Genomic DNA, 72,089 nt, shown 5'->3' on the forward strand with positions numbered 1-72,089 from the left:
TCGATACTGCAAAACAAAACCCACTCGATGATCCCCATTGTTCAGAACTCGATCCGGTTCAGAACTTGATCTGGTCCAGAACTCGATCCTCGATCCCCATTGTGAAGAACTCGATCCTCGATCCCCATTGTGAAGAACTCGATCCTCGATCCTCAATCCCTATTGTGAAGAACTCGATCCGATCCAGAACTCGATTCGGTCTAGAACTCAATCTGCTCTAGAATTTAATTCGATCCAAAACACGATCCTCGATCCTTGTTCCCCTACTCGATGCTCACCTACTCGATGCTCCCCCTACTCGATGCTCCACCACTCGATGCTCGCCCAAATCTGCCGCAAAAGAGAACCCAAACCCACTCGATGTTTTGCTTCTGACAAGCCTAGTTTTAGTTTGGTTAAGTCAAGACTAGTTTTTTTTTTGTTTGTCTTTGTTAATGGGTTTCAGCTCTGTTCTGTTCCATTTTCGAATCTTGCATTCGTAGATCTCTGTTTTCAGCTTAGAAGTTTGTGGTTTTATTTTAGATCTTTATGAATGTCTCTGTTTCACACCTTGAAGTTCGTAAGTTCCTGTTTCCAACCTAGAAGTTCTCTGTGTTCCAGTTCTTCATGGGTTTTCTGCTTCCTGCCCAGATCTACAGTGTTTTGGTTGAGTTTGAGAGAGAATGTTGAGATATTTAGGCCTTGATTTATGTATTATGCATATATTTAGGCTATAATTAGGAAATTCGGTTATCTTCCTTTCTATAAAATCCCTATGTAATTCTGAAGTTAATATACCATAATTATTCAGCCAAATATTTGTCTCCACAATAATTATAGCACAATTTTACTGTCTAATAGACTACTATTTGTTGTAGTCTATTCCAGTCTATTACAATTTATCGTAGATTGACTGTGATATTTTGTGATTATTTATAAATATTTTCAACAGTTTTATCATTTAAAATAATTTTTCTTTTTATTTATATTAATACTAGTTATCAAACCATGTCATATATTTATACATGTATACCATGCTAATTTTGTTTAGTAGATTAATTTAATCTTATTGTGTACAAATAAAATGTACAGAAAAAGGTTATTGGAACAATATAATGTGAAATAATGTATAATAGTTAATTTTAATGTGTACAAATAATGTATACTAATGTTAAATAATTTAATTTTTTTTTTAGTTTAGGATGGTTTTCGTTATACTACAAGGAAGGCCTCTTTTGTTGGATGTTGTATATATAGTTAGATAAAAAGAATGGCAGAGAATAAAATCAAAGAATATGTACTTGCATATGTTAAATAAAATTTACATACAACATTAATGATAGTTATCCATATTTATACATGTATGAGCCAATTTTGTATAGTAGACTAATTGATTTTGGTGTGTACAAAGATAAAATGAAAGATTATAAAAACAAGAAATTTTAAAAATAAAGTTAAATTAGTAAATGAACATTTTATGATTTTTAGAGGAAAATTATTTCAAATGGTAAAACTGTTAAAATATTTATAAGATGTAACAAAATTTTAGAACTATTAATTATAGACGTTGATCAGTGTCTATCAATATCACTTATAAACACTGATAGAAGTCTATCAATGTTTATCGGTATTTATCATTGATAGTTATAAAATTTTGCTATATTTTGTAAATATTTTGGTTCATTTTTCTATATTTAAAAAAAACCGATTTTTAAATAAGTTAACATGTTTATTATTTATAATATATTTATATGAATGACATTTTATTGATTATTTTTAATGTTTTATGAATTTTTTGATATTGATTCACCCTTCAAGTAAACATCAAAACCATAGAAATATATAAAAAGAAAAAAAAAAACAATAGAAATATTGATATATCCATAAAAATTTAATATTATGATTATTCGTGCCATATACGTGTGAAATAGTATATACTAATTATTTGGTCATTGGCAATTAAAAAAGAAAAACGTGAAAAATCTGGATAGTTTTAGCTCAATTTGGAAGAGAAAAAAATGTAACTCTTCACATTAAATTTTCGTTTGGTAATTATTTGATTTTTTTTTATTTTGAAAATTAAACCTATAAATATTGATTCCATCTTTAAATTTCATGTTTTATTATATACTTTCTATCAATATTTTCAAAAGACCAAACCATGTTTTAAAAACAAAAAAATTAGTTTTTTTTTTAAATTTATTTTTCTTTTGAAATTTAACTAAAAATATGACTCTTTTACTAAAAAAAAAGATGAAAGTCTTTGTAAGAAATTAAGAGGAAATAAATTTAATTTTAAAAATTAAAAATAAAAATTCAAATGGCTACTGGAATAAAAAAATTAAAAAAAACATTTGATTTAAAAAATAGAGGAAAAAGTTTAAGTCTGCTAGGAAATGAAAAAAAAAAAAAAGTAAAGCGTTTGTAATTGTCTTTTGTAAAGAAACAATTCAATAATAATAAGAAATCCATCCTGTTTTTGCAAAAAATTCAAGGTGTATCTCATGATTTTGCCTTTTTATTTTTATCTTAGAGAGCGGCATGTCTGAATGTGCGACTTCATCTAGTTAGATAGATTGAAGCCATATAGATGGGTGTAATACGTTAAAGTGAGCAATAGAGTTCAATTGGTATCTAAGTTACGTTAACGACCATGAGATCCATGATTTGAATCTGTATAATCTCTATTATACTAAAAGAAATTGTGAGTGCGAAAGGAAAAATGTGAAAGAAAAAAAGATGATTTTCGAAAAGTATAGAAATAAGATTCTTCATTCAAACCTAATATGAAACTTCGTTAACCATTCACCTGGGTTCAGTACTAGGAATACTTTCATTTATATTACTGGCTGACGGTATATTATAATTTCACATAGGAGGCTTATGCCCCCACACTTATCAATGCACACATGCAATTTTATTCATTCTTGTTTGCTAGTCATGCATTTTTGCTTGTCTCTACGTGACATAAATGTACATGAATGAAATCGATGTGTGGTGTGATGGAAAATCTTTTAGAGGTGTACAATGTACTCATGTGATTTTACCGTCTATGTTTCGACATAAATACATTTACTAGTCTGTTTGATTACATGTCTATGTGTGCTGTAAATGTAGTTCATCCCATTTTTGTTTGCGAGCCACATGCACACATTTGCCTGTTTGTGCGGTAGAAATATGTATTACTAACCTCGTGAGGACAAGAGCATTTGAGGCGATTGATAGGTCGCTACTAGCTAGTTATGTCATGAGGACATGCAGAGTCATCATGAGCTTTACACTATGTTTTCTCTCGTTTTTTTCGTCAAACTATTTAAGGTTTCAAGGGCCTAGTCTTGGTATGAGTTAAAGGAGTATTTAAAGACTTATTTGTTACATAGTTGATTTTATGGGATATTAGAGTTTAAACGTTTTCTCTGTTTGTTTACATTGCTAAATAAAGTAATTTGAATCGTCAACACTTTAAACGAAAGTATTCCTAGTATGGGATATTAGAGTTTAACGTGTTTACATTGCTAAATAAAGTGATTTTATGGTATATTATTATAATATCCTGTTGAATTCTTATGAAGAATATTTTCTCCACCACAGATTGCATTAGTGTTAAAATTTCTTCCTCACCATTTAATAATCACACCATGGTCATATTATCTGACACCACCACCAAAGGCAATACTGTACTGTCGAGCTCACTGCATATAAATCGACAACAATCTCCTAAATTTCAACAAACAATACATTAAAAAAGCTTTGAACAACTTTCTCACCTATTGCAATGAGCTCACCTATATGATCTCGAAGTACCCAACGGATACTTCCCTTGCATTCCTTTACATCCTAAAAAGCATCACAAGGCAAAGCCAACAACCCATAAGGAGGGAAAACCCACACACCTCGTTCGCTATCAATTGCAACCTCCCCTACCGCTATGTCTCGCTGACCCACATTCACACATGTCCCCATACTTCTTGTGCTCCAGAACTTCGAAAAGAACCCATAAATTGAATCCATTAGGATCGCCAATGCACCATCATCCCCTTAAAAAATGACACGATTGCGAGCCTCCCAAATGCGCTACAACACTGTTAAGAATGTCACCACCTCATCCTGCTAGCCATGCTCCCAAATCCACCCAATACTACAAGAAAAATCACATTTCTTGACGTTTGCAATTTTAAATACCTGACATTTTTATGAAAAAATGTCAAGAAATAGGTATTTTAAAGAAAAACGTCAAGAAATTTTAAAAAAATGCAGAGGTTGGGCCTTTTTTTGGAAATTTTTCACGCTGATACTCTACTTGATGTTTTAAAAATGTCAAGTTTAATCTATGTTTTCTTGTCATGTTTTAAATGTCAAGAATATCAAGAAAATATAAATTATTTCCTTATTATTTTTAATTCTCTAAAATTTTGACCCCTCATACCCAAAGTGAACGTGAATGCCAAATCCACCGCTCGCGATTTCTCCAAAAAAAATGAACCCTCGACGATCAATGAAACCCCTTTGCCAAAACCCCCAAACGAAACCCCTCGCGTTTCGACGCCGCCGAAACCCTCCTGCCACTGAAACCCTCCACGCAAAATCGAACGCGTTCAGGCTATCGCCAGCCTCCTCCATGCCTAAACCCTAGACGATTGAAACAGCTTTTTGGAGGGTACTGTTTATTTTCTTTATTGAACATCTTTTTTGGATTTTTAGTGGTTGGTGTTCTTCGATCAACTGTTATGGTTTTTTTCTGATTTTTTTTTTTTTTTTGTGTCTTTTGAGAATAAATTTGCAAAGGACTTTCGGTAACTAGGTCAGTTCTGGTGGTAATTGCAACTTCTGAAGGAAATTTTAACAAAGAGATCCAGTTAGTGGAAGCGGATCGTTCCAAATTTCATTGTTAAATAACTCAAACAATTACAGTCTAAACGAAAAGGATTATGCATATACCATAAATTACAGCATCCTTCATCAAATGAATAGACAAGGGATAGAGCATGCAAACCTTTGAAGAACCTTTCTTAAAGTTTTTCTCGATTGTTCAATAACTAGTTCAACAGCACGAACTCGAACTCAACAATCAGAACATGATCTCAACGAACGTTTAGATGAACTTCGATCATAATTGAGTTCAGTCGATCCTCGACCCTCGAGCTGAGCAAGAACACCACCATAAGAGTTACCTTGGTATTCGAATGAAGGGGGTAGAGGATCGAGTAAGTGGGAGATAGATGAAGTCTATCGTATAGACTAGATATTCGATCGTTTAGTAAGAAGAAGCCTATCGTATAGACTTGCTACTCGATCGTGTAGTATTGAGTAACTATCTTGATCGTTTAGGTTGTGAGACACTATCGTTATAAACCGCTTTTACTCGATAGTTCATTCTTTTGTCAAACGACACAAAATGAATCATCATCTGCTTTTGGAAAACCATTTTCCTTTTATCTCATGTTATTAGTATAACTTCCCACACTCAAATTGGTTATTAAAGAAAAAGATTAATTAATTATCATATAATTAATATATTATAAATAAATATGATAACCAACTTATTATATTACATTTATAACCTATAGTTTTAATATTTCGTTATATGAAACATATAAACCATAGTTCTTTTTCTATGTTATTGTATTTAATATAAATCATATTTATATTAATTCCTCCAATTAATGTATCTCATACATGAAATCAATTATATCAGAATCAATTTAATTATATCACATATAATTAAATTTACTCTTGTTAATTTGAACACTTCAAACTAATCCAAAATCTGATTCTCAACTTGAACCCATTGAGCTACCAAAGGGACCTTATGAACCTATAGCTTGAAGCTCCAACGGTACGTGAATAACTGACTAAACTCTTTAATAACTTCACTAAAGACTGATAGTTGTACTCTTCGCACTACAAATATATTTTTGTATCCATTGTATAGAATCAGTCAACAGTGCGATGACTCTTAACAAATCGCTCATAAGTACAATTGGGCCAATATACATTTTTCCCCCTGTAGTTACATCTAATTTCTTAAGTACCACAAATTCCTTTAATGAATAATAAGTCGTAGTCCTACTATGATTGAGTCCTCTCTTCCCAAGAGAGGGTGTGGCCACTATGTTCAAGACTTAGAATCAACCCTTAAGAGAACAATTTATCTACTTACCCTCCTTTGGGGAAGGAGTGAATTCGGTCTTGTGTAGCTGAGTTCCCAATTCCCCAATCAGACGAATCCTCAAAATGGAAGGCTTGTTGAGTTAGCAATCTGACCACTCTCACCCATACAAATCAAAGGACTGCCCCCGTTAACAAGAGTTCTTAGCTCATTCAGGATTAAGTTCATGTTACCTATAGTTGTCATAGTGAAATGTAAGTTTCAATTATCAACGGTGTTATATAAAGAGACTAATCATTTCGTGATCCGATCTTATACAAACTCTTTTGTATATGATACCCTACTCGTTTGTCTCCACGTGAATAGTCAGGATCAAACCATTTGTAGCACTTTACAACACTTGTAACATCTACAAAGCGGGTCGTATTCGTAGTGTCACCAGTATAAGGTATCCCTTCATTATCCTTATACTACAGACCATTTAGGTTATTACTTAAGACATAATCTACTTGTATGTCTCCACATACATGCTTAAGTTACATAAAATAACCTCAGATATTCATTTATTGGATTGAGTAAATGCTTATAAAATAACACTTATTTTATTAATAACAATATGTTCACAAAGTGTTTACATACTACGAGACTACTAGGAAAATTAGAACACCAATTCCAACAACTTCTTCTTCTCTCTCAAGCTTTCACTTTTAAGTCTTTAACGACTTTTGCTTTTGTATTCTGCTGTTTTAATGTTTAACTTGTTCAGATTAAGCCCTTCTCTCTTTTTTTTTTCTCTATTGAAATTGGGGTTTGGTTAAATTTTGTGTGTGCGCTATATTAGACTTGGACTTGATGCTGCTAATTCTTGTAGACTATGGTTTTGTTTTGCTTTGCTTTGAATTACTATAAAATGTTATATTTAGATGGTATGGATCGATGATTTTCGATCGTATGGATTTCACCAGAGAAGTTATCATTTCAATATTGAAGATTTCACCAGAGCTGAAAATTTCCTGAAGTATATCCAAGCAAATATTGCCATAAACGTCCACTGGGTGAAAGCAGCCAGTCTCAAACTTCACCTTTGGAGGCTTAAAAGGGTAATAATTAGGGAATGAAAAGGATAGCTCGTACTCTGTTCCTTCAAACACTGTTTCTTTGCTTCCAGTTATTGTCCCTTTCTAGCAGAAAATGTTATCTTCCTCAGGAAAGGCTGAGATCCTAGAGTCTCCACTCATCTACAATATTGTACAATATGGAGTCCTAAATAATCACATTTCCAACCACTTAAAAAATTATCAGTCCAGGATATCAGATGGTAGCAATTCTTACCATTAAAGCCATTAATTTAGACTGCAGCCTGTGTAAGAAGAAAACACAACAAAAATAAGAGGAAGATTGTTAGTTCTTAGTTGATTGAACACAGACAGAGTTCCCAGTAAGATTGGTTCGTCACTATTTTCTCTAAATTGCATAGACCCCATTTGGCGATAGTATGGATCAATCTAGGATCAAAACTGGTATGGATCTTCTTTAACTGTTTTGCATTTTTGTTTATGGAAATGAAGTTGTATGTAATTTCTTCACTAGGTTTTCTTTTCAATCTTCTCAACTATTTCTAGTCGTTCGATGATGAAATTTAAAATTCTTTCTCGAGATCCTGCATACAATTCTTATTTTATATTTAAAAGATTAAAACTTCTTCTAGGTTTGATTCTCTAAAACCAAGCCCGAGAACTAGTTCAGTCGATAATTACTACAAAAAATATCCTCATTTAGTTCTCTTCTGTTTGTCCTGCCTTCAGTTCTTGGTTTATTAAAATTCAGGATATGCAATGCTCTTATTTTGTTCGATTGGGGTTTTTTCCTACTCGAATGTTATTTTGAGATTGTTTGTGCTTGGTGTGAGGTAAGTTCTTCAATGAAAAATAGCTACTGTGAAGTAAAATATAGATGAAGAAGATGGTGGAGACTGTCTGAAGAGCAAGTTTGATGCTCCAAATCTTATGGTATTTACAAAATTTTCTGTTTATATATCCAAAATTTATCTGAGTTAGTGTTTGGTAGGATTAAATGTTGATTACAATTAGTTTTTGTTACATTTGTTAAGTTGAATCAAACCAATGAATCCTCTTTTAAATGTTTAAACAATGCTTTGGGCAATGGTTTGATTTTCTGATATTTTTAAACAGTGCTTTGGTTTTTCCTTTTTCTATTTCCATTACTTTATCATTTGATGATATTAAAAAATGCTCAATCTTCATCAAACTCTCCAAGCAATATTTAAGCTAATTCCTCTTCACACTGCTCCTTTTATTGCTCTACAGACTTTAAATCTCTTATTCAAGTATATATATCTATCCTTTTTGTTATTCAATTTTATTATATTTTTTTTTCAAGTTTATATATAAAGTAAACACCTCTGCCTTTATATAGGCATTAGTTTTTTTCCAAAATTTTAAGGTACTTGCATTGGTATATTATTTTATTGATATAGGTGTTCAAAGCGATGAGTTCAAAGTGGGCTACGTTATTCTTATGGAGGTAGGACCATAATGAGCGAGATTTGGCTAGGATTAATAGGTGTAATCTTTTTAATTGTTCTTAGAAGGGATGGGGGTTGTTGATTGTACACTACTCTATGAGGTTGTAATATTGACAATGTTAAAGAATTGAAGTTTTTATAAAGAGATATTGGTAGAAATTTGGTTGATATATAAGATTCAAAATGTGTGTATTGTTTATTTGATTGATGAATGTATGTCATATATATACCAAATGTGATTGTTGGATCAAAATACAGGAGCAGTTATAGGTAAAAACGTCAATATTACTGATTTTTCTAAAAAAAGCACAAGCAAATTTCTTGACCTTTTTTCCTTGTCAAGATTATAGATATTCCTGACATTTTTAATAGGTCAAGAACTCCCATATTCTTGACATTTCTAACATGTCAAGTAGGTTATATCTTGATGTTTTTTCATCGTCAAGTTAAAAAAATTCTTAACGTTTTTTTCCTTGTCAGAACGTTCATATTCTTAACTCTTCAAACATGTTAAGTGTCAGTGTTTCTTGACATTTTTTAAATGTCAAGTGTCACTTTTCTTAATGTTTTTAAAACGTCAAGAAAATCGAAATTCTTGACCCTGACTTCCTCGACTTTTTTAAAACGTCATGAAAAGTGACACTTGACATTTAAAAAACGCCAAAAGACACTGTTTTTGTAGTAGTGCAAGATTAGATTTAGTGACCACGGCCTGTTTCTACCACACTAAAATGACACAACATTAGCTTGGAAAAATGATGCCAAATTACCTTAGGCATGCAACACTTCCAAAAGATATAATTTGTCTACTTTGGTGCACATCGACAAAAAGGGCATGTGTATCTAACCCATACCCTTAGTTGCCAAATTAAGCCTTCTTGGAATAATGTCACTAATGATCTTCCAACCACAATAATGTCACTTTGGGTTTTATGCTTTAAACTCTTTATTTGTAAATAAAATATTTTATTGATGATTAATAAGATAAATTGTTATTTTATTTAGTTTTGCATAACTTAATCCAATAAAGTAAAAATTCAAGGTTATTTAATGAAAATTTGAATAGTATGTAGTTGAAATACAAGTGAACTATGTTCATGCAATGACGTAAAGGGTCTATAGTATATGGATAAGGTTGGGTGTCTTATCTTGGTTGTTCTATAGACCCAAGTCATTTTGTAATTGTTACAAATGATTTGAACCAAATCGTTCATGTGGAGACATTTGAATGGAGATATTCTATACAAAGTGCTTGTATACGATTGAACCACGAAATTAATAATCTCTCTTGTAAATCCATTTATTGAAGAGATTAGTACTTCATAGGATGATCGAACATCACTCGATTTTAATCCTTAGTGAGTTACGGAATCCTGCTTGTAAGAGCTCATCCTTTGATTTGCATATGTCAGATTTGCCCAAGTCACTGACTCAATATGCCTATCATTATAGGGATTTAATTGGATAGGGAGTTGAGAGTACAATTCACAAGATAAATTCACTCATTCCCGTATAGAGTAAGTAGATGAGTAGTTCTCATAAGTATAGACTTCGAGACTTGCACAACAAGAAAAAATGCCTACGATAGCTTCGAAAAAACCTATAATAGGTTTTTTTATAGCATTTTCTGCAAAGTCATAACAACCTAAACTATTAAGAGTATGAGGCTTTTTTAGCATTTTTAAAGTGCCATAAGAACTCCAACAAGTTATAGCATTTAATAATACACTATGAATTACTTGACTTTTTATAGCATTTTGCAAATCTCTTATATTGGTTAGCACCTCTCTGTCTGATGGAAACGATATTGTTCTACTTGAAAATGTGTTGTGTGTGCTTGAAATTACAAAAAATTTAGTGAGTGTGTCAAAGTTAGCTCAAGATAACGACATTTATTTTGAGTTTCATGATGTTCATTGCTTTGTTAAGGACAAGGGTACGAGTCGAACTCTTCTGAAAGGAAATCTTAAGGATGGGCTATATCATTTGGATCGAGTGGCTGTGAAGATGAATGAAGAGTTGAAGCATCGTTATCCTGAACACATAAGGCTTATGGACAAAAATAAAAACACTTATGCATTGATTATGTCTGGAAAAATAGCAAGCATTAATGTAGCAATATCTAAAGCCCTCTGGCATAGACGTTTAGGACATCCTTTACAAAAAATTTTGAATTTTGTCATTAGTGATTGTAATCTGCCAATTAAACGTAATGAAGAGTCTATGTTTTGTGAATCCTGTCCAATGGGTAAAGCTCATAATCTACCCATTTCTATTTTGAGTTTTTTCTGAGTGGAATGGGTAGATATTTTTCTGAGTAGAATGGGTAGATAACGACATTTATTTTGAGTTTCATGATGTTCATTGCTTTGTTAAGCATTAATGTAGCAATATCTAAAGCCCACGGAACAAAACCATTTAATTTGATACACTTTAACTTATGGGGACCAGCCCCGGTTGTTTCCTTGGATGGTCATAGATATTATATTTTATTCATTGATGATTATAGCAGATATACCTGGATCTATCCATTAAAAAAAAGAGTGGTGCCTTTGAAGCTTTTCAACATTTTCTTGCCTATGTTCAGAATCAGTTTAACAAAACGATAAAAGTGCTTCAGTTTGATACGGAGGAGAATATGTTAAAATACATCATCTATGCAATTCAAAGGGTATTATAACCAGACTGTCGTGTCCCTACACCTTTGCTCAAAACAGTCGAGCAAAAAGAAAACACCGACATGTAGTAGAAACCGGTCTCATATTGCTAGCCCAAGCAAGTTTGCCATTGAGTTTTTGGTGGGATGCTTTCCTCATAGCCACAATGCTCATAAATGGATTACCAAGAGAAGTACTACAAGGTAAATCCCCTGTCTCTATTCTCTTTAATAAGAAACTAAATTTTTCGGAGCTCAAAGTTTTTGGTTGCGCTTGTTTTCTATATCTTTGCCCCTTCCAGCCCAACAAATTCAATTTCCACTCAGAAAAATATGTATATCTGGGTCCTAGTCTACTGCATAAAGGTTTCAAATGTCTAACCAAAGCCAGTCCTGTCATTATCTCTCGACATGTCTCCTTTAATGAAGATGAGTTTCCTTTCACCCAATTATCTCAAGAAAATCTCAAGCACCAGTACATACCCTCACTCAACCTCACCCTACCTATCCTTCGACCTTGGACCACCTTAAACACTCCAACTCCTTGCCCACAGACCGACCTTATACCTGATCATTTACCTCAACCTCATCGCTCACCAAATTCATCCTTAAATGACCGCTCAACCAATGTCGATCGCTTACCTACTACCCATCGCTTATCCTTACCTGATCGCCTACCCGACCGTCTACCACATTCATCCCTAAACGATCGTTCACCCACGACCTATCACTTACCAACTTCACTACCTGATCGTCTACCGAATTCATCACTAAACGATCGCTTATCTAATGCCCATTGCTTACCCTCACCTGATCATCTACCCGATCGTCTACCAAATTGATCTCTAAACGACCGTTTACCTAATACCAATCGCTTACCTACTACCTATCGCCTACTCTCACCTGATCGTCTACCCAATCGTCTACCAAATTCATCTCTAAACAATCGTTCACCTAATGCCTGTCGTTTACCTACACCCGATTGTTTACACGATCGTATACCCATATCAACCCCATCCGATTGTTTACTTATCAATTCCTCAACTGATCGTCTATCAAACTCATCTCCAAACGATCGCTCACCTAATGCCTGTTATTTGCCTACACCCGATCGTTTACACGATCGTGTACCTATATCAACACCATCTGATCGTGTACCTATGGTTTCTTCCACCCGACCTCTTCAACCTGATAGTCAAATCCTTCACCAAACAGACCTCTCACGTTACCCACCCATCCTATGATAACCTGAGGAAAGGCAGGTATCTTTAAACCAAAAATTCTCACTACTTCCTCCCTAATTGACTGGTTTGTAACCGAACCCACACGGATTCAAGATGTTATTGCTTCTCCTCCTTGGAAGCAAGCCATGGACGCCGAATATGCTGCTCTAATGCGGAATCATACTTGTCATCTTGTGCCTCCCATACCTGAGATGAATATTGTGGGACACAAATGGGTATTCAAAATCAAGCGAAACTCGGACGACTCCGTGCAACGCTACAAAGCGAGGCTTGTAGCAAAAGGGTTTCACCAAAGCCCGGGTATCGACTTCTTTGAGATTTCAGTCCGGTTGTAAAGCCATCGACTGTTCGAGTTATTCTCAGTATTGTTGCCTCTCACAGGTGGAGTCTTTGGCAACTCAACTTTGACAATGCCTTCCTGAATGGCACTCTAGAAGAAAATGTATACATGACATAGCCCTCTGGCTACATAAATCAGTCTTGTCCATACTATGTATACAAGCTTGACAAAGCGCTCTATGGACTAAAACAGGCCCTATAGGTCTGGAATGAACAGGCCCCATGGGCCTGGAATGCCACCTTAACAAAGGAACTTCTTCGATGGGGATTCATCAACTTCAAGTCATATCCATCCTTGTTCATTTATAACAAGCAATCCTCTGTTATTTTTCTACTGATGTATGTTGATGATGTAATTATTACAGGCAATGATCCTCCGACGATCAGTCATCTTATTCGGTCGCTTGACAAATCATTTACTCTAAAAGATTTAAGACAACTCACATACTTTCTTGGTCTTCAAATTCGTTACCTTGATTTGGGTTTCATCATCAATCAAGCAAAATATGTGGATGATCTCCTACAACGATTACAACTTACAAATCTCAAACCTACCTCATTCTCTAGTGTGCTTGGCAAACACTTATCCATTGATGATGGTACTCCTCTCGATGATCCTTTTATCTACAGAAGCACAGTTGGTGCACTGCAGTACCTCACCACAACGAGACCTGACATCACATACATCGTTAATCACTTAAGCCAATTTCTTTAAAGACCAACTGATATTCACTGGCAGGCTGTCAAACGTGTCCTTCGGTACATCAGTGCCACTAAACACTTCGACCTGTTGTTCCAACCCAGCTCTGACCTGTCAATCTCTGCATACTCCGATGCAGATTGGGCTTCAAACATCGACGACCGAAAATCAGTTGCAGCATACTGTGTATTTATTGGCAACAATCTCGTTTCTTGGTCATCCAAGAAACAAACGACCAAGAAACAAACGGCTGTAGCTCGATTGAGTACTGAATCTGAATACTGAGCTTTAGCACACACTGCTTTTGAAGTTATCTGGCTTAATCAACCAATATCGGAACTTGGGATGTTATCCTCTATAAAACCTACCATCTGGTGTGATAACTTAAGCGCCAGTGCGATTGCCACCAATCCTGTCTTTCATGCCAGAACTAAACACATCAAGATTGACACTTATTTTGTAAGAGATCATGTTCTTCGGGGGGCCTTGGAGATTCGGTATGTTCCTTTGGCAAATCAGCTTGCCGACTGTCTCACAAAACTACTCACACACTCTCATTTCTAGTCTCTTCATTCCAAACTCGGCATACTTGATGTATCCTCTCATTTGAGGGGGGATGTTAGACAAAGCCATGTCAGTAGCTCAGTCAACATTACATATATACAAAGGGTACCTTTAAGTCAGCTGCACTATTGCCAAGTCACCTCTCTTCTAGAAGAGTAATTGGTTAGAAGGAATATTTCATTTAACCAATCACAAGTGTACATCTGTATTAAAAATATTATATTCATTTTTTACATTCTTCTTCTCCAACGACTATATAAGCCTTGAATCATTTTACCATTCATATAGAGAAAATACAAGAGGCATATTTAATCCCAATGCTTTCGATCTCCTTTTTGTTTTCCTTACTATTATTACACTCACAACCCGACAAAACCAATTATGATAAGATAATGTTCCAATCTTACATGTTGAGTGTCCATTAGAGAAGCAAAGTGGATATACACGTTCCTGCAAGAAACTTAAAAGGGATTGACAATACAATTTAGATCATGTAATTCCTCAATACCTTCACTGAAAGAAGAGAGAAAACCAAAGGGAATGAGAGAGAAGATGAACACATCGATGTATAGTGGTTCGACTATAAAGCTTACATCCACTATAAAGGACAGTCAGAGAGAATTTCTTATTCAAAATTATGAGAATTAAGGAATTCAAGCTAAGTTCTCTACCATCCCGAATTCATCACTTTTACAATTCACACACCTACAACGAAAATGATCATCCACACACTTCTTTCTTTTCCCATCACAACTACAAGTTGTGTTTGTTACAATATGTTTTACAAAAGGTGAACTAACGCAATTGCACATGTTCAACGATTTATTGATTTTCTTTGCAACGATGGAGATGAAGCAATCTAGAATTTGTCTTCAACCAGCTCAACAGAAATCAAAGCAACAATCAAAACATTAAATTATAACATAATTCAAGGTCTCCCACTTATCAATAACAACAAAATCATCACACATATTTTTTCCTTAAATAAATCCCAACAAATTAAGGATTCAAGTCAATTAGTCCTTCACTTTTTCCATTCTTCAATCTCGAAACTCAAAGGGGAAATGGATAATCTTCTAAAAGGGGATCTCACTGTTGGAAGGCCAATGAAACTAATTTTTAACCAAATTTCACATATTTTTATAGGCAAAAGATTCTAACAAAAACAATTTTGTAAAAATAAATTTTCAACTACACCCGATCGAAAATGAAAAGAAACTCCATCTTCAAAACCAATTCCTAATCCCATAAAATTGAAATCAGCAAGAGAATACATGTTAAGCACCAAAGTGCTACATGAAAGAGTAAACGAACAAAAAAATGAAAACTAATAGAATCATTAAACGCTCTAATTATATTAAATTGAGTGATAAACATGTAGAAAAACAAAATTTTAAAGAAAGAGGGTTTTAGTTATACAACCTTCGTAGAAATCCACAGAATCCTTGCAAGTTTCACGAAATTGACTTTCAATTTCTTCAGTAGACTATCAAGAGAATCTTCTCTACTATTCTTAGTCTAGAATTTGAGTGGTGGAACTCTGAACTAAGAGGGAATTAAGGTGGATTGGAGAGGGTTCTTAGAGAAAATTTCATGGAGAAATTTTTCCTCTTCAAATTCAACTTGCATGAACTTAATTCTGATTAAATCAAAAGTATATATTCATTTAAAATATGCAAGCACTAATCTTCAGCAATTTGACACTTCAAATTGTACTTAATTAGTGGGATATATGTTGTTTGTTGGAGAAATCCACTATCACAAGATGAAATTGGATAAATCCACTTTCAAATTCAAAATACAATTAAAATTACATTTAATTCAAAAAATAAATTAAACATAATTTTAATTCGATTTTCTGAAAAAATGAATTTCTTTAAAAATTGAATTTGATTTTAAAATAATTAATTAAATAATATTAATTTAATATCAAATACTAAATTAATAAAATACCTAATTTAAACATGAATCCTATTTATGTAATCAATATTTAAATATTTTGAACTCTCCATATACGTTTAATTTCAATAAATTTAAACGTTAATTATATCGAATATAATTATCAAAACCCGAAAATTGAATTTGAACATTTCAAATCTCAAAAACCCTAATTTTGAATTTGAACATTTCAAATTCTACACAATTATTTTAATCATAAGTTTAATCTTTTACGAGATAATAAAGAGACCTTATGGACCTATAGATCATGAGCACCAACGATTTAAGATTAATTGGTTAAACTCTTTAATCCGAATTAGTCAATATACGTTAACAACCGAGACATATCACTATAGCTGGATAATTGCACTCTCCTCACTGTAAATATATTTATGTTCACTTGATTTTAGTAAGTTGATCCTTCACAGGTTCTTCGTGTTGCATCGTACCAATTCGCAACGAAAGTTACCAGGATCCAAAGCACTCTAATTCATTAATTTTGGCAAAAACAAAAGTAACTTCAACAGAAATAAATGGGTTTCAAGACATACATTTGAAGAACTTCCTCTAAGTTTGAATTCAACTGCAAATCTCCTCAGGATCTTCTCTACTATCCACTTGGTGCTCTAGATTGAGTAGTGGGACTCAAGATGTAATGACCGGATCCTTACATATTATGGTCCGACCGCTACGACATGCATGCTTAGACTTTTCTATTATGAGATGAGTTTTGGTAAAAATATCAAAAGAATATATCTAAGATTTTATTAATTAGGTAGAAAACTATATAAAAAGTTTATTTTACAAAACACCAGGATCTATAAAATATCAGCATAGTGATACAAAAATGCATATGCCTATAATAGTGAGTTTGATGGTTGGCCATTTGAGCGACGTCCAGTTCTGCCACCTACGCTGTGTCCTTATCTACAAAGTCTGTAAAAATAGGATGAGTATATAATATACCCAGTAAGTAATTCTCACATAGGGTAGTGACCAAATGCACAATCACATGCAACATGTCCTAAAAACATATGATTGGGACCGAAAACATATAATAACATGTGGTGGTCGGTTATGCTTCTAACGTAAATTTCTCCGCCCTGATAGGAAGATGAGGATTTAGGCGGAAACTAACCCATCTGATGATTAGCAGGTCATGCAGTCAGTAAGGCCAGAGTTGCATCCAACATCAACCATTAACATAAACGTAAGATTGGACTAGAGTGGTGCAACCATACATATCCTGTTAGTCCCTAGCATAAACTTGACATAGAATTGGGTCTAGAGGGGTGCAACCATACATGTCCTGCTAGCCCTAGAAGCATAACATTTATCTAATTAAAATTTAATCTTATGAACAAACATAATGCATGAGGTTCCTTGTCGATAAACGTATTTTAAACATATAATGCAACATAATAATAACATAATTATGCAACATATTAAAGGTACACTACCATGAAACACTTAAAGAGAGGGTGAGATAAACTACTTACCTTGACTGCGATCCTAGTTATTCCTTATTATTCCTTATGGTTTAATCAGTAGAGTTTTCCCTCTTAAATCAGAAGGAAATTTGGGCAGCACTGCCCTCACGTTTCCTCCTTCAAACTAACAGAATTACTTCACCCTTTTCACACGATTTCTATTACTGAGTTTTGTTTGAGAATGAGTTTAACTTCCAGCCCAAAGCCTCCTATTTATAGCAGTTTCCAGCTCTTCTCTGTGTGACAACTCATGCTACAAATGGCTTCTTTTAAATTACTTAGGTTTAAGAATTTCTCTTAATAAGACACCTAATTTTGGCTAACGTTTTCCCTTATGTCATCAACCTTTATTTGTATTCAATTTTAGGGTTCTCCATGTATAATCTATAAGATCGTGGCCAAATTCAACACATAATCCACGCTTCTATCCAAATCTCGCTCTTTCTGTTCTTAGAATCTCACTCTCTCCAACTTTCTCACCGGTTTGGCTCTCGTGACTCTTGCTCTCGCTCTCACTCCCACTCTCGTTCCTGCTCTCGCTCTCGCTCCCGCTCCCACTCTCGCTCCCTCTAATTTTCTCTCCAATTTCGCTAGTTTTCATGCGTGGGTTGCCTTAATTGCTTGTAGATTCCACTTCCCCTTTTTAACTCTTTCAAATTTTAAGAGTACATAGGCAATTAATTCACCTCCAATTCTTCCAATGAGCAGTGCCCAAACAAAAAGTTATCTATTACCTATTGTCTCCTGAATTAGCTAGCATCGAACTTCTAATTAATCCTCCCTGATTCTGCCTCCTTATTCATTATTTTTGGATAATTAATAAATTTCTTATTTTTTTCCAATTCTAAATTTCACCCGATTATCCTATTAAGTTTATATATTTTTCATTCTTAATTATATATTTTATTTGTTTTCCTGCTTTCTAAATTAGGGTTAGGGTATTACATTTACCACCCCTTTAAATAAAATTTCGTCCTGCTTAACATTTGACATTTAATTTCCTGTAGTGTATGCATACAAATTTGGGTTGTTACATAAGATAAGCCTGAATTAAGAAAATTTGGAGACTAACTCACAGCAGCAACCCAATGTGAAGAACAACTTCTTCTCTCAAATTTTTTAGATAAATTTTTTAGGTTGCATTCACTTAAAAAAAACTCCAATCTCTTCAATATATTGCAAATACTCATGCAAAGAGATTTACTACATGAGATGCAACTCATGCTTGGAGTTTAATGAAGCTTGAAGTAGGTTGTTTAGTGAGCTACTTGGAAGAAGACAATGGAGAAAACCATTTTTCTATTTTTGTGATTTTTCCTTCTTTGTCAATTTTGATAAATTGATTTCATAAATCAATTTCATTTAATAAAATTGAAAATATTATTAATTTTATAAAATTAATTCCAAGTGTAATTGTTGGGATTTATGCCATAAACCTCGTAATTATTTATTTGACATAATAGTTGATTATTTTAAATATGCAATAATAAATTATCTATTAAGGGAAAAATCCAAGATTATATATTTCATGAGACTTGAACAGTATGTCGTGGACATACAGGTGGGTAATGTTCAGGTAATAACCTAAAGAGTCTATAGTATATTAATAAGATTGAGTGTCTTATCCTAGGAACAATATGGAAACAACGCACTTTGTAATTGTCACAAAGGATGTGATTCAAATCGTTCATGTGGAGAAATGTCTATACAAAGCGTTTGTATAAAACTAGACTGCAAAATTTCGTTTTGTAACACCTTCGACTGAAGAGATTAATATTTCATATGATAATCATATGTAACTCGATCTCAATCCTAAGTGAGATACAGACTCTTGTCTATGAGGGTTGTCCTTTGATTTGTATGGGTGAGACTGGCTCGAGTCGCCGACTTAATAAGCCTACGATTTTGGAGACTTGTTCGAGTAGGAAGTTGAGAACATAACTATACAAGATGAAATTTACTTCTTCCCACCTTTAGAGTAAGTAGGATACAATGAGTAGTTCCCTTAAATGCTAATTCCAGATCTTGAACAAATGGTAGAAGCCTTTTCATTGGCCCGAGAGGGACTTGGTTTATGGTAAAACCATAAACAAATAGTTCATTAAAGGGATCGGTGTTACTTAAAAAGTAAGAGATAATTATAGAGGTAAAATGGTAATTTGGGTAACACATGTTCTACCGTGCGAAGGGTGTAAATATAGGTCTTTGGTGGAGTGATCCATAGTTAATGAATGTTGGTTAATTTAATTAAATAGTTTAATTAATTAACTTCGAATCATTGGAGCTTCTAATTTGTAGGTCCTTTAAGTCTCCCTATTAGCTCACAATGGATAAACAATGACCAATAATTTTGAAAGAAACTGAATTTTTCAAATTAATTAAGAGATTAATATTAATGGTATAATTTATATGGATACATTAAAGTATAAAGTTAATTTTAAATGAGATTCAAAATTAAATTAAATAATAAGAAAGAGATTTGATATATTTGAATCATATTCAAATAATAGTTAATGTGAATTAGATTCATATTAAAATAATATGAATGAGATTCATATCAAAACTATAAATTAAAAATTAATTTGAATTAGATCCATATTAAACTATAGATTATGAGAGGGATGTATAATTGAATATGATTCAAATGTTTCTTTAATTAAAAGATATTTAATTAAAAATCAATTAATTAATATGACTAGTTAACTATATATTTTGATTGAATTAATTTCATTTTAATATATTGGGAAGTGGGTAGTTATTGAAATATAATTTTCACGATGGAGTTGAAGGGGAAGAAGATCATTCTGTTAGTTGAAGCATTTATGCGAAATGGTTCTATAAGGGTTTTTCTAACTCTTTATCTCTCTTAATCTGGTCTTTCTCTGTGAATTTTCTCCAAACACAAATTCTCAATTCTCTTTCAAAAAGGAGGTTTCCACCCATCAATCTCTTGTTAGAGAATAGCAGGAAGTTCATTTGGAGATCAGTACGTGAAGATGCGTAGGTGATAATTGTGAAGACCTGGAGAAGATAGGAAAAAAATTCTTCAAAGGCGTTTTCTTCTACTCTGTAACTTCTATTTTGATGCTTAACTTATAAAATTACATACAAGCTTTGGTTTTCTATGTTGAAATTTCTAAAAGAAAAAAGCAATAGACAATCACTCGCTTCCAATAAGAATTCGATCCCTCCACAAAATTCTGTCAGATCCGCTATTTCATTGAAGCCGCCTCCAACCACCCATGGTAAGGATAAGCTTGCTGCCAGGTGTTTGGTCACCTTCCTCCATGTCAATTCTCACCTAACTTGTCTCATTTTTTTCGCGTGTTTGGTCCCAACTGGTCATACCAAATAGTAAATAGGATTTATAAACTTCATGCATATGTTTCAATTACTCATATATGAGTATAAGATAATCCAAAAGATAAAACAGGAAGTTTTTCTAGTATACGTTTTTCATGTGTGAGACAGTAGATATGATATAAAGATACTCTATATTATTCTTATTATCAGTCTCAATATCATAACTATTGCAATATATATTTTTAAAATTTAATAGGTTTCTCTTTGATTAACTAGAGAACAATAAATTGCCTATTGTAAATTTTGTTTCTTAGGTAAAACAATATTTGTTTTTTCAAAACCTTCAATTAATTTTGTAGAACCTGATATTGTAGTGACTTTTGTTTCTAACATTGGCAGTTTGGGAAAAAATATTTTTTATTTATATGTATTGTGTGCGTAGTTACATAGTCTATCAAATATTGATCTTCATATTGCTTAATTCTTAGTCACCACCAACATATGAAAACTATTCATGCTTCGTCATTAAACAAAATAATTACAATAAAAGATAAACAATTTGGAATATAAAAGTTCAACCTAATTAAAAAGAACAAAAAAAGATAGATACTAAAAAAACAAGCAACATTAATTATGGGTATTCTCAAAATCGAAACAACTTGTTATTCCATCAAGATTTATCATATTGGATGGGTCAAAAGAAGCACTTGTTATGCCATATCCAAATTTATCATATTAGATGTGTCAAAATATATCATTATTCTGATAGGCAAAATTTGCTTACACATTTTTCCTATTTTCTTTCAAGGAAGCATGATAGAGATCAAATTAAGTGATTTCACATACAACAAATATGTTTCTGATGCTCAGTCATTCCACATTAGAAGCATTTACGTTCAACACTTCTTGAATGCTTATCTTGTGGAGGTTTTCTTTTATGATCATCATTTTGTGTGTGATTTTCTTAAAATTTGGATGATTATAACGAAAACTACGAAAATAATTATTTCTTCCTGTACTGCCGTCACGACCTTGACCTCGACCACGACCACAATTGTTAAAATTCACAATATTCACTTCAGGAAATGATATAACTCTAGTTGATCGAGATTCATGATTTTTTATTAATAACTTATTATTTTGTTCAACCACGAGAAGACATGAAATGAGTTTATAATACATTTCAAAACCTTTTTATCGATATTACTGTTGTAGGAGCATATTCTAGACATGAAAGGTCGAAATTCTGCATAAGTAACTTTCTTTTTGCATAACGACAATTATGAACTGATTTTAAAAAATGCAGAGTTGTAATCACTTATTGATTTGAAATCTTGGAGCCTCAAGTGCATCCATACGTAACGAGCTTTAAGAAGAATAACTATTTCATTAATTATCATATCTTTATTTCAAACTCTTCCACACGATGTCAGGGTCTTTTATTGTTAGGTATTTCATCTTCAATCCTTAATGAAGATGATGACAAAAGAAAATCATGTCTTTTGCCTTCTCTTGGCTTGATGCTCATATTCTCTTCTTTAATAGTTTCTCCAAGGTTCATGAAATTTAGATGTATTGTGAAGAGCTACAAATTCTAATTTTGTAGGATTATTCATGGTAACACTATTACAAAGAATTGTGTTTATATTAGAAATTTTATATATATCAAACACGCAAAAAACAACGTTTAATTTACTAATTATAACGAAAAGTAAAAAATGACCTACCTTTAATGGGAGAAATACCAAGGGTTCATTACTGATAACATGTTGTAAAATTGAGGAGTACGAGGCACTACGAGAACATGAAAATCGAAAAATTATAATATTTATAATTAACAAATAAAATTTAGAAAATAACAAACATGAAATATAGGAGATTTTAGAAATTAAATTTTTTCTCACCAAAATTTTCATGTATACAAAATCCACAAAATAAAGCACTATTTATATGCAATTTGAATTGTTCTCCATATATTGCCAGATGGATTGAAGCCAAAGTGGAAACAACAAACAAAGAAGATTATTATATATATTTTACACATCTTGCTAATGTGCAAGAGATAAGAACACTAGACAAGTACTGAAATTAAAATACACTTAGTGGGAAAGTAAATTTATAAAAAAATGATTAAAAGAAAAAAGTTGAGCCAAATTGTTGAGTGGAAGTTCATATCATTCCTAAAATAACCATCCAATTTAACTATAAAATCCTTCACTTGGCCTTAAGATTTCTATCACATAAAAAAAAATCAAAATGAGCCAAAGTGATAGTATTTGGGTAAAGGTTCAGCTAAAATCTCCCATTGAGAAGTTCTATGGCTTCTTCAGAAATCATGTGGGGGATTTGGTCCATATGTTTCCTGAGCATTACAAAGGCATTCAACTTTTAGAAGGAGAAAATTTCTCTGCTGGTAGTGTTGTAGTATTTCATTACCATCTTGGTGAGACACTAAATTGCTTTCTCTTTTCTTCTTCTATTTGTATTAGGTTTAAATTCCTAGTTGAGTTTCATTTCGTTTTTAGGTTCCGTTTGATAATTATTATTGATTTTTTAGTATTGTACGTTATTATTTTTAATTTTTCTATATAAACATTTTAATCCTTAGTTAAATTTTTAATAACATAAAAACAAATTTTTAGAAACTACGTTTCTTAGGTCCCGTATATGATAACCTTTTGTCGGTTTTTGGTTTTTAAAAAACATAATCTATACATGTTTGGTTACCATTTTTTAAACAAAACACTATAATTATGTTTGATAATTGTCTATGGTTCTCATTTTTAAACATTAAAAATGCAAAATATGTTTGAGAATTGTGTTTTTTTTTTTTTTTTTTTTTTTAAAATTTTTATGACATTTTTAAAAATTAAAATCAAACTTTAATGACTTTCCATTTAATATACAGAATTACAAAATTATATCTTTATTTGTAACTTTATTTTTTTTAAAAAAAATCATATTAATAAAACTAACACTATCAATATTTTAATCACAAATGAAATGAAGAAAAATAACAAAAAAGAAAAAATTTAGACAATAAAAGGTTGTAGTTTTCTAATTTGTTTTTTTTTCTAATTTTTTTTTAATTTTTAAGTATTTAACTTTAAAATTTGAAATTATTTTTAAAACCTTATGATATTATTGTCAAAATGATGTGGAAATAAAGTTTAAAAGAAGAAAATATTTTTAAAATTATTTACCATAGAATTTCATATTTAAAAAGAAAATGTGGAACTCGCTATTAAAGAGTTCAAAGGAAATAAAAGGAAAAGAATTGCAAGTCTCAAGGATCAAAGCTTGAAAATATTGCAATTAGAAATCGTCGATCACAGCACTATTTTGTTGTAATCATAATTTATTATGAAACAAGAACCCTTGCGTAGGAATAAGAAACCGTTTTTATTAATTGAATGAAATATAATTAAGTTCATACAAAAGAATCCGCTCATTCAAAGAGAGTATAAAAAATGTTTCCAATTTTCTTATAATCTTTAAGTTCTTAAATCAAGAAAATGCATTGAAAATAGTTAAACTCTTAAGAATATTTTTGAAAACCCTTGCATGTTAAAAAAGAAAAAAAGAAAAAAAAAAAACCAAGAGAATAGGTTTTTGGAAACGATTTTTTTCTTAAATATTCTTATTATATTTAAAAACGTTCCTAAAATAAAAAAAATAATAATAAAATAAGAATTTAATTGGATACCAAACATACTGGAATTTTAAAAACTAAATATTGAGAACGAACGATTAAAAAAAAAAAAAAATCCATTAGCTGTCAAACAAACCTCAAAATATTGACATCAAGTAGTATTTATAGGTTTAATTTTAAAAAACAAGAAACAAAAAACTAAAGCCTCATTTAGTAACACTTTTTTTTTTTTTTGCTTTTATTTTTTAAAATTAATCCTATGGACATTATTTTCACCTCTAAATTTCTTTTTTTGTTATCTATATTTCACAAATGGTTTAAAAAACCAAGTCAAATTTTGAGAATTAAGAAATAGCTTTCAAAAAGTTCTTTTTGTTTTTGAAATTTGGCTAAGAATTCAACTATTGTATTTAAAAAAGATACAAATCATTGTAAGAAATGTCGATGAAATAGGTTAAATTTTTTTTTTTCAAAAAACAAAATAATTACGGGACTTAAATGGTTAACCAATGGGATTTTAAGTTTTAAAAATATACATATTAGTCTCCAAGCTCTTAAAAGTTTACCATTTTTGTTTTCCAACTTTTAGCATGTCCATTTTATTCTTTTAACTTTTGGAGAAGGAACAAGTTTTGTCCTTGCAAGTTCACCTAATATATTCTCCACTAATTCTTATCTCAATCAACACACATGCCCACATCAACTATTACTTATACACATGTTTCATTTAGGTCCTTTTGGTAATGTTTTTATTTTCTGTTTTCTGTTTTCCGTCCTCTGTTTTTTTCTTTTTTGTTTTCCCCTTTTTAAGAATAAAAAATAAGAATATGGTTGATAACTATTCATGTTCCCTATTTTTTTAAAAAATAAATAAGAAATAAGAATAGAAACTTATTTGATAACTATTATTGTTTCTCGTTTCTTGTATTTTCTCTTTTATATTTTTTTTCATATTTTATATAATTTAAATATAATCTAATTATATAAAATAAAAAACGTATAACATGCATTAGAATATAAAAAATAATTATCAAATATCATAAGTCCCGATGTAAAATTAATAACAATAATACAATTGTTTCTATCATTCATATGTTTCTGAAATTTGATTTACAATATTATTTTTCACTCAAGTCATTTGTTTTAAATTTTAAATGATGTAGACTCAAATCTAATTCAATTATATTATTATGTAATTGTCGTGATTATAAAAATATTAAAATGAACCTAAATGAATATCTAGTAAATAAAATTTATATATTGGTTTTCATATGTAAGAAAAACATAAAGAAATAAAATTAAAAATATATATATAAATTCATATATATATTAAGAAAAACATAAAGAATTTAAAATTTAAAATTCAAAAGATATTTATGTATACATATTGAAAAGGAAAATAATTTTAAACAACAAAATTGCTGAAAATATTTACAAATAATAGCAAAATATCATAATCTATCTGCGATAGATTACTATTTGTATTTATCATGACACAAATAGACACAAATACTAGTCTATCGTAATCTATTACAGATAGACAGTAAAATTTTGGTGTATTTGTAAATATTCTGGTTCATTTTCTTATATTTGAAAATAACCCTATTAAAAATTTGAAATTTGAAAATCAAAATAATATATAAATCTACATATTTGAAAATCCAAAATTAAATGTGCTATATCTATAAATATTTTGGTTCATTTTCGTATATTTGAAAACAATTCTATTGAAAACTTGAAATTTGAAAATTAAAATAATATCTAAATCTAAATATTTGAAACTTAAAAATTCAAAATTGAATTAACATATAGATGTAAAAATAATAATAAAGATAATATATACAAATAAAAGAAAGAAATAATTATAAAAGAAATATAAAAAAAATAAGAAAAAAAAAAGTCTCCACTAAGATTTGATTCCAAGACCATGAAAGTTAAAAAGTACTTTAGGTAAGCTTCCTCACCAACTAAACAGATTTGTATTTTAATCAACTTTATAAACAACATTATATAAAAAAGAAATGGAAACTACTTTTTTAGTTCCTCAATTTTAGCCCTATTTTTAGGAACGTTTCTCAAATTTTAGGAACAAGAAACAGAAATAGTTATCAAACAGGTTAGTTTCTTAAAAAATGAGAAACACAAAAAGAAAATAGGAAATAAGAACGTTTTCAAACGTACCCTTAATATTTTGTTCTATATTTGGAGAAAATAAAGAGAGGGTCTTATTAATTTGAAATATGATGGTTTACAGGTGGTCAATCTTTGACAGTAAAATGTTTACTGAGAGTAGTTGATGATGTGAAGAAATGTATAGTCTATGAAATTGTTGAAGGAGATGTCCTAAAGATTTACAAAGTGTTCAACGTAAAACTTGAAGTTATTAATGGAGGGTTAAACAAAGTAGGAGGAAGCTTTGCAAAATGGACGGTTGAGTTTGAAAAGGAAAATGAAAATGTGCCTTCACCAGAAAGCTACTTGGGATTGTTTGCCAAGATTTCCAAAGGCATTGATGCTTATTTTTCCAAGAACTAAAACCCCCAAACAATAATGTGACCTAAAGTTTGGATGCTTTCTACTTGGTTTGTTATTACAAATAAGAAATTGTGTATCATATGTGTTTGTTATGTCTATTATTAAGAATATAATGTTTGTGGAGTTTGGGAAATGTGTGTATCTTATATATGTAATATTTGTAATTGAAAATCTATCGATGTGTGTGTATCAATGTTCTCAAATATAATTATATGGGTTCATTACCTAATGGATTAGAGCTCATGTGTGCAAAATTTGGTATTCGATAAACATCACGTTTCTTGTCAAAACAATCAATTGTCAATTAATTCATGTATTTGGTAAAGATTTTGAAGTTTTTCCATCGTTCTTGAGTTCAAGATTGTTAAGGTTTGATCCCATTTTTTTTTTTTATTGAATACTTATTTGAGCTTCATAGGCTTTGATACCATATTAAAGAAATAAGGGTTCCAACTCAAAATTAATTGACAATGAAGGGAGTAATCAATGTATCTTATATAGTTTAGTGAGGTATCCTCATCTTTCCAATGTGAGATTCTCAATATTTTAATGTGAGTATAACTCAACCTTAATTGATATGTAATCGTTTCCTTGAAATTGGAGGTTGAAACTCATATCTCCACTTGTTAAGCTTAAAGACTTATAGATTTGGAATTTGACTATATTTATTCAAGGTTGTTTGGTCTTTGCAGTAAGAGTTGTTTTGTTGGTTGTCTCAAGAATACTCTCACATAATGTCTTAGAATACATTGATCCTACAGATTATTTTTTTTTTCCTTCTATGAAATATCCTGTAATTTTATTACTCTCAGATATTTTCATTATTTATGCTCTACAGATTTTGAATGGGACTTTTTTCATTCTGCTTATTTATGATCAAGTTATTGTTTTTCTTGGGTTTCCGCTTTTAATTAATTGACTAAGTTTTTCTTTGAGTAGTGGCTAAACGATGAGTCGTGTGTTAATCCTAGAGATTGTGATGAAGGGATTGAATCCTAATGTAGAAGCATTTAAACTTTTTATCTTTCAATTAGAAATGGAAAAAATCAAAGTATATTTTACAGAATTAAAAGATTAAGCATTCGAGAAAGGGAATTTAGAAAAAAATATCTTTGAAGATCAATTTCTTCAAAGACATTTGAGAAATTCTTCTGCATGTACTCTGAATATCACAAACAGACACCACCAAAAGATTATCCAACTATTATCCGGGTCGGAATCAATGAATTGTGGGATTCATATCGGCAGGGAGTAGATGAATTTTTTTAGAGAAAATTTTTCTCTTAGAGAGATTAAGAGAGAGAAAGAAAAACTGCAGGGTGGTGAGATTGAAAAGTGTTCACCAATGATTTTTCTATTTCTGTATTAAACTTATGTGAGGGGAAATGACTCTCCACCCCTTGCGTACAGTAGTTATTTTTTGGAAAATAATTTATTTATTTTAATTAATAAATATGTTTACATAATTATTTCATCATGCATTTAAATCATATAAAAATGCATATATGTCTCCTAGCCTATAGTTTTAATATGAATCCAATTCATATTAAAGTTTACTATATAGTTTTAATATGAATAAAGTTCATATTAATTTAATATTCGAATCTTATTCAAATATTATTCTCTCATATTATATAGTTTTAATTATCAAATCATATTTGTAATTAACTACAGACTATAATATATCATTATACATTATGCTTTATATCAATCCTTATTAATATAAAATTTCCTAAAATGATTTGAACAATTCAAATTACTCAAAAAATTAATTGATTCTTGTTTTACCCTCAGTGAGCTAGCAAAGAGACCTCATGGACTTACAGATTAGAAGCTCTGATGATTCGAGATTAAATTAATCAAACTCTTTAATTAATATAATCAACATCCATTAACTGTGAGTCACTTTACTTTGTGTTCATAGATATAACTAGTCATCAATAAGTTAATCCTTCACGAATTACTCGTAATTATAGCTGGTTAAAATTACCGTTTTATCCGTATAACTATATCTTTCTCCTTAAGTGTCATTGATCCTCTAATGAAAAACCTGTTTGTGGTTCTACCATAAATAATTCTTTTTCGGGCCAATGAGAAGGAGGGGCTCCTTGTTCAAGACCCGGAGTCAACATTTAAGTGAGCAATTCATCTACTTTCCTTGAAAGTGGGAAGGAGTGAATTTCATCTTGTGAAATTAGCTCCGGGCTCCCTACAGAAACAAATCTCCAAAATGGTAAGTTTATTGAGTCGGCGACTCGAGCCACCTCACCCATACAATTCAAAGGATTTTCCTCATAGACAGGAGTCCATAACTCACTCATGATTGAGATCAAGTTACCTATGGTCATCCTATGAAATGCTGGTCTCTTCAGTTAACGGTTTTATAAAGAGAGATTAATCATTTCTCAGTTCGGTCTTATACAAACTCTTTATATAGGATACCCCCACTCATATGTCTCCACATAAACAATTTGGATCAGATCATTTGTAACACTTGCAAATTGGGTCGTATTCGCAGTATCACGAGGATAAGACACCCAACTTTATCCATATATGGAAAACCTTTTAGGTTATTACTTGAACATGATCCACTTATATGTCTACCACATACTGTTCAAACTACATAATATACTCTTGGATCTTAATTTATTGGATTGAGTTAATGCGTTCTAAATGTTGAATAAAATACTGCTTATTTTATTAAATAAATAATTTATATTTACAAAGTACAAATTACAAGATCCACGAGCTTTAGGACACTAAATCCAACATGTGAAGTTATTGGTACGATAGATCTTGAGGCATTTTGATAGATCTGGAGGTATTTTTCTCGAGACTATCTTGAAGCTTGAATCAAAATTTAAGAAGGGATTCTCGACCTTAAGGGGAGCCTAAGTGTTGTTGATTTGGGCTATTCACATGTCACTATATTTGTCATCTATTTATAGATAAGTACAACGTACTAGTAAAAATATCTTTCCTACGCACACTGCCCCCCGACATAGGTGATATATCGTCAAATTGGGTTACCAAACATTGTGTCTTGTCTTTCAAAGTTTATCGCTTTATTTTTCTATTTGTTCTTGCAAATATTGACACATTGTGTGTGATATCATTATATTGTGTGGTAGATAACCTTAATTTCAATTGGAATCAAAGCAGATCACCTTTATCTCAAGTGCTTCAATAATAGAAGGAATTAAAGAAAGTGGGTCTACCACTCAACTACTAGTTTTTGCTGGCACTAACTACACTTACCCGAAGGCTAGAATGACAACCTTTTAAAGTTCATCAACAATAATTTTGATGTAATATTTTGTGGAGTTTCCTCTTCTTCCCTCGTCTCTTCTACTTTGAAGGTAAATTTATGTGTCTTTTTCTTTTTCTTTTTTCTCTTCTATTTTTAGATTGATTTTTCAGTTTTCTTATTCTCCTCTTTTTTTAGAGTTTTAATGGCCTTTATAAAGACTTAATGAAGAATATAATTTCCTTTCCAATCAAAATTTCCAAGAGAATTGATGATATCAGTCAATACTCTTTTACACAGAAAAGCTCTCAGACCCTAAATTTGATAGACCACCAATTGTATTTCAATATCAAAGAAGGAGAAATAAGGGTAATTTGGAAAATGAGGAAGTTACGTCAGTTAAGGGAGCAGGGGACCATGACTAGTGAAGGCTTTGATTCGGTTAGAAAATGTTTTGTTTAAAAGTAGGGGGATGCAGGAACAAGGGGCAGAAAAATATTGTGATTAGTATTTTGAGGGCAGGAGAGCTTGACTCTCGCGTGTGAGAGGAAGCTAGAACTGTTTTCCTTTTCTTCGAAGGACTTGTAATTGCATAGTATATCATATAGTTCATCGCGTACTTAATCGCATAGTGTATCATTTAGTTCATCGCATACTTAATCGCACAAGTATATCGTGTAGTTCATCACGTGCTTAATAAAAATTCTTCGAGTTGGTTTCTATCAAATTGTTATCAGAGATCATACACCTGGGCAGGAATGACTAAAAAACGATTCGAGGAGAAATTGGAATTATTAGACTAGGAGATCTCTGGTCTTAGGGTAGAGATGCAGAAACTACCGACAATTGAGGAGAACTTAGTATCGTTGGTTAAAAGTATCGATCGATTGGGAATGCAAGCGAAGAAACACCAGAAAATGCTTATCTTGTATGTAGCGGAAATGACAAAAGGGAAAGCGATAACAACAGAGAAAAAGACGGATCGAGAAGTGAGATAATGGAAGGATCGAACAGTAATAATTCGAGTGCGATGAATAATTCGATTAAATCAGGAGTAGAAGAGGCGTTACGCGATTGAAGCAAATTCAAGAAGGTTGAGATACAAGTGTTTAGTGGAAGTAATATGGATTTGTGGCTCTTCAGAGCAGATCGATACTTCCAGATGCATAAGTTGACGGAGTCCGAGAAGATGACGGTCGTGGTGATTAGCTTTGACGGCACCACATTAGACTGGTACCGATCCAAAGAAGGGAGGGAATCGTTCAAAGATTGGTAGGATTTAAAATGATGAATGTTAGTTCGATTTCGATCACTAAGGGAGGGATCAATCTATGGAAGATTCTTGACCATCAGACAGGAATCAACTGTGGAAGCATATCGGAATCTGTTTGACAAGCTGGTAGCGTCGTTACCTAATCTTCCAATCGAGGTGTTGGAGGAGACTTTTATGAATGGCCTTGCTCCATGGATCAAGGCTGAGGTGGAGTGTTGGGAATCGACAGGATTGGCTTAGATGATGTCGTTAGCTTAGCGAGTTGGAGATCGGGAGAATGCACGGGTTGAAGTGGGTTAGGCGAAGGTATTCAAAGGTAAGATCCAAACCCTAAATACTACTAAATTAAATAACGATAATATGAATAAGGCAGGAAATAACGAAGACACGAAAGAAGGAGGAAAATCCGGTGAAATGTTTCCGATGAGGACGATTACTCTGTGAGGAGTGTCGACTAATGACAATCGGAGGGAAGTTCTGTCTCGGAGACTAATGGACGCCGAGTTTTAGGCGAAGAGGGAGAAGGGACTTTGCTTTCGATGTGATGAGAAATATACTGTGGATCATCGATGCAAAGGACGCAACGTCAGAGAACTAAGGTTGCTGGTTGTGCATGCGTCTGGTGAGGAAATGAGTTAGACAAAGAGGATGGGTTGAGAGAAGAGGTACTAGAATTGAATATGATGATTGTGAAGGAGGAAGTTTTGGCAATAGTAGAACTCTCGATGAATTCGGTAGTAGGCTTGACCAATCCACGCACAAGGAAGATTAAGGGAGAGATAAAAGGAAAGCCTGTAGTGATATTGATTGACTGCGGGGCAAGACACATTTTTATATCGGAAGGAGTGGCTAGAAGATTATCCTTGGAAGTTATGAAAACGACAAGTTATGAAAACGACACATTTTTAATATGATATTAGAGTTTAATAAGTATTCGGACCAACTTATACATAGCTTCAATATTAGAGGGGACTTTTAAATTCAAGGACCATTTTAAATTAAAAAAAATAGTTATTTTGATAACTATTTTAAATGTTAGGTGACCACAATATAAAAATCTTAAAAGGTAAAAACAGAAAATGAGAATTAAACAAGCAACAAGACAAATGATCGAACATACTTTTTGTTATTTTATTGTAAATTTGAGAAAGTGGATTGAGAGCCAAAGTGGAACCAACAAACAAACAACATTATTTTACACATCTTGCTGATCTGAAACAGATATAACAACTCTAAAAACTTGATTTAAAATACAGTTAGTGGAAAAAGAAAAAAATAAAAATAAGTGTCCATCATGAACTAACACAAGAGTGTGTTTAAAAAAATTAAAAAGCTGGCCAAATTATTGAGTGGTGTATTTTAAATTTTTCCTAAAATAGTCACCCAAATTCACTATAAAGTCCAGCTCTTAGCCTGAAGTTATTCTTATCACATCAAAAGAAAATGACTCAAAATCAAATTGATACCATTTCAGTAAAGGTTTAACTAAAATTTGAGCCATTACACGGTTTGGATTGATTCAAGAAGAAAGTATTTTTTTAAAAAATCAGTTTTATTTAAACATTTTTTTATCAAAACAGTTTAAAATACACTTTAAAATCTATTTTAAGCGGCTGCTAAACATTCCAATTTTTTCTAAATGACTTATTTTTTAAATTAAAGGAAAAAATTACATTTTTGGTCCTAGGATCAATATAGCCTAGGATCAATATAGCCTAAATCTCTTTTATCACCAAAAGGTTTGCCTACTTCAATTATCTTGTCTAATCTTTGAGCACCTATTGTCAACTTTTTAATAGATTCTTTAGCCTTATCAAGTTCTTGCAAAACACTAAATTCCTTTTCTTTGAGTAATTTAATCAAATTATCTTTTTCACAACTATCATGCTCAAGAAATTTAACTTTGTCAAGAAAGGCATTTTTCTCATCACAATCAAAAGCATGCTTGTCACAAGAAATATTCATTTCATCAATATGCATAGCATCATGCTCATTCTCTTTTAAGCAAGCAATTTCTTCAAGTAAAGACTTATTTTTACTAGATAAAACATTGTATTTCTTTTTAAGCACAACATACTTAGAACTAAGTTTTTCTAAATCATTTTGCATATTTTCAAAAGCTTCGAACAATTCATTATAAGAAAGAGGTTCTAGAATTACTTCATCATTTTGTTCATCCTCTTTGTCACTATGAGTCATGAAGCAAAAATTTTCCACTTCTTCATTATCACTCTCACTTTCGCTTTCATCACTATCATCCCAAGTAGCTTTCATTGCTTTCTTCTTGGATTTCTTGGATGATTTGAGAAAAGGACAATCGGTTCTAATATGACCCGGCTTCTTGCATTCATAGCATATTACCTCATCCTTTTTGCTCTTTTTACCTTTTGACTCTTTTTGGTTGGAGAGATGCTTCTTGAATTGCTTCTTTCTCTTGATGAAGTTCTTATACTTATGTGAAAGATAGGCAACATCATCTTCATCAAGGTCATCTTCATCTTGGGAGTCAACTTCTAAAGAGATGGTCTTTAAAGCTATACTCTTTTCTTTCTTTTTCTTCTCATCCTCCATGTTTTTCTTGACCTTTATCTCATACGTCAACAACGAGCCCATGAGTTCATCAGTGGAGAGAGGTTTGAGATCCTTTGCCTCTTGAATGGCAGTGACTTTAGGCTCCCATTGTTTAGGCAAAGACCACAATAGCTTCTTTATCTTCTCAAGATTTTAGTACTTTTTCCCAAGTCCTTCTAAAGCATTGACAATGTTAGTAAATCTAATAAACATATCGGAAATAGCTTCATTTTCATCAATTTGAAACATTTCATATCGATGAACTAACATGTCAATCTTTGTTTCTTTTACTTGACTAGTTTCTTCATGTGTAATTTCTAATTTATCCCATATCTCTTTAGCGGTTTTGCAAATAGACACTCTATTATACTCAACTTCATTCAAAGCACAAAATAAGCAATTAATAGCTTTGGCATTTAAAGAGCATGCTTTCTTTTCATTTATTGACCATTCTTCCTTAGGTTTTATAGTGCTAATACCATCAACATCTTTTGTTGAAATTTTAAAACCTTCCTCAACAATATCCCATAAATCATAATCAATAGAAAGCAAGAAAAATCTCATTCTATTTTTCAAATAACTATAATTAGTACCATTAATGAAATGAGGCTTTGTAATAGATTGACTATTGGTAAAAGGGATAAAACCTAAAGTTGTCATAGCTAAAAAACAATTAAGTTTATCAAGAAATGAATATTTCAAGAAGAGCAACCCACTCTGATACCAATTGTTGGATCGATATGACAACCCTAGAGGGGGGTGAATAGGGTTTAATTAAACTTTTTTTTCTAAATTAACCCAATTAAACTAATTAATACACTTTTTATAAATAATAAGAAAAATTCAATTTATGCAACAAATAAGATGACAAAAATATGATAATTTAATTCTATCAAATTTTAGCAAATAAATAGGAACAAACTAAAACATACAATAAATTGCTTAAATTAATTGCAAAAATAAAAAGGAAAGAGTTAAAGAAGAAAGCACCGTAATTTTTATAGTGGTTCAGTCAAACTCGACCTACTCCATTCCCCAAGTGCCTCTTGGGAATAAGAATAAAATCTTTCGATTCTTTCCACGGATTAGAGCCCAACCGTTACACCACCGTTTTACGGGTTCAAGAGCAAACTCGATTCTTTGCACGGTTTAGGATCAAACCGTTACAAATGTTGGAATTTTTGAAGAACACAATACAACTCTCACTAGAGAGGATTTATAAGTTTAAGCATTCAACAAAAATTTATCTTCACAATACAATAACACTCTCTCAAGAATAAGATGAAAAAAAAAATTGTGAACTTAGAGAGAGCAACAATGGAACTTTTCAGTTTTGGAGGATTACTGTAACATCCCGCACCTTTTTATTTATTTATTAATAATGAAAATTTTCCTTTTTTCAGTAATTGTCCTTAGTTGAAGGGCATGTTTGAAATTTTTAATTTAAAGTATAAGTGCGAGGATTTAAGTGTTGCCGTGGAAATTATTCAAAATTATTCAATTTTCAAATTCAATTTGAAAAGTTATGGTAGGAATTAATTATATTTGGAAGAAAAGAAAGGAATTAAATAGTATAAAGTGGAATAAGGAAACGATTTAATTACAATTATACTATTTTCCTTTATTATTATTATTATTATTATTAGTATTTTTTTTAAAATAAAAAGGACCCCCTCATGCCTTCTCCCTCACGCAAGCCCCCCCCCCCCCTTTTCTGCTTCCAATGCCGCTTCACTACCCTCCCTCTCAGCCGTCCAATCTCCACCGTTCGTGGGTTCCGGCCGGCCAGATCCAGCCGGTCAGACACGCTGCCAGTCGCCCAGCTCTTCAGCCGTGCCTTCCTTGCCATCTTCACAGTTGTCTGATCGCCGTGCCTTCCTCACTCCTTCCCTTCGCCGCATGAGTCACCGGATCTGTGCGTCACCGTCGCTCCCACTTTGACTTGCCCACTGTGCCGATTTTGCCCAGGTCCGAGACCAGCCACCGGATTTGCACGTTCGCCGTCCGTTGCCGCTCTAGTCTCTAGCTGCAGCGCCTCCTAGCCCTCTGTTCGTTGTCCGCCACTATCGTCATCTTTGGGTTCGCCAGATCTGGCAGTTTTAGGTAAGCCTTTTGTGAATTTTTGGGTGGAAGTTTAGGCCCCCATTAAGTTTGGAATGAAGGTTAACTTATTCGAATTATTTTTGGCCTTAGATTTGAATCGAGGAAACTGTTGGAGGGGCTGTCCAGTGGGTTCGAGATCGTTCGACAAGAGTTTTGGTAAGAGATATAGTCCTTATTGTTGGTTTGTGGGCATGCTTTGATCACTGAATTAAGTTTGATTTAACCCTTGTATCTCTAAGGTTCCGAGTTGTCGTCCATTGGGAGTTAAAATCTGTTGAAAGGAGATTTGGAGTGGTTGTTAATCGAGTTCCTTGGGTAAGATTTTGGGTATTGTGGTTTTGACTCTGAGATGTCGCAATTATTTTTGGACTGAAACTTAATAGTTGTATTCGTATGTTAGGGTCGTTTCTTCAAACCGCGGTCATCGTTTGGTTGTCTGAGTTTATCTGTGGAATTTCGATTAAGGTAAGTAATCTTACCACTGGAACTGCCCATGGGCCAGGCTTTATTTGTATGCTAGCATGATGAGTGTATGTTATGGTAAATGTTAGCATGTTGCCTGATAGTATGACCTGAACCAAGTATGTTCTGGCACGAGTTCTTTTTTTTTTTTTTAAATATACACCTAGACACTTGATCGTTAGTATGAGATGGTATGTGTTTTCATATGTTGATATCTGATCTGCTGATGTTGAGGCATACGTGTATGTTGTGGAATTATGATGTTAAGGTATACATGAATGTTGTAGAATATGTTGTTGAGGGCTATGTGTATGTTGTAGAGCCATGGTATCGAGGATTACATGTATGTCATAGATTCGTACGATGTTGATTTTTTAACGTTGAGACTGTGTGAATATCCTCACTAATTAGTTAGATGCTCACCAGTTTTGTGTTTCCTTCGAGATTCACCAGTATATGTTTCCTTTGAGATTCACCAGTTTTGTGTTTCCTTCGGGATTCACCAGTTTTGTGTTTCCTTCGAGATTCACCAGTATGTGTTTCCTTCCAGATTCACCAGTTTTATTTTTCCTTTAGGATTCACCAGTTTTTGTTTCCTTCGGAATTCACCAGTTTTGTGTTTCCTTCGAGATTCACCAATTTTGTGGACATACTTAACTACAGTAGGATAAAACTCAGTCTCATACCTGTTTCATGTGTTTATGTGCCGTAGGTGGGTATCTAAAGGACATAGATGCCTAGCCTGACCCTAATGGTGGGGTTACTTACTGAGTATTTCATACTCACTCTTTCTTATGTTGATGTTTCAGGTAAAGGTAAAGATGTACTGACGATGGTGCAGCGGAATTCGTGATCGTGTCACTAGGACTATTTTTTTTTTTTTTCGCTTATGCATCATGAAATTTAAAGTCTTTATTTTTCCCTTAATATTTAATTTACTGTTTGAAATTTATTATTAAGGATTATTACTTTTATATACTTTTATTAGTCTTTACGAATTTTGGGTACCCTATTATTGTTTTAACAATTGCATTTAATAAATGTCTTTTGAACTTCTCTTGTTTAATTAGCATTTATTTCAACATAACTGAGCGTCGTTTTAAATTCTATGAATGCATTTATTTTAGTCGGCCTAACCTAAGTCCTAGAGGGTCGGGTCGTTACAATTATGAAATATAAAATTTGTTCCTTTAAAATTTGGAAAGGAAGATGGTTTATATAGAGATGGAAAAATTTTTAGAAACCACAATTAATTTTGACCATTAGATTTTGGAAAAAAAAAATCAATGGTGAAGATTTTAAACTAAATTAGTCGTTAGATACAAACAAAATATAATATTAAATTCCTTTTCTTTTGAAATTCATTTTCTTTTTAAAATTAATCCAAAAAATAAAAAAAATATACCATGTGTCAAAAACTAGCCGTTAGACACATAAAATAATATTAAATCTATTTTTCTTTTAATTCATTTTCTTTTTAAATTCATTCTCTTTAAAGTCCATCCAAAAATAAAAAACATACCATGTGTAAAAAACTAGCCGTTAGACACAAACATAAAATAATATTAAATTTATTTTCCTTTTAAATTTCTTTTTAATTTCAATTTTTTTTTTATTTTAAACGAATCCAAAAATCAAAAGTCCATCATATGTTAATCTCTTAATGATTTGCCACATGTCTACATACAAATGGTCTTGTTATGCCCCATCATCCAGCACAGTATTTTCTCTATAAACTTGTTTCAGTCATATCGTCTTTGTTTTAGCTCCGATTTGTGTGATTCAAGAGGTGTTGCAATCGTTGTTCCGAGCTCTACGTTATGGTCATATTAAAATACTAAGATTTTCAGTAATTAAAAATTGAGTTTGTTATCATCAAAACATTGATTAACTAATTAATTAAAATTAATTAATTTGAGATTAAGGGCCAAAAAGCCAACAATGTCTACCAGATGGAGCAGGGCCGAAGATATCATTCCCCATCCCTAACCTCGCTTTCCATTTCATTCCTCATCCCCGTGAAATTCCCCACAGGAATCGGGGTAGAGATTTCGCGCAGGAAATTTGCGGGGATCCGGTTCTTCTTGAGGAATTTTTTTCGTTATTTTTTTGTAAAAATTAATTAATTTAAATCACTAATGTGAGCAAATTTTAATTAAATAATTAAATTTTCATTAAATAGTTTATTATTGTTAGTTTTAAATGAAAATTTGAATTTAAAGATAAAATACTCAAATTTTGGCCTAAAAAAGCTAATTACTTTTTTTAGTAGAAAGAAGTAAATATAAATCAAATTATTCACATATATAATCTAAATTTAAATATTCAATGTAAACATATTCATTATCATTCCCAATAAATAATCAAATTTAAATTTAAATGTAATATTTATATAATGATAATAACAACATAACATTAGATAACTATAGTAAATAAATATGTAGAAGCTAATTGGGGTGGGGATGGGGAACGGGGCAGGGGTGGGGGCGGGGGCGGGGACAAGGAATGCATTCCCCGACCCTGTCCCTATTTAGCTCACGAGAATTTTTTTTCTCACTCCTTCCCACATTCCCCGCCTAATCGGGGAATCCCCATCTCGTTCCTATGCAGAAATTGAACAGCTCTAGTTAAGTTCTTGAAGTGTTCGTGGAAGGTAATGATGTTGGGGGCTTGTGGTGAGTGACATCATCAACGAGGCTGATGGACTGAGAATGGAAACCCCACAGTGGTGGCAACAGTGGCGTTGGTGATGACGGCGAAGGTGGTAATGGTGGTGGTGGTGGCGGTGATGGCGACGGTGGTAGTGGTGGGGATTTGAACGTTGGTTTTTTTTCCTTTTTCTTTTTTCCAAATATAAATACAAATTGAAACTAATAGAACACAAAATTCAACACGAAATCATCCACCTTCGAGGATAAGGAGAATAACAAAATCCGGAAGACCTCATTCCAGACGTAGGAGAATCTGAAAGAGGAAGGCAAAATATCTAAGTTATAAACTACTTTGTTCGCCTCTCAAGAGACTTTACAAAGAAAACGCTGATTTGAGTGTTTGGGACTTTAAATGATTGTGAAAACATTGATTCCTTTGTTATGAAATTGAGGAGCAAAACGGAAATACGGATATGAAATATATAATATAATAATATTTTTATATAACAATAATAAATAAATAAAAACTAAAATTATAAAATTGGTAAATGAGAAATTTTAGTGGAATTTGGTGTGCATTTCTCACCAATGGGTATATCATCTTAAGATCCATCAAATGCCACTATTTATATGTAATGTGACAAGTAGGATGTGGACTTACATGGACACCAAGCATGAATTACTACAAAACACATGGACAACATGAATGGCGACACATGGTCTTTGGGACACTAACCAATTATCTATTTTTTATTATAATATTCATAATACTCCCCCTTAGATGCCCATATATATATATGAAATATACCTTGTTAAAACCTTACTAGAAAAAATCCAATAAAAAAAAACCTAGTGAAGGAAAAAAAGTACACATTTCATATAATACGTACTCCTAAAAGAATACAATATATTTACTCCCCTTCATGAAAACATCTCTTAAGATCTTTGAGTCGCCGCATTCCAATGTTGTGCACCACTTTTTCAAAAGTTGCGGTTGGTAATACTTTTGTAAATAAGTCTGTGAGGTTATCCTTCGAACAAACTTTTTGTACAGTGATGTCGCCATTTTCTTCACGATCATGAATGTAGAAAAGCTTCAGTGTTCTATCTCCTTTAATATATTCTCCTTTGATTTGAGCTATGCAAAGTTTGTTGTCTTCGTATAATATTGTTGGAAGATTTTTATTAGAAGACAAGCTACACGTTTCACGAATGTGTTGAGTCATTGACCTTAGCCATACACATTTTCGACTAGCCTCGTGAATTGCAAGAATTTTATCATGATTTGAGGAAGTAGTTATTATAGTCTGTTTCACCGATCGAAATGGTATAGCAGTTCCTCCACATGTGAACAGATAACCTATTTGAGATCTATCTTTGTGTGGATTAGATAAATATCCAGAATCTGTATAACCAACTAGATCAAAATTTGATTTATTTGAATAAAAAAAACTCATATCGATTGTTTCTTAGAGATAAGGAAGTATATGCTTAATTCCGTTCCAATGTTTTTTTGTAGGAGAAGAACTATATCTAGCTAATAAATTTACTGAAAATACAGTATCTGATCTTGTATATTTAGCAAGATACATAAGGGCACCAATTACACTAAGATATGGTACTTCAAGACTAAGAAGTTCTTCATTATCTTCTCGAGGTCGAAATATATCTTTTGTTTATATCCAATGAATGGACTTCCATTGGAATATTTAATTGATGTGCTTTGTTCATATAAATTCTTTTCAAAAATTTTTCTGTATAAGTTGACTGATGAATAAATATTCCATCTGCTAAATGCTCAATTTGCAAACCAAGGTAAAATTTTGTTTTTCCGAGATCTGTTATCTCAAATTCTTTCTTAAGATATTCTATTGCCTTTGAAAGCTCTTCAAGAGTTCCAATTATATTCAAGTCATCAACATATACAGTTATAATAGCAAATCCTGATTGTGATTTCTTTATAAAAACACACGGACATATTGGATTATTTTGATATCATTCTTTCAATAAATATCTACCCAAGCGATTGTACCACATCTATTTTGATTGTTTCAATTCATATAGTGATCTCTGTAACTTTATTGAATACCATTCTCGGGAATTTGAAGTATATGTTTAGGTACCTTAAATTCTTCTGGGATTCTATATAAATATCGTTATCAAGAGATCCATATAAATATGTTGTGACTACATCTATAAGATGCATATCCATACTTTTATATAGAGTCAAGCCAATTAAATATCTTAATGTAATTGCATCCACCATCGGAGAATACGTCTCCTCAAAATCAATACCAGATCTTTGTGAAAAACCATGTGCAACTATTCTTGCTTTAAACCTCATTATTTTCATTTCTTTTCCTCACAAATACTCATTTGTATCTCATAAATTTAATACTTCTGGTGTTCAGACTATTGGTAAAAAAACCTGACATTTTGAAAGTGAGTTTAATTCTGCCTCGGTTGTTTCTTTCCACTAAGGCCAATCTTTTCTATGTCGAAGTCCTTCAACAGATTTAGGTTCAGGATCCTCATTTTCAGATATAATATAAAGAGCAACATTATACACAAAAATGTTGTCAATAATTACATTAGTTCGATTCTATCTTTTTCCTGTCATGACATAGTTTATTGAAATTTCATTATTATCTTTAGGTATTTCACCTTCCTCACTAGTCACGTCGATGATTTCTTTATGGGTATTTACAACCTTAACCAAGTCTTTTTCACTATTAATTATTTTTTGTTTTCGAGGATATTTATCTTTGGAACCTACTGGTCTACCGTGCTTCTGACGTGTTCCAGAAAAATTAGTGACAACTTATTGTGTTGAGATATTAATCTTTTATGGAACATTTGCAGCTGGTTATGTGACTTAATTACTTTCTTTGCATCTATAAATGCATCTGGTAATTGATTTGTTATATTTTACTAGTGAATTATTTCTGAACTTCAAGTTCACATTGATCTGTATGGGGATCTAAATGAGACAATAACGATGCATTCCATGTAATTTCTTTTTCCAACTTCTTAATTCCTCCCCTTAATGTTGAAAATTTTGTCTCATTAAAATGACAATCAGCAAACCATGCAGTAAATAGATCACCCGTAAAGGGCTCAAGATATTTAATAATTATTGAGGAATCATATCCAATATATATTCCTAACCTCATTTGAGGACCTATCTTAGTGCATTGTGGTGGAGCAATTGGAACATATACTGCACATCCAAAAATTATCAGATGAGAAATATTTGGTTCATGACTATAAGCTAATTGTAATGACGAGTACTTATGATAAGCGACTGGCCTAATGCGTACAAGTGACGTTGCATACAAAATAGCATGTCCCTATACAGATGAAGGAAGCTTAGCTCTCATAAGTAATGGTCTTGCAATTAATTTCAAACATTTTATAAATGATTCTGCTAAACCATTTTGTGTGTGAACGTGAGCTACAAGATGTTCAACACTTATCTCAATTGACATATAATAATTATCAAAAGCTTGAGATGTAAATTCACCAACATTATCAAGACGAATGGTCTTAATTGTATAATCAGAAAATTGTGCTCTTAACTTAATTATTTAAGTAAGTAATCTTGCAAATGCAAGATTTCGACTTGATAATAAGCACATGTGTGACCATCTGCTGGATGCATCTATTAATACCATAAAATATGTAAATGGTCCACTTAGTGGGTTAATGGGTCCACATATATCACCATGAATTCGTTCTAAAAATTCAGGTGATTTAGTCCCCACTTTAGCTGGTGATGGTCTAATTATCAATTTTCCTTGAGAGCAAGCATCACATGATAATTCATTAGATTGAAGAATCTTCTGGTTCTTAAATGAGTGTCCATTTGAATTCTCAATAATTCTCCTCATCATTATAGATCCTAGATGACTCAATCGGTCATGCCAAATTGTAAATATGTCTGGATTCATGAACTTCAGGTTCATTGTTGCATGTGTTTTAATTACTCATATATGAGTAAAATACAATCTAGAAGATAAAACAGGCAACTCTTCCAATATACGTTTTTCATTTGAGGTAGTGGATATGATATATAGATATTACACATTTATCTTACTATTAGTCTCAATATGATAATTATTGCAATGTATATTTTTAAAACTTAGAAGATTTTTCTTTGATTGACTAGAGAACAATGCATTCTCAATTGTAAATTTTGGTCCTCTAGGCAAAATAATATTTTCTTTTCCAAAACTGTCGATCAAATTTGAACAACCTAATATTGTATTGTATTTATTTTTGCTTTCAACATTGTCAATTTGGAAAAGTATTTTTTATTTGTAAGTATTATGTGTGTAGTTGCATTATCTACTAGACATAGATCTTCTTTGCTCATTTTTGAAACACTCAACATATAAAAATGATCCATATTTCTTCATTAAAAAAAATAATTACGATAAGAAAAACAACATTAAAAATATACAAAAGTTACTAAAAAGACATGAAGACAGATAACGTTAAGTATAGAAATTCTTAAAATCAAAAGAAACACTTGATGTTCTATCAATTGCGCCAATCTTCTCTTTAGTCCGCTACATCCAAATTTGTCATATGGGATGGGTCAAATATGTCATTATCCTAGTATGCAAAATCTGCTTCCACATTTTTCTCTTTTTCCTTTAGGGAGGCTTGATAGAGGTCAACTAAGTTTTTTGACGTACGACATGTACGTGACCATTGTCAAGCCATTCCGCATCGGAAACATTATTTTCAACACTTTTTGAACTCTTATCTTGGGGAACTTTTCCTTTGTGATCATCATTTTGTGTGGTTGTTTTGAAATTTGAATGATTAAAATGACAACCATGAAAATAATAACTATTTTTTCCTCTGCCACGATCACGACCTCGACCCGATCACGACCTCGACCATGATTATTATTAAAACTCACAACATTCACTTCAAGAAATGGCGTCCTTTCGGTTGGTCGAGATTCATGATTTTTCGTCAATAACTAGTTATTTTGTTCGGCCATGAGAAGACATGAAATTTATTTAAAATATTGTTTAAAATCTTTCTCTCGATATTGCTGCTACAAGAGCATATTCGAGACATGAAATGTAGAAAATGTCTTCTCTAACATATCAACATCAGTAATTTTCTCTCCACATAATAAAAATTTCGAACTGATTTTAAATAATGCGGAGTTGTAATCACTTACTGATTTGAAATCTTCTAGCCTCAAGTGCATCAACTCATAACGAGCTTTAGGAAGAATAATTGTTTTTTGATGATCATACCTCTCTTTTAAATTTTTCCACAAGATACAAGGATCTTTTATTATAAGATACTCCATTTTCATTACCTCGTGAAGATGATGACGAAGAAAAATCATAGTTTTTGCTTTATCCTGACTGGATGTCGTATTTTCTTATTTAATGGTCTTCCCAAGATTCATAACATCCAAGTGGATTTCTGCATCAAGTACCCATGACAAATAATTATTGTCATTAATATCAAGGCTGACAAATTCTAATTTTTGTGAGATTTGTCATGACAGCACTATCATAAAATATTGTACTTATGTTAGAAATTTAATAGATATTGAACATGCAAAATAACATTGAATTTATTAATTGTAACGAAGAGAGAAAAACTAATGTACCTTTAAGACCTACCTTTAGCAGAAAAAACGACAAGAGCTCGTGCTGATAATATGTTATGAATTTGAGGAGTACAGTGGGAACACAGATATAGAGAAAATATAATATAATAATATTAAATATATAAAATATAATATAACATAGAATAACTAAAATTAGATAATTAGATAATATGAAAATTAGTGAAATTTTGAATGAAATTCTTACCGATGTATGTGTGATTTTAAGATCCATCAAATGTCACTATTTATAGGCAAAGTGGCAAGTAGGATGTGAACTTTCATAGACACCAAGCATGAATAATTATAAGGCATATGGACAATATAAAGGATGATACATGACTTTTGGGACACTAAACAATGAAGATCTATTTATTATTGTAATATTCATAATAGAAATAAAAAATTTTCTCACCAAAATTTTCATATATACAAAATCCACAAAATAAAGCACTATTTATAGACAATTTGAACTTTTCCCCATATGTTGTCAAATGGATTGAAGCCAAAGTGGAAGCAACAAACAAACAAGATTATTATATATATATTTAAATATCTTGCTAGTGTGCAAGAGATAGGTCTGAAATTAAAACACACTTGGTGGGAAAGTAAATTTATGGGCATCATGGTAAAAGAATGATTAAAAAAAAAGGTTGAGCCAAATTGTTGAGTGGAAGTTCATATCATTCCTAAAATAACCATCCAATTTAACTATACAATCCTTCACTTAGCCTAAAGATTTCTATCACATTAAAAAAAAAAAAAAAAATCAAAATGAGCCAAAGTATAGTATTTGGGTAAAGGTTCAGCTAAAATCTCCCATTGAAAAGTTCTATGGTTTCTTCAGAAATCATGTGGGGGATTTGGTTCATATGTTTCCTGAGCAGTACAAAGGTATTCAACTTTTAGAAGGAGAAAATTTCTCTGCTGGTAGTGTTGTTGTAACGACCGGATCCTTACATATTATGGTCTGACCGCTACGACATGCATATTTAGACTTTTCTATCATGAGATGAGTTTTGGTAAAAATCTCAAAAAAACATATCTAAGATTTTATTAATTAGGTAGAAAACTATATAAAAAGTTTATTTTACAAAACACCAGGATCTATAAAATATCAGCATAGTGATACAAAAATGCATATGCCTATAATAGTGAGTTTGATGGTTGGCCATTTGAGCGACGTCCAGTTCTGCCACCTACGCTGTGTCCTTATCTACAAAGTCTGTAAAAATAGGATGAGTATATAATATACCCAGTAAGTAGTTCTCACATAGGGTAGTGACCAAATGCACAATCACATGCAACATGTCCTAAAAACATATGATTGGGACCGAAAACATATAATAACATGTGGTGGTCGGTTATGCTTCTAACGTAAATTTCTCCGCCCTGATAGGAAAATGAGGACATAGGCAGAAACTAACTCATCTGATGATTAGCAGGTCATGCAGTCAGTAGGGCCAGAGTCGCATCCAACATCAACCATTAACATAAATGTAAGATTGGACTAGAGGGGTGCAACCATACATATCCTGTTAGTCCCTAGCATAATATTGACATAGAATTGGGTCTAGAGGGGTGCAACCATACATGCCCTGCTAGCCCTAGAAGCATAACCTTTATCTAATTAAAATTTAATCTTATTTCATCGTTGTGAACAAACATAATGCATAGGGTCCCTTGTCGATAAATGTATTTTAAACATGTAATGCAACATAACAATAACATAATTATGCAACATATTAAAGGTACACTACCATGAAATACTTAAAGAGAGGGTGAGATAAACTACTTACCTTGTCTACGATCCTAGTTATTCCTTATCATTCCTTATGGTTTAATCAGTAGAGCTTTCCCTCTTAAACCAGAAGAAAATATTGGCAACACTTCCCTCGCGTTTTCTCCTTCTAACTAACAGAATTACTTCACCATTTTCACACAATTTTTACTACTGAGTTTTGTTTGAGAATGAGTTTAACTTCTAGCCCAAAGCCTCATATTTATAACCATTTTCAGCTCTTCTCTGTGTGACAACTCATCCTACAAATGGCTTCTTTAAAATTACTTAGGTGTAAGAATTTATCTTAATAAGACACCTAATTTTGGCTAACGTTTTCCCTTACGTCATCAACCTTTGTTTGTATTCAATTTTAGGGTTCTCCATGTATAATCTATAAGATCGTGGCCAAATTCAACGCATAATCCATGCTTCTATCCAAAGCTCGCTCTCTCTGTTCTCAGAATCTCGTTCTCTCCAGCTTTCTCGCTGGTTTAGTTCTCGTGGATCTCGCTCTCTCCAGCTTTCTTGCTGGTTTACTCTTGTGGATCTCGCTCTCTCCAGATTTCGCTGGTTTACTCTCGTGGCTCTCACTCTCTCCCATTTTCTCGCTGAGGATCTCGCTCTCTCCAATTTTCTCTCCAATCTCTCTCTCTCCAATTTTCTCTCCAATCTCGCTCTCTCCACTCTCGCTAGTTTTCACGTGTGGGTTGCCTTCACTGCTTGTGGATTCCACTTCCCCTTTTTAACTCTTTCAAATTTTAAGAGTATATAGACAATTAATTCACCTCCAATTCTTCCAATGAGCAGTGCCCAAACAAAAAGTTATCTATTGCCCTTTGTCTCCTGAATTAGCTAGCATCCAACTTCTAATTAATACTTCTTGATTCTGCCCCCTTATTCATTATTTTTGGATAATTAATAAATTTCTTATTTTTTTCCAATTCAAAATTTTCACCCGATTTTTCTATTAAATTTATATATTTTCATGCTTTCTAAATTAGGGTTAGGGTATTACATTTACCATCCCTTAAATAAAATTTCATCCAACTTAACATTTGACATTTAATTTCCTGTAGTTATGCGTACAAATTTGGGTTGTTACAGTTGTGCTATTTCATTACCATCTTGGTGAGACACTAAATTGCTTTCTCTTTTCTTCTTCTATTTGTATTAGGTTTAAATTCCTAGTTGAGTTCCATTTCATTTTTTCTCCGTTTGATAATTATTATTGGCTTTTTAGTATTGTACGTTATTATTTCATGCAATTTCTTATTTAGGGTTTTTAAATTTTCTATATAAATATTTAAATCCTTAGTTAAATTTCCAAAAACATAAAAACAAGTTTTAGAAACTGTTTCTTAGGTCCCGTATATGATAACCTTTTGTCAGTTTTTGGTTTTTAAAAAACATAATCTATACATGTTTGGTTACCATTTTTTAACCAAAACACTATCATTATGTTTGATAATTGTTTATGGTTCTCATTTTTAAACATTAAAAATACAAAATATGTTTGATAATTGTGTTTTTTTTTAAATGAAAATAAAAATATTTTTTATGACCTTTTTAATTTTATGTTTTTAAAAATTAAAATCAAACTTCAATGACTTTCCATTTAATATACATAATTATAAATTTATATCTTTATTTGTAACTTTATTTTTTTAAAAAATCATATTGATAAAACAACACTGTCAATCTTTTGAATGAATTGATTAATCACAAATGAAATGAAGAAAAATAACAAAAATATTTTTTTAGACAATAAAGGGTTGTAGTTTTCTAATTTACTTTTTTTTAAAAAATATTTTTTATTTTCAAAGTATTTTAACTTTAAAATTTGAAATTATTTTAAAGACCTTCTGATATTATTGTCAAAATGATGTGGAAATAAAGTTAAAAGAAGAAAATATTTTTAAAATTATTTACCATACAATTTCATATTTTAAAAAATGTGGAACTCGCTATTAAAGAGTTGAAAGAAAATAAAAGGAAAAGAATTGCAAGTCTCAAGGATCAAAGCTTGAAAATATTGCAATTAGAAATCGTCGACCACATCACTATTTTGTTGTAATCGTAATTTATTATGAAACAAGAACCCTTTGCGTGTAGGGGTCTTAAAAAAATTCGATAACCTAAAAAAATCAATTAACTCAATCCAATTCGGATTGTGTTGGGTTCAAATAAATGAAAATTTTATGGGTTGGGTTGGTTCATGGGTTCACCTAATATAACCCGAACTAATCTAATTTATTATTAACTTTAAAATATTTTTTATTACTTATAACACAATTATATATATATATATATATATATATATATTTAATTCTAATATTTTTTAATAACTTATTTTTCAACAACTCTTAAAAGTAGTTTCCTTGTAGTATAGAAAAAAAATTTTCACTATATAAATTGAAATTGAATGGTTAATCTTAATTCAATATATAAAAATAATTAAATTAGATGTTTACATATTTATGTTTAGTTTCTTTTTAGAACAAAGTTTTAAATACATGACCCGATTAATCCAAACCAACCCAACCCAAATATTGGTTGGGTTCATTTTTTAATAAGGGTTATTTGGGTTGACAAATTTTACAATCCGAATAAGTGGGTTGTATCTAAAAAGTCTTTCAATCCGACTCAATTCAACCCATGAACACCCCTATTGCGTAGGGATAAGAAATCGTTTTTATTATTTGAATGAAATATGATTAAGTTATACAAAAGAATCCGCTCATTCAAAGAGAATATAAAAGATGTTTCCAATTTTCTTAAAATCTTTAAGTTCTAAAATCAAGAAAATGCATTGAAAATAGTTAAACTTTAAGAATATTTTTTAAAACCCTTGCATGTTAAAAAAGAAAAAAAAGAAAAAAGAAAAAAACCAAGAGAATAGGTTTTTGGAAACGATTTTTTTAAAAAAATATTCTTATTATATTTAAATACGTTCCTAAAAGAAAAAATAAGAATAAAATAAGAATTTAATTGGATACCAAACGTACTGGATTTTTAAAAACTAAATATTGAGAATTATCGTTTTCAATGAAATTATAGATTAAGTTATACAAAAGAATCCGCTCATTCAAAGAGAATATAAAAGATGTTTCCAATTTTCTTAAAATCTTTAAGTTCTAAAATCAAGAAAATGCATTGAAAATAGTTAAACTTTAAGAATATTTTTTAAAACCCTTGCATGTTAAAAAAGAAAAAAAAGAAAAAAGAAAAAAACCAAGAGAATAGGTTTTTGGAAACGATTTTTTTAAAAAAATATTCTTATTATATTTAAATACGTTCCTAAAAGAAAAAATAAGAATAAAATAAGAATTTAATTGGATACCAAACGTACTGGATTTTTAAAAACTAAATATTGAGAACCAACAATTAAAAAATAAAATAAAATCCATTAGTTATCAAACAGACCTCAAAATATTGACATCAATCGATGAAAATAGTATTTATAGGTTTAATTTTAAAAAACAAGAAATAAAAAATTAAAGATTTGCTTAGTACCCATTTTTTTTTTTTTTTTTTTTTGAAAATTAAGTCTATGGACACTATTTTCACCTCTAAATTTCTTTTTTTGTTATCTATTTTTCACAAATGGTTTAAAAAACCAAGTCAAATTTTGAGAATTAAAATGTTGTCTTTGTTTTTGAAATTTGGCTAAGAATTCAACCATTGTAATTAAGAAAGATGTAAATCATGGTAAGAAATGTGGATGAAATAGGTTTAAATTTTTTTTAAAAAAAAAACAAAATGATTATGAGCTAAATGGTTAACCAATGGGATTTTAGATTATAAAAAAATATATATTAATCTCCAAGCTCTTAAAAGTTTACCATTTTTTTTTTCCAACTTTTAGCATGTCCATTTTATTCTTTTTTTCGGAAAAGGAACAAGTTTTGTCCTTGCAAGCTCACCTAATGTATTCTCCACTGATTCTTATCTCAGCCCACTCACATGCCCAAATCAACTATTACTCATACACATGTTCATTTAGGGTCAGATTTGATAATGTTTTACTTCATTGTTTCCTATTTTTCGTTCTCTGTTTTTTATTTTTTTTTTCTTTTTTAAATAAGAAACAAAAATATATTTGATAATTATCCATGTTTCCTATTTCTTGAAAAAAAAAAATAGAAACTTATTTGATAAGTATTATTATTTCTCGTTTCTTGTATTTTTTTCATATTTTATATAATTTAAATATTATCTAATTATATAAAATAAAAAATATATAATATACATTAGAATATAAAAAATAATTATCAAATACATATATGTCCCGATGTAAAATTAATAAAAATAATACATTTTTTTTATCATTCACATGCTTCTAAATTTTATTTACAATATTATTTCTCACTCAAGTCATTTGTTTTAGATTTTAAATGATGTAGATTCAAATTTAATTCAATTATATTATTATGTAATTGTCGTGCTTGTAAAAATATTAAAATGAACCAAATGAATATCTTGTTTCTTGTATTTTTTTTCTTTATATTTTTTTCATATTTTATATAATTTAAATATAATCTAATTATATAAAATAAAAAATGTATAACATATATTAGAATGTAAAAAATAATTATCAAATACAAATAAGTCCCGATGTAAAATTAATAACAATAATACAATTGTTTCTATCATTCATATATTTCCAAAATTTGATTTATAATATTATTTCTCACTCAAGTCATTTGTTTTAAATTTTAAATGATGTGGACTCAAATTTAATTCAATTATATTATTATGCAATTGTCGTGGTTGTAAAAATATTAAAATGAACCAAATGACTATCTAGTAAACAAAATTTATATATTGTAAAATTATAACTGGCTTTCATATGTAAGAAAAACTTAAAGAAATAAAATTTAAAAATATATATAAATTCATATTGCATAATTTAAAATTCAAAATTCAAAAGATATTTATGTATACATATTGAAAAAGAAAATAATTTTAACAATAAAACTGCTGAAAATATTTACAAATAATAGTAAAATATCACAATCTATCTATGATAGATTACTATCTATGTCTATCATGACACAAACAGACACAAATACTAGTCTATCGTAGTCTACTGCAGATAGATAGTAAAATTTTGGTGTACTTGTAAATATTTTGGTTCATTTTCTTATATTTGAAAACAACCTTATTAAAAATTTGAAATTTTAAAATCAAAATATTTGAAAATCGAAAATTAAATTTGCTATATATGTAAATATTTTGGTTCATTTTCGTATATTTGAAAACAATTTTATTGAAAATTGAAAATTTGAAAATTAAAATAATATCTTAATCTAAATATTTGAAAATTCAAAATTAAAAATTGAATTAACATATAAATATAAAAATAATAATAAAGATAATATATATAAATCAAAGAAAGAAATAAGTATAAAATAAATATAAAAAACATATATAGAAAAAAGGAAAATATATAAGAAAGAAAGAAGAATAAAATAAAAAAGTCTACACTAAAATTTGATTCCAAGAGCATTAAAGTTAAAAAGTGCTTTAGGTAAGCTTCCTCACCAACTAACCAAATTTATACTTTAATTGACTTTATAAACAACATTAAATAAAATAAAAACGGACCAGAAAAAACTACTTTTTGTAATTCTTCAATTCCGGCTCCATTTTTATGAATGTTTCTGAAATTTTAGGAACAAGAAACAGAAATATTTATCAAACAGGTTAGTTTCTTAAAAAATGAGAAACACAAAAAGAAAACAGGAAATAAGAACGTTTTCAAACGTACCCTTAATATTTTGTTCTATATTTGGAGAAAATAAAGAGAGGGTCTTATTAATTTGAAATATGATGCTTTACAGGTGGTCAATCTTTGACAGTAAAATGTTTATTGAGAGTAGTTGATGATGTGAAGAAATGTATAGTCTATGAAATTGTTGAAGGAGATGTCCTAAAGATTTACAAAATATTCAACATAAAACTTGAAGTTATTAATGGAGGGTTAAACAAAGTAGAGGAAGCTTTGCAAAATGGACTGTTGAGTTTGAAAAGGCAAATGAAAATGTGCCTTCCCCAGAAAGCTACTTGAGATTGTTTGCCAAGATTTCCAAAGGCATTGATGCTTATTTTTCCAATAACTAAGACCCCAAAACAATAATGTGACCTATAGTTTGGATACTTTCTGCTTGGTTTGTTCTTACAAATAAGAAATTTCGTGCCATGTGTGTTTGTTATGTCTAGTATTAAGAATATAATGTTTGTGGGGTTTGGGAAATGTGTGTAGATATCTAATATTTTGTAATTGAAAATCTATCAGTGTGTCAATGCTCTCAAATGTATGTTATATCTAATATAATTATATGGGTTCATTGCCTAATGGATTAGAGCTCATGTGTGCAAAATTTGATATCTGATAAACATCACGTTTCCTGTCAAAATGATCAATTGTCATTTAACTCATGTATTTTCTAAAGATTTTTTAAGTTTTTCCATCGTTGTTGAGTTCAAGATTGTTAAGGTTTGATCCCATTAGTTTCACTAAATACTTATTTGAGCTTCGTAGGCTCTGATACCATATTAAAGAAATACAAGGGTTCCAACTCAAAACTAATTGGCAAATGAGGGGAATAACCAATGTATCTTATATAGATTGGTGAGGTCTCCTCATCTTTCTAATGTGAGATTCTCAACTTTTTAATGTGAGTATAACTCAACGTTAGTTTTTATATAATCGTTCCCTTGAAATTGGAGGTTGAAACTCATATCTCCACTTGTTGAGCTTAAAGACTTCAAGTGTGTTAGAGATTTTGAATTTGACTATATTTGTTCAAGGTTGTTTGGTCTTTGTTGTAAGAGTTGTTTTGTTGGTTTTCTCAGGAATATTCTCACGTAATGTCTCTTAGAATACGTTGATCCTACAGATTAATTTTTTTTTCTTATATGAAATATCCTACAATTTTATTACTATCAGATATTTTCGTTTTTTATGCTCTACAGATTTTGAATGGGGCTTTTTTTGTTGTTTTTATTTATGATCAAGTTGTTTTTCTTGGGTTTCTGCTTTTAATTAATTGACTAAGTTTCTGTTTGAGTGGTGGTTGAACGATGAGTTGTTTGTTAATTCTAGAGATTGTGATGAAGGGATTGAATCCCAATGCAGAAGCATTTAAACTTTTTGTCTTTCAATTGGGAATAGAAGAAATCAAAGTGTATTTTACCGAATTAAAAGTTCAAGTATTCGAGAATGAGAATTTAGAAAAAATACCTTTGAAGATCAATTTCTTCAAGGACATCTGGGAAATTCCTCTACACAAACTCTCAATATCACAAATAGATACCACCAAAAGATTATCTAACTATTATCAGGGCTGGAATCAATGAATTGTGAATCCAAATTAGCAGGGAGTAGATGAATTTTTTTAGAGAAACTGTTGAACGAGAAATTTTGGACCAATCACAAATCACCACGTCATTCATTAGATTAATGATGGAATTCTAAATCATCAGATTTAGGACCAACTAGGAGCTGACATGTGTCCCAAATTGAAGTTGAAGAAAAATTTTGATAACGACACGTGATTTTATCATGACCGTTGAATCAGATAAGATTAATTTGACCCAATTTGATATTATTATTTTGGTTAAAAATCCAATTGAGCCCAAAAATAGGCTTAATTTGACCTAAATGTCAAATAAGACCCAAATCCAATTAGTTGGACCCAAGGGTGGTCAATGGACCAATCAAGCCTAAGCCCATGAAACCCACCAGAGAACTCTATAAATAAAGTTCCTCATCTGTGGGGGTCAGCACTTCTACACTCTAGAGAGCTTAGAGGAAATTCTCTACAATCAGAAGACTCCTTGACTCCTGAAGTTGATCACGTTTGATGACTGAAGTCCTTTAGAGATACAAGCATTCTGAAGACAGAAGTCCTTTGAAGATACAAGTATTCTGACTATGCTTGAAGATTGAAGTCCTTTGAAGATACAAGAATTTTTTCAAGACTCCAAGCTCAATAACATCCACACGCTCTGCTTCTATACATCAAGCGAACACATTCAACCGAGAGAGAATCAGAGGATCAATTACTAGAGATCAAACCACATTGTATCAAATAAACATAAACATCAACAATACCTCAAGTTCTCCACGAAAAAAGTTTCTCCGGAAGCCTCATGCGAATATTAATCCTCCAAGAAGATTATAAAGTCGAAAGGCCGATCATCTAAGAAGATTAATAACCCTAAAGGTCGATCGTCTAAGAAGATCATCAAGCTCAAAGGTTGATCATCCAAGAAGATCATTAAGTCTAAAGGTTGATCATCCAAGAAGATCAACAAGTCCAAAGGCCGATCCTCCAAGAAGATCAACAAGCCTAAAGGACGATCTTCCAAGAAGATCAACAAGCCCAAAGACCGATTGTCCAAGAAGATCATCAAGCCCAAAGGTCGATCGTCTAAGAAAATCAACAAACCTAAAGGCCGATCATCCAAGAAGATCAACAAGCCCAAAGGCCGACCATCCAGAAAGATCAACCTACTTAAAAAACTATAGTTTATTTTGAAAGCATAAAAACATTATATATTAGAGATTGTACTCACTTTCCACAAAATTAATACAAATACAAAGTTCAAGTTCCACGAAATAAATTTCTTTTGAAATCTAGTGCGAACAAATTGGCACGCCCAGTGGGACCTCTCTACCTCTCAACTCTCTCTTAACATTAAAGTAATCTAATGGCACCAAAGAAAGCTGCATCCAAAGTAACTGCTGCGAGCAACACCTACACAGGACTTGTCACCTACAACCATTCAAAGGAGAGCATGCAGAAGCAAGAACAAGTTTTTTTCTTCGCAGAGAAAATCTGGGAGTAGATGATGGAATCTTCTAAAGATGAGATCATCATAAGAGAAAATCCCTTGTTTGAGAATTCTGCCTCTGCTTCTGACCAATCAAATGAAGAATCATACCTTAACGTAGGGTCTGTCATGATGGCTGATGTAACGACTGAGTCAGCCATCGCAGAGATGGAAAGGAAGATAAGTCTTCTAATGAAGGCGATAGAGGAGCGAGATCATGAAATTGCTGCTTTAAGAGATCAGATACAGGCACGAGATACTTCTGAGTCGAGTCAATCTTCAGCTACAAAAGTCAATGACAAAGGAAAAACTGTTACTTGAAGACCAACCGCAACAATTTACCTCTATCGCTGCCCTGTCATTTCAACAACTACAGGATATGATTACAAACTCCATAAGGGCTCAATATGGAGGACCATCACAATCTTGTTTTATGTACTCCAAGCCATACACCAAGAGAACTAACAGCCTGAGCATGCCAGTTGGGCATCAACCTCCAAAGTTCCAGCAGTTCGATGGAAAGGGCAATCTAAAACAACATGCTGCTCACTTCATTGAAACCTGTGAAAATGGAGGAACCAGAGGAGACCAGCTAGTCAAGCAGTTTATCCATACCTTGAAAGGAAACGATTTCGATTGGTATACTGATCTAGAGTCGGAAGCGATTGATAGTTGGGAATAGTTGGAAAGAGATTTCCTCAACAACTTTTACAGCACAAGGAGCACCGTTAGCATTATGGAGCCGAAAAAAATAGCGGAAAGAAGAGCCGGTCATCGACTACATCAACTGATGGAGAGCTCTGAGTCTGGATTGCAGATATAGACTCACTGAATTATCTTCAGTGGAGAATTCAGTGAAGATGTACACCCAAGATATGCATTGGAAATTTCTCTACATTCTGCAAGGGATAAAGCCTTGTACATTTGAGAAGTTGGAAACACGCGCTCATGATATGGAATTGAGTATCGCCAATAGGGGAACATAAGATTTCCTAATCCCTGAATGGGGAAAATACAAGAATGAAGCCAAAGGAACTGAAAAGATTGTGGATAGTGCCACAAGAGAATCTATGGTCGTTCAGATGACCCCGCTAAAATTTTCCTCCAAAGGAAAAGAAACAAAATTTGAAAGAAAGCATGGTGGCGGCCAAAAGCATCATCTAACTCTCAAAGAAAGACAAGAGAAGGTTTATCCATTCTTTAACTCTGATGTTACCGACATGTTGGAGCAATTATTAGATAAACAACTTATTCAATTGCCAGAATGCAAGCAATCAGAACAAGCAAGAAAAGTAGATGGTCCTAACTACTGTAAGTATCATCAAGTCGTTAGTCACCCAGTTGAAAGGTGCTTCGTGCTGAAGGAGCTGATTCTAAAGCTCACTTGTGAAAAGAATATTGAGCTAGAGCTTTATGAAATAGCTCAAATAAATCACGCGGTAGTAGTAATGACTTCAAGTGTCCCAATGCCGTCAGCGTCTCATGATCAAAGAGAAAGCTTCATCCAGTTTAGGACTTTTGAGCGTATAGTCATTATGTTCCGATAAGAGATTCTAACAATAGATTTTCGAAGCAAAGATGATCCTGTTGAAGATGACAATGAAGGGTGGATAGTTGTGACTCGTCGAAAAAGAAGATAGTAAAATTTCACTAAGAAATAGTCGCACTTTTATCAAAGCTATAGAAGAAGGATTAAGACTCATAAAAGGAAAGGCAAAAAGAGGGCATGGAAGCCTAAGCCTACTAAAAAAGAAGACAAAGACTTCCCTCAACTTCAACGGTCGGTAACTTTGGTAGAATATCTCTCAAGAAGCTTCCTCGATAATCATCAAAAGGAAGTATCAGAAGTTATTGCATGTCATACTACCAGCATAGTAGAAGCCAACAATAATCATATAACTGCTAAAGAAGTTGACAAATCAAAAGAAATGGAGCAAAGAGTTTCTGTCTTCAATTGTATCAAGCCTTCAATTACTCAATCTTCAGTCTTCCAAAGATTAAGTATGGCCACGATAGAAGAAGAAAGTCAATGTCCAACGTCTACTGCAACTCAAACTTTAGCTTTCAAGAGGCTATGTATCTTCACCACAAAGAAAGATCGACCTTCAACATCTTCTTTTGATTGTCTCAAGATAACACATGATCAACATAAAGGAAGGATAAAAATTTTTAAGGTAACATCATTTCATGAAGAAAACAATGACGAAAAGATTCAAGTCGTGTTTCTTCACGCATGAAAAGGAAATTGTATGTTGATAGAAATACATAAGGTTCCTTGATAGTGAAGCCAAGACTCATCATATTGATGAATCCTACAAATAAAGAGGATGATCAAAGCCATGATGCAATAAGAGCTTCTAAAATTTAAATGTAGAAGCCCCTTATCGCAAGAGCCTAAACTGCATGTTGCTCCTAGTCACTGAGCTTAAAAGATGAAATGTTGAAAAAAAAACTTTATTGAACTACATTATGACTTAATCACTGTCATTGTAAAGGGTACGTAGGAAGCTTGAAAGAAACTTCAAGTTCTGTCCAAAAAAAAAAATAAAAAAAAAACATTTGAACTATGTCATGACTTGATCCCTTTCTTCAAAGGTATGTAGACAACTTAAAGAAATTTAAGTCCAATCCATAAAAAAAGGGTACCACAATCACCCTACATATCGTGATACATGATAGATTGACGATATTCATCCCTGTTGGGGGCAACACAACAAATTGAAAATGTTCATCCCTTTAAGGAGCTAACATGATAAACTAAAAGCACATACATGGAATGGTGCTTCACTTCCTCTTCAAAGTCAAGTTTAGAGGCTTCACTGCTTCCTCTTTGAAGTCAAATTTGGATGTTTTGTTTCTTCCTCTTCAAAGTTCAAGTTTGGTGTGACTTCCCTGCTTCCCATAAAAAATATTATTCCTTGTAGCTTTGCTCCTTCTCTAAAAGTTGTTACAGTTCTTCCTCCTCTTGAAAATGAAAATGGCTCTTCTGCTCAGAAATGAAATGTTCCTGGAAATTCTTGCTTCTATTGGACCATTTGTATCTATATGCATTAGGATCTCGATTCTTGGATCTCTCGGTTCGAGAAATCAAAATAAGAGGATCGAACCATTTTTTCTGACCCTTTTTCAAATTTGATAAATGTTGGTTGATCATATATTTCATTATAGTTCTATGATTCAGAGTATCATTTCCTATTTGATCCCTTTGAATTCCATATTCCAAGTTACGATCGGATCTATTCTTTAAAAAGAATCGATTCAATACATTTCTTATGTACCCATAGGTGTTATATTGGATTTGAATCAGATTTCGGATCAATCTATATTGATTGACTTCCTCCATTATGTTGTTGCTAGCAAATACCACTATTTCTAAAATGTTGTCGTTGCTGTTTCTTTATCTCCAAGTTTGAGGATCAAACTACTTCTTTCATGGTTGCACAGCTGTTTCTCCATCTTCGAATGTGATGGTCGCACTGCTACTTCCCTATCACCAAGTTCGAGGGTTGCACTATTGCTTCTACAACTCTAAATTCGATGGTTGCATTGATGCCTCTCCACCTCCAAATTCGATGGTTGCATTGTTGCTTCTTCATCTCCAAGTTTAAGGGTTGAATTGCATGCCCCTCCATTTTTGAGTTCAAAGGCTTCATCGATGTTCCTTTATCATCAAGTTTAGAAGCTTCATCGATTTCCCTCCATCTTCAAGTTCAAAGGCTTCTTCGATGCCCATCTACAAATTCGAAGGCTTCGTTGATGCTCCTCCATCTTCAAGTTCAGAGGCTCCATCGATGCTTCTCCATCTTCAAGTTTAGAGGTTTCATCAATGCTCCATATTCATACTCAAGTTCGGAGGCTTTGCAATGCCATCTACATGCTTAAAGCCGCAAAGTCAAGCCTACTGTGAAAGATTCATTGGTGCTTCATCAAACTCAAATGCAAAGCATTTGTCGATGCTTTGTCAAACTTAATTTTGAAGGATTCGCCAATACTTCAAGCTCAAGTGCAGAGGATTCGTCGATGCTTCTTCAAGCTCAAATGTGGAGGATTCGTCGATATTTCAAACTTAAACGCGAAGGATTCGCCAATACTTCAAACTTAAATGCAAAGGATTCACTAATACTTCAAACTTAAATGTGAAGAATTCGCCGATACTTCAAGCTCAAGTTCAGAGGATTGGTCGATGCTTTGACAAGCTCATATGCGGATGATTCATCGATACTTCATCAAACTCAAATGCGGAGCACTCGTCGATGTTTTGTCAAACTCAAATACAGAGAATTTGTTGATGCTTTGTCAAACTCAAGCGCGAAAGTCTCGTCAATGCTTCTCCAACTTTAAGTTCAGAGGCTCCGTCGATGCTCCTCCATCTTCAAGTTTAGAGGCTCCGTTGATGCTTCTCTATCTTCAAGTTTAAGATCAGTGTGCATGGCTCCGCCTCCATCTTCAAGTTCAAGTTCAATGTGTCTAGCTTCGCTCCATCTTCAAGTTCAAGGTCGGTGTACATTGTTTCGCTCCATCTTTAAGTTCATGGTCGGTGTGAATGGCTTGGCTCCATCTTCAATGTCTCCGTCTACGAAGTCATTGCTCGACTTCACTTCATCGCCAAACGGATGGCATGACTTCGCTTCATCTTCACAAGTTTGGTGTGGTTTCGCTTCATCTTCACAAGTTTGGTGTGGCTTCGCTTCATCTTCACAAGTCTGGTGTGGTTTCGCTTCATCTACACAAGTCTGGCATGGCTTCACTTCATCTCCAAGAGTGTGGCATGACTTCGCTTCATCTCCCCATGTCTGGCGTGGCTTCGCTTCATCTCCACAAGTTTGGTGTGGATTCGCTTCATCTCCCCAAGTTTGACGTGGCTTCGCTTCATCTCCAAAAGTCAAATGCAGGCTTCACTTCATCTCCAAAATTCAAGGGTGGCTTCGCTTGGAAAAAAAAAAGGAAGTTAAAAAAAATTAAAAATAAAAGATCAAACGAAAGAAAAAAAAAAAAGAGAAACAAAATGAAAACAAACAAAAAAAGAAAGAAAGAAAAAAAGAAAGAAAAACGAAAGAAAGAAAAAAAAGGAAGGAAAATTGAAAGGAAAAAAAGAAGAAAAATGGTGAATAAAAGAAAGGAAAAAAAAAAGAATAAAAAAAACGTTGGAAGAAGAAGAGAAAAAGGAGAGAAAGGAAAGTGTAGAAGAAGAGAAGGAGATGGGGATAATGGAGAGGTTTAGTGTCCTATTTATAGAGATTCCCAAGTTCGATAACAAATTAGGAAATCTAAATCAAATAAAGATTTGATTTAAAATATTAGATTTTTATTAGATTTCCTAATTTATCCTAAACTCAAATTTAATTAAAAAAAATTAAATTAAACAAATTCACTATTTAATTTAATTTTATTAGGTTTTGTCCTCAAATTTATCTTCAAAAGATTTGGACGTATTTTAAATTTTATTCAAAATCAAATTAAATTGAGGATAAAATTTGATTTTTTTCTTAAATAAAAAATTTGGTCATAATCCGAATTTCATACTAAATTCAAATTTCTGAATTTTTATCTTCTAACCAAATTAAATTGGAGATAAAACTCAAAATTTTTCCTTAAATTAAAATGTGGTCACATTCCAAATTTTATTCAAAATCGAATTGTTCAATTTGAGATTAAATTGTATATAAAATCTGAAATTAAAATTTGGATATATTCCAAATTTTATCCCAAATCTAAATCATCCAAGTTCACACGTTTTTATCCTCAAATTAACGTAAAATTCAAATTTGGGTATCTTCCAAATTTTATATCAAACTCATCCAAATTTAAATTCTTAGCCCCATTTCCAAATAAAATTGTGGGAAAGATCTAAAATTCATCCCAAAATTAAAATTTGGCCACTTTCCAAAATTTTATTCAAAATTCAAGTTGTCCAAACTTGTTTTTATCTTCAATATAAATAAATTGTGGATATGAAAAGAAATCTCAATTGATCTTTTATTAAAATTTGGACATATCCTAAATTTTATCTCAAATCCAAATCAAATTGGAGTAAAATCTCAAATTAAAATTTCGCCATATTTCAAATTTTATCCCAAATTCGAGTTAAACTTATGTACTAAATTCATAGTTTTACTTACACACCCATTGAGGTCAAATTCAAGAACAGATATATTTGGATTTTGATTCCAAATTTATATTTTTCGAGATTCATCCTCCCATATATGTACACAAATCTCGAAAAGGAGAACGAGAAATTTTGGACCAATCAAATCAAATCAACATCAACACCAAGTTCAACTCCATGAAACAAGTTTCTCCGAAAGCCTCGTGCGAACATTAATCCTCCAAGAAGATGATTAAGCCCAAAGACCGATCATCCAAGAAGATCAACAAGCCTAAAGGCCGATCATCCAAGAAGATCATCAAGCCCAAAGGCTGATCATCCAAGAAGATCAACAAGCCCAAAGGCCAAAGTCCAAGAAGATCATCATGCCCAAAGGACGATCATCCAGGAAGATCATCAAGCTCAAAGGCCAATCATCCAAGAAGATCAACAAGTCCAAAGGCCGATCGCCCAAGAAGATCATCAAGCCCAAAGGCCGATCGTCCAAGAAGATCAAAAAGCCCAAAGGCCGATCGTCCAAGAAGATCAACAAGGCCAAAGGCCGATCGTCCAAGAACATCAACAAGCCCAAAGGCCAATCTTCCAAGAAGATCAACAAGTTCAAAGGTCGATTGTCCAAGAAGATCAACAAGCTTAAAAACTATAGTTTATTTTGAAAGCATCAAAACATTATATATTAGAGATTGTATTCATTTTCCACAAAATTAATACAAATACAATGTTCAAATTGTACGAAATAAATTTCTCTTTAAATCTCGTGCGAACAGAAAAAGTTTCTGTTAGATAGATTAAGAGAGGAAAAGAAAAACTGCAGAGTGGTGAGATTGAAAAGTGTTCACTAAAGATTTTTCTATTTATGTATTAAACTTACGTGAGGGGAAATAACTTCCCCTCACACCCATTCTCGATCCTCTACAACTGTAGGGGAGTTACTTTTCAAAAAATAATTAATTAATTTTAACTAATAAATATATTCACATAATTATTTCATCATGTATTTAAATCATATAAAAATGCATATCTGTCTCCTAGCCTATAATTTTAATATGAATCCAATTCATATTAAATTTTACTATATAGTTTTAATATGAATAAAGTTCATATAATATTCGAATCTTATTCAAATATTATTTTCTTATATTATATAGTTTAATTTATCAAATCATATTTATAATTAACTACAAACTATAATGTATCATTATACATTATGCTTTATAACAATCCTTATTAATATAAAATTTCCTAAAATGATTTAAACAATTCAAATTATTCAAAAAATTAATTGATTCTTGTTTTACCCTTAGTGAGCTAGTAGAGGGACCTAACGAACCAACAAATTAGAAGCTCTAATTATTCAAGATTAAATTAATCAAACTTTTAAGTAATATAATCAACATCCATTAACTATGAATTACTTTACTAAAGACCATAGCTGAACTCTCTTACTGTAGATATATTTTTGTGTTCATGGATATAACCAGTCATCAATAAGTTGATCCTTCATGAATTACTCGTAATTACAATTGGGTCAAAATTTCCATTTTACCCCTATAATTATATCTTTCTCCTTAAGTGTCACTGATCCTCTAATGAACAACCTGTTTATGGTCATACCATAAACAATTCCCTTTCAGGCCAATGAGAGGAAGGGGCCCCTTGTTCAAGACCCGGAGTCAACATTTAAGAGATGTGTTTAAGAGTGTCGTGCTTGAGTTGTGCAGACGGTTGTCTGAAGATCCATCGTAGAGACTCCATATCTCACAGTCAGTGATTATGGGCTCATGCTTCTTTGCTAAGACCTCTGAAAGACTTGCCAAGATATACACTCGGGCCTTCTCATTTGTCCGTGTTCAGTGCTCGTATGCCTCTCAAACAATTCGAGTGGCATTTGGAGTAGGAATAGGAGGACAATCATCCATAAGGACAAAGCGGAGGTCATTGATAATCTGTATAGTGTTGCTTGTATCTTTCTAGGTTGTATAATTATCGCACGTTAGTTTGTTAGCGACGAGCAGATTTAAAGTCGCAGAAGTCATAATAAATTGCTGAAACCATACAAATTATTTATATTAGTATATCTTTTGGGATTGATGTCCTAATTCTCTTGGAGTCTCGTTGTTTTGTTAAGATACACATTGTTTAATGAATAAAATAAGTGTTATTTAATTCTAACATTTACTCATATTTAATAAACAAAGCTCCTTGGTTATCTTATGTAAACTTAAGCATATATATGTGATATACAAGTGAATCATGCCTTCAGTGATAACTTAAATAGGTCTGTAGTTTAAGGATTAAGGTGGGATACCTGATCCTTGTGACACTATGGATACGTCCCACTTTGTAGAGGTTTGCAAGTGTTGTAAACTACTACAGATGGTAGATCCTGACCATTCATGTGGAGATGTGCGAGCAAGGGTGTGCTACACAAAGAGTTTGTATAAGATCTGGACCACGAGATGACTAGACTCTGTATATAATGCCATTGATGATAGAGATTTACATCTCACTTAAACGACCATAGGTGACACGACCTCAATCCTGCGTGTTTTGGGAACTCTTGTCTTTGAGGGTGGTCCTTTGATTAGTATGGGTAAGAGTGGCTAGATTGTCAACTCAACATGTCTACCTTTTTGGGACTTGTTTGATCTAGGAGCTGGGAACTCAATCCACAAGATGGAATTCACTCCTTTCCTGAAGTAGGGATAAGTAGAGAGATTGCTCCCTTAAGGGCTGATTCCGGGACTTGAACATAGTGGCCACAACTTCTCTTTGGAAGAGAAGACTCAGACATAGTAGTACTACGACTTATGTTCATTAGAGGGATCAGTGGTACTTAAGGAGACAGATGTAACTACAGGGGCATAATGATTATTAGCCCAATTATACTTACGAGCAATCTGTGAAGGGTTGTCGCATTGCTGATTGGTTAAGATGGACACATAATATATCTATGGTAAGGAGAGTTCAGTTGTCGGTCTTTAGTGCAGTGCCTAGCAGTTAACGGATGGTGGATCCCGTGACTAAAGAATCTAGTCAATTATTCACGTACCGTTGGAGCTTCGAGCTACAGGTCCATAAGGTCCCCTTGGTAGCTCAATGGATTCAGTTGAGGATCAGTTTTTGGTGTTAGTTTGAAATGTTCAAATTGACAAGAGATATTTTGATTATATATATGATATAATTGGTATAATGTATGAGATACATCTAGTGGAGGATTGAAGTAAATGAGATTTACATTAAGTACTATGAAATAGAAAAGGAACTATGGTTTATATGTTTCATGCGAGGAAATATTAAAACTATAGGTTATAAATATAGTATGATAAGTTGGTTATCATTTATATTTATAATAATATTAATTATTGGATAATTTATTCTTTTTCTTTAATAAACAATCGAGTGGGTGGTTATTGGTGATTCATGGTAACCGTGAGATAAAAGGAAAATTGTTTTCCTAATTTTAGTAAGTTTTCATAAAAAAAAAAGTTTTTTGAGATTTCTCTTTCGCAAGAAAGATCTCACAATAGTCGTCAAGTAAATATAGATTTACTAAACGACAACTTGGGCGAGCTAAACGATCGTATAGTATTTACTAAACGATCGCATAGCTTTTGCTAGATAATCGGTTGCCCAAAGTAAACGATCGTGTAGTGTCTATAGGCGACAGACACTAAGCTAAACGATGAGCTAAATGATCGCATAGCTTTTGCTAGACTATCGCATAACTTTAACTAAACGATTGGGCATCGACCTATACGATAGGTCTCCACCATCTCCCACTTGCCTAGTCGTGTACATGGTTGGTGTTTCCTTCTTCGTTTGCCTCATACCAAGTTCGAACAGAACCCACCCTCTGGATTCTCACACCTAGAATCCAAGGTAGCCTTCTTGGTGGTGTTATACTCAACTCGACACCGTCAATGTTCTGTGGAGGCCGTTCGTGTTGCTGAGGAGTTCGTGACTAAAGCGATTGTTGAGTTCGAGTGCGATTCGTGCTGTGTTGTGGTTGTATAGATCGAACATTCAAGGTTGCTGTTGTTCGAATGTTCGTGAGCAAGGAGCGTGGAGACGAGGTGACAAATGTTCGTAGAGTTCTTCCTTGTTCATTTGTTGCTCATGCTGTAATTTTTATATTAATTGTATAACCGCATATTTTGTTTTCGACTGTAATTTGTAATGTTCATTCATGATTGTAATTTGGAATGATCTTATTTTCATTGCTCATGGAAATCTTGAGTCTGATTTCCTTCAATATCATGCATTAACCTAGTTAGAAAAACCAATTAATTTTAGCAAAATAATTTAATGCACCCTAAGTGACATCTATTAAGTAATAATGCTTTAGTGAGACAGGACAAAAGCCACCGTAGGGTGATCAGGTACCCCTTCACTGAAATGAGACTATCTCAACCAATAGACAGAACAATTCCTTGTTACTGTAACTATCAGTCATCATTGTTCTGTCTAAAAATTGTTAAACTCGTTTAACATTTCTTGTAAGTTTGTCCCCCCTCATTTTAGATTCTAGAGTTCCGTCCCAATGAGCCAACCATGGAGAAAAATTTAATGGGGCAAAAATTAAAGTAACCCTTGTCCATTTCTGGAGTTTGAATAAAGCGTCATGCAAAATTCCATCTGTACATGGACACTCAAGGTGACTCGAGGCCGAGCATGAAACTTTACTTCAAACTAATGAGAGAGACTGAGGGATCGATTGACACTTGTCCCAATCCCATTTACTGTAAACACTATCTCTATTCACCTTAGTATTGATCTATACAAATACCATCCGTAGGGGGACACTCAAGGTGCCTCGAGGCCGAGTATAGATCTCACAGTGTGAACATTTAGGGAAAAACATGAAGAGTGAAGTATCATATACCCCATTTTTCTCCCACGGAGCGTTTTACCTAAGGTTAATTAAATTAGGATAAGTTGGCTACTGATTTTAACTAAGTATTTGTTTAATTTGCCCAAAATGAACACTTACTTTGGATAGTTATACAACTTTGATTTATGTTTATTAAATGTTTTAATAAACTTTAGTCAAACATTGCATGCTTGTAACAAATCTATCTAATTCACCTTTCTAGGTAAGTTCCTAGGTACGAGTGTTATGTTTCCATCAACTTAAATACCGCAACCTAGATATAACAAACCTTAGACAAAAAGTCCCTTATAGATACATTTGTTACAAATTTAATCTTTTAATTAAGCATCAATGTAATCCTATTAAACCAATAAAAAGATTTAACTTAAATTTCTAATCTCACTAGAAAAGTGACCTTAGGTCTATATGAATCATATTTTAAAACTATTTTAAAAGATGATTTTAACCTAAGGTTTGCATGCAATCCTTTATTATTGATTTTAATTTCTAATTCCATTTAATTATAACTTTTATAAAAGAAATGAAATTAATTAAAACCATATATTGCATATGAAAACATACTTAGATAATATTATAACAATTATAAAATACTCTAAAGTGGTAACATGCTTCATGCAATTCCATTTCATTACTAACATACATATCATTTATATACTAAAGTAATGAAATAAATAATAAAATACATCCAAACATACATCCAGACACTATATTATAACTCTTATAATAAAATTGATGCATGTATACGTTATTAATGCATGCATGCATATATTATAACATTTATACTATATGATGCATGAGCATGTTATATTAATAGGTTGGCAAAAATCCCCGCGGGGAGGGGTCGGGTCCCTACCCTGATCGAGGCGAGTAATCCCCGGTTTGATCGAGGATAGGGGTCAAATCGAGGATCCTAACCGGGTCCCCAGTTGGGGATGTGGCAGGGACAAGGAGGGTATCCCTGCCCTGTCCCCGATTAGAATCTATATATATATATATATATATATTAATTACAAATATTTATATATTTATATATATTTATATTTATATATATAAAGTTGGGGATGAGTCCCTACGGGGACCCATTTCCCCGATGGGGAATCCTTGCCCCCATCCCCGCCTTCAATTGGCGGGGACGAGGGCGGGGATGGGGGAAATACCCCTGCAGGGATGGGGAATCCCCCTACCCCACCTCAACCCCGTTGCCAACCCTATATATTAATCAAATCATGCAATTATATATATTATAACACTTATAATATAAATACTACATGAAACTAAATGTATAACTTATGGTGGGATTTAATACTATATGACATATAATATGATATATATATTTAAAAAAATTATACATCAAATGGATAATTAATAAAATAATTATTGGATCGGGATTGGACACTTAAACAATTAATTAAATTAATATAATATTTATATTAATTTAATTAATCAAAGTAACTAACTATTTCATAAAAAAAAAGTCAATCGGTTCAAAACAAGTGAACCGTGCCTTAAATCGCTCGAACCAAACCATCGAACCTTCGAATCGGACCCAACTGCTCGAACTGACCGAACCACAAACGAACCAAATGATCCATCAATCGAATCGAACAAGAACTGGTTTGTTCTTTGCAATGCTACAGAAAAGAATAAATTGTTTTTCTTCTTTGCAGTGTTGCAACGTTGGCCCTAACGTTGCAACATTGCGATATAGTCTCCACTGTACAGCGACGATCTTCTTCGTTTCTCCACCGAATTTGGTCTCGATTTCTCTACAACACGACTAGAACAACCATGAATGACTCGAGAACACAAAAGTACAGACTCGATCGCAATTATATGCCCCAAAGTATGGGCCCTACCAAATTAAATCGTAAAACAAAGCGATAAAGAAAAGCGACCAATCCCGAAAACATCCAATAATTTTAAACCAACATATTCTTAAACATTCATCACATACAAATACAAAATATTTAGATCCCACCATTAAACTCTAAAATTAATTCCGAAACTTTGGAAAAAATTTTGGCCGAAAAGATCCCGCTCTAATACAAATTTACGGAGCCATTGAAGGTCCTTGATCAGAAACGGGATCAGACCCAAATCCCAAATTTTACAAAATTTACAATATTACAAAAAAAAAAAAAAAAAAAAGAATGTTATGCATTTTAACAAAAATACAGCATGCAAAAAGAGAAAGAGAGAAAAGATAATAGAGAGATGAAAACTAACCCTTGAAGAACGATTTCTTCACGGTTATCCTTTCTGCAAAATCAAGAACTTGAAACCCTAATTTATCCCAAATGGCTACCACCAATTAGTTTCCACTGTATTCTCTAGGATGAGAATCTAGGAGTATCGTGGGCTCTGGCTTTCTAGTGAGGGAAAGAATTAGAGTTTTGAGAGATAGGGAGGAGAATTAAAATTACAGAACAGTTCTAAAAAAAAAAAAAAAAAAAAAACCTAAAGGAGGAAAAAGATGAAGAATAAAAAATTCAACCAACATCTTCCCAACAGGTAGTAGAGAGAAAAAAGGGAGAGATTTTTCAAAAATAAAATTAATTTTAATAAAATCATTAATATAAGTTTATATGATAACCACTTTATCATATATTAAATATTAAACTATATGTTATATCAAATATGACATATAATCTATAGTTTAATATTGTATTCAATACAACATAACCTGTAGTTTAATTCTCTCAACAATGATATTTAATATAAATCCCATTTATATTAAATTATATGAATCCAATTCACATAATTAATAATCGAATCATATTCAAATATTTATTTCCTCTCAAATAAACTTTATATTATAACATATAAAATATATTATAGTAATTATATCATCTATAATTAAATTAACTAATTATATCACATATAATTAACTCCCTAATTTGATTCTCATAAATCATTATTGAGCTACTGAGGGGACCTCATGGATCTGTAGTTTGAAGCTCGAACGGTACTTGAATAATTAATTAAACTCTTTAATTAATTTACTCAACATCCATTAACTGTCGGGCACTCCACTAAAGACAGATATCTACACTTTTTGTACTAAAAATATATTTCTGTGTCCATTGGATATAACCAATCAACAGCGCGATGACCCTTCACAAATTGCTTGTAAGTACAGCTAGGCCAAAATTATAGTTTTGCCCCTTGTAGTTACATCTAACTCCTTAAGTATCCTTGATCCCTCTAATGAACAATAAATCATAGTCCGGCTATGATTAAACCCTTCTCGGCCTAGGAGAGGGTGTGACGCCACATTGTTCAAACTCTGGAATTAGCCCTTAAGGGAATAATTTATTTACTTTCCCCTATCTCGAGAAAGGAGTGAATTTCATCTTGTGTAGCTGTGTTCTCAACTCCCCAATCAGACTAATCTCAAGATGGTAGGCTTGTTGAGTCTAAAATCTGGCCATTCTCACCCATACAAATCAAAGGGCCGCCTTCATAGGTAGGAGTTCACAACTCACTCAGGATTTAGGTCATGTCATCTATTGTCATCTTGGTGAAATGTAAGTTTCTATTATGAACGACGTTACATAATAAGACTAGTCATTTAGTTGTCCGGTCTTATACAAACTCCTTTGTATAGAATATCCATGCTCACATGTCTCCACATGAATGATCAAAATCATATCATTTGTAGTACTTTACAATAATTGTAACATTAGTGTCACTAGGATAAGATATCCAATCTTATCCATTTACTACAGACCATTTAGATTATCATTAAACTACAGAAGATAACCTAGGATGTTAGTTTATTGGTTTGTGGGTTTAATGCTACTAAATGTCAAATAAAACATCTCATATTTTATTAAATAAATAAAATTTTTGTATAATACAATTACAAACTATAGGATCCTACGAGATTTAAGGCACCAACCCAACACGAGGAGCCCTGCTCTCGGTCGTGCACACGTGCAAGCGCTTATTATTTCGTCAATATCCAGAGCACCACGGGGCTATCGCAATTTCTCGCTTAAGGAAAAGTGCCACATGCGGCATCGAGGTGACACCACTACGCCATCTTGTTTTGGGGCAGAATCATCTTTTTGGCTCCACTGAAACTTCAAATGCTTGATATCACTTTCGATAGCTCCAAATCAGCTCCAAACGACCCATAACACTCCGAAATGCATGATTTTCTTGATAACCTCTAAAAATTGATATTTAAACACATTAAACCTAACAACATGTGAGATTAGAGACATAAACTTAGCTTTTTTTCTAGAGCTAACTCCAGAATTCTCCTAGTTTGGCCCAATTCTTTGATTTCAAATTTAATTTTCAATTGGTTTTTGAATTTCTTTATTTCTTTCTTGTCTCCACTTGCATTCAAACATGTCGTTTACATGGATCATTAAAAAGATAGGGGACTCATGTTTGACATATTTAAAGTAGACATAATGATCTAATTGATTTCTAGCGAATCCCCAAGATACAATGTCAAAATCAAACTTCAAATACGTTTAGGGTATTTTTTGAGACTATATAAAGATTAGTTAGCAAACATACTTTTCCCCTGCCGCTTTGTTAACAAAACTAGTTGGTTTTCACATAAAAATGGTTTCTTCACGATCCAGGTTGTCTTAACATCAAGTTGCTCTAATTCCATGTGAAAATAAGTAATTAAAGACAATAAAACTTTAATAGAAGTATGTCCAACTACAACTAAAAATATATCTTCATGATCAATACAAATTTTATTTTTATTCAAGGATTTCATCTATCATTGCTTCCATCCATTTATCACGATTGGGTGAGTTAATGACGTCATTATATGTTAAAGTCTCATTGTCAACTTAATTCATTTCGGCAGTCAAGGCATAATAAAAAAAATAAGCAGATGCACACCTTGCTTGTTGTGTAATCTCCTTCTTTGGCTATCCATGGACTGTTGATAGGTTTGGAGATCATCATGCTGCAAAGTAATGGACTCACCATGATTATCATCAATAGTAGTTTCTGATTCAACTTGGTGTTCATCATCAATAGTTTGTTGATTTAGTTGTCGTCTGAATTGGAGTCTTTACCTTTTTCAAAACTCCCTTCAGACAAGGGGCTTCTTGTATGGTTTGAGGAGATTTCTTCAAGTTCCATTTCAAAATATACTTTCTTCCCTTTAACTACCTTGTTACTTGCACCTAAAATATGCGTTATTTGAATTGGATTTAGAATAGTTTTTATATACTTTTACATTTAATATCATTTGCTAGTGTTTTCCTGGGTTTGAGATAAAGATTGTGATTTGAAGTAAAGAGCTAAAAAAACACCTAAAGATGTCCAAGGAAATCAAAACCAAGCAAAGCATAAAAAAGTAGGGAATAAAAAGTGGAAAAAAGACCAAAGTGCACGAAACAGGGCAGCATCCCGACATTCTATAGCGCAAATGGCAATAGGCATCAAACGCCTTGATAGCACCTGAAATGTGCTATCTTAGTGCCT

At 32.2% G+C, this 72,089-nt stretch overlaps 1 protein-coding gene, 1 long non-coding RNA gene and 1 pseudogene across 3 annotated transcripts; all 3 read left to right on the top strand.

The window, feature by feature from the left end:
- Window positions 1-23,086: 23,086 nt before the first annotated feature.
- Window positions 23,087-27,283, top strand: LOC120069751 (kirola-like). The gene is made up of 2 exons (XM_039021549.2): window positions 23,087-23,310; window positions 26,774-27,283. Exons 1-2 carry the CDS (start codon window positions 23,124-23,126, stop codon window positions 27,052-27,054), a joined length of 468 nt encoding a protein of 155 aa, XP_038877477.1. The 5' UTR covers window positions 23,087-23,123; the 3' UTR covers window positions 27,055-27,283.
- Window positions 27,284-35,835: 8,552 nt separating this feature from the next.
- Window positions 35,836-37,776, top strand: LOC120067634 (uncharacterized). The gene is made up of 5 exons (XR_005478995.2): window positions 35,836-36,248; window positions 36,339-36,404; window positions 36,488-36,563; window positions 36,649-36,713; window positions 37,520-37,776. It is a non-coding gene; the product is annotated as an uncharacterized LOC120067634 (long non-coding RNA).
- An 886-nt stretch (window positions 37,777-38,662) lies between these two features.
- Window positions 38,663-52,920, top strand: LOC120067629 (kirola-like; annotated as a pseudogene). Its single transcript, XR_016529328.1, has 5 exons — window positions 38,663-38,787; window positions 39,437-39,530; window positions 45,734-45,932; window positions 47,890-47,913; window positions 52,629-52,920. The product of XR_016529328.1 is annotated as a kirola-like (transcript).
- The last annotated feature ends 19,169 nt before the right edge of the window (window positions 52,921-72,089 follow it).

Source organism: Benincasa hispida, chromosome 1 (assembly GCF_027475165.1).
Source record: "Benincasa hispida cultivar pf3 chromosome 1, pf3_genome.v1.1, whole genome shotgun sequence".
Lineage (NCBI taxonomy): Eukaryota > Viridiplantae > Streptophyta > Magnoliopsida > Cucurbitales > Cucurbitaceae > Benincasa > Benincasa hispida.

Excerpts from the sequence above, each read along its gene's own strand:
- LOC120069751 (XM_039021549.2), top strand. The coding sequence starts at position 23,124 with ATGAGCCAAAGTGATAGTATTTGGGTAAAGGTTCAGCTAAAATCTCCC. Across the intron at positions 23,311-26,773 it reads AGTATTTCATTACCATCTTG|GTGGTCAATCTTTGACAGTA; the intron begins GTGAGACACTAA and ends GATGGTTTACAG.